The sequence below is a fragment of the Salvelinus namaycush genome, unplaced genomic scaffold (genome assembly GCF_016432855.1).
Source record: "Salvelinus namaycush isolate Seneca unplaced genomic scaffold, SaNama_1.0 Scaffold974, whole genome shotgun sequence".
In the NCBI taxonomy this organism is placed as follows: Eukaryota; Metazoa; Chordata; class Actinopteri; order Salmoniformes; family Salmonidae; genus Salvelinus; species Salvelinus namaycush.
Window position 1 is genome coordinate 1 of NW_024061724.1, and position 71,890 is coordinate 71,890.

Here is a 71,890-nt window from a genome sequence, read left to right on the forward strand (position 1 = left end):
AATATCATGAATGTACTGTAATGTGTGTGTATAATATCATGAATGTACTGTAATGTATGTGTATAATATCATGAATGTACTGTAATGTATGTGTATAATATCATGAATGTACTGTAATGTGTGTGTATAATATCATGAATGTACTGTAATGTGTGTTGGCTGTATGTGTATAATATCATGAATGTACTGTAATGTATGTGTATAATATCATGAATGTACTGTAATGTATGTGTATAATATCATGAATGTACTGTAATGTATGTTGGCTGTATGTGTATAATATCATGAATGTACTGTAATGTGTGTATAATATCATGAATGTACTGTAATGTGTGTGTATAATATCATGAATGTACTGTAATGTATGTGTATAATATCATGAATGTACTGTAATGTGTGTGTATAATATCATGAATGTACTGTAATGTATATGTATAATATCATGAATGTACTGTAATGTGTGTGTTGGCTGTATGTGTATAATATCATGAATGTACTGTAATGTGTGTGTATAATATCATGAATGTACTGTAATGTATGTGTATAATATCATGAATGTACTGTAATGTATATGTATAATATCATGAATGTACTGTAATGTGTGTGTTGGCTGTATGTGTATAATATCATGAAAGTACTGTAATGTATGTGTATAATATCATGAATGTACTGTAATGTATGTGTATAATATCAGAAAGTACTGTAATGTGTGTGTTGGCTGTATGTGTATAATATCATGAGTGTACTGTATGTGTGTTGGCTGTATGTGTATAATGTCATGAATGTACTGTAATGTATGTGTATAATATCATGAATGTACTGTAATGTATGTGTATAATATCATGAATGTACTGTAATGTATATGTATAATATCATGAATGTACTGTAATGTGTGTGTTGGCTGTATGTGTATAATATCATGAAAGTACTGTAATGTGTGTTGGCTGTATGTGTATAATATCATGAATGTACTGTAATGTATATGTATAATATCATGAAAGTACTGTAATGTATGTGTATAATATCATGAAAGTACTGTAATGTATGTGTATAATATCATGAAAGTACTGTAATGTGTGTTGGCTGTATGTGTGACAGTAATCTCGGCACCCAAAACCAAATCAGCTACTCATTTGGAATGTTTAGGATGTCATGACAGATTGGTGTGACAGTGACAGCGAGCTCTGCATAGTAAGTGATCCCTCCTCTCTCCTAATGCAGTATAGTCCTCTCTGACTAGTACAGTATAACCCTGGAGAAACATGCCACTAGATGAACCAAAACGAGGTTCTCTCTGCTCTGCAGCAGAATGTGTGGCTTTCCTAAGTGGGAGACCTCAGGCATTACCTCCTCTCCTTACGCGTCAAACAGCGTTAGATAAAGAGATGGATGGTGGTACTATGGTACTATGGTACTTGGCCAGGGAATCCGTTGTTATATCATGAATAAACTATCCCTGTGAGTGCTGCTTTCTCTTCCCTCCGCTGTGAGTAGAGCACTTACATACCAGCCTCCGTCACATGCTAGATGCTAGACCTCCACGTGTACCGTGTCAGATATAAATATCCCTGGGACAGGGATGGGGGAGGGGCACTTCCCAGTGTTATGATCCTGGGACAGGGATGGGGGAGGGGCACTTCCCAGTGTTATGATCCTGGTGCAGGGAAGGGGGAGGGGCACTTCCCAGTGTTATGATCCTGGGACAGGGATGGGGGAGGGGCACTTCCCAGTGTTATGATCCTGGTGCAGGGAAGGGGGAGGGGCACTTCCCAGTGTTATGATCCTGGGACAGGGATGGGGGAGGGGCACTTCCCAGTGTTATGATCCTGGTGCAGGGAAGGGGGAGGGGCACTTCCCAGTGTTATGATCCTGGTGCAGGGAAGGGGGAGGGGCACTTCCCAGTGTTATGATCCCGGTGCAGGAAAGGAAAGGTTGTTTGGTTGTTCTGCAGGTCTGAGCTCCCTGCCTCTCTGAGGTGTTGTCAACAGCCACTGTGTGCGCATCCCACTCCCAAATGGCAACCTATTCCCTATATATAGTGTAATACCAGGGCCCTGGGGGGAATAGGGTAACATTTGACCAGGGCCCTGGGGGGAATAGGGTAACATTTGACCAGGGCCCTGGGGGGAATAGGGTAACATTTGACCAGGGCCCTGGGGGAATAGGGTAACATTTGACCAGGGCCCTGGGGGGAATAGAGTAACATTTGACCAGAACCCTGGGGGGAATTGGGTAACATTTGACCAGGGCCCTGGGGGGAACAGGGTAACATTTGACCAGGGCCCTGGGGGAAGAGGGTAACATTTGACCAGGGCCCTGGGGAGAATAGGGTAACATTTGACCAGGGCCCTGGGGGAATAGGGTAACATTTGACCAGGGCCCTGGGGGGAATAGGGTAACATTTGACCAGAGCCCTGGGGGGAATAGGGTAACATTTGACCAGAGCCCTGGGGGAATAGGGTAACATTTGACCAGGGCCCTGGGGGAATCGGGTAACATTTGACCAGAGCTCTGGGGGAATAGGGTAACATTTGACCAGGGCCCTGGGGGGAATCGGGTAACATCTGACCAGGGCCCTGGGGGAATAGGGTAACATTTGACCAGGCCCTGGGGGGAATCGGGTAACATTTGACCAGAGCCCTGGGGGAATAGGGTAACATTTGACCAGAGCCCTGGGGGGAATACGGTAACATTAAACCAGGGCCCTGGGGGAATAGGGTAACATTTGACCAGGGCCCTGGGGGAAGAGGGTAACATTTGACCAGGGCCCTGGGGAATAGGGTAACATTTGACCAGGGCCCTGGGGGGAATAGGGTAACATTTGACCAGGGCCCTGGGGGGAATAGGGTAACATTTGACCAGGGCCCTGGGGGAATATGGTAACATTTGACCAGGGCCCTGGGGGGAATAGGGTAACATTTGACCAGAGCCCTGGGGGAATAGGGTAACATTTGACCAGGGCCCTGGGGGAATCGGGTAACATTTGACCAGGGCCCTGGGGGAATCGGGTAACATTTGACCAGAGCTCTGGGGGAATAGGGTAACATTTGACCAGGGCCCTGGGGGGAATAGGGTAACATTTGACCAGGGCCCTGGGGGGAATAGGCTAACATTTGACCAGGGCCCTGGGGGGAATAGGGTAACATTTGACCAGGGCCCTGGGGGGAATAGGGTAACATTTGACCAGAGCCCTGGGGGAATAGGGTAACATTTGACCAGGGCCCTGGGGGAATCGGGTAACATTTGACCAGGGCCCTGGGGGAATCGGGTAACATTTGACCAGAGCTCTGGGGGAATAGGGTAACATTTGACCAGGGCCCTGGGGGGAATAGGGTAACATTTGACCAGGGCCCTGGGGGGAATAGGCTAACATTTGACCAGGGCCCTGGGGGGAATAGGGTAACATTTGACCAGGGCCCTGGGGGAATATGGGCTCCTGAGTGGAGCAGCGGTCTAAGGCACTGCATCTCAGTGCTAGAGGCGTCACTACAGGCACCCTGGTTCAAATCCAGGCTGTATCACAACCGGCTGTGATTGGGAGTTCCATAGGGCGGTGCACAATTGACCCAGCATCGTCCTGGTTTGGCTGGGGTAGGCCGTCATTGTAAATAAGAATTTCTTCTTAACTGACTTGCATTAGTTAAATAAAGGTTAAATAAATAGGGAAAGATTTGGGATGCAGGCTGTGTGTCATGGTGGAGGAAAGGAAAGGCGTTTTGGTGGTTTCTGTGATCTGTGTTTTCTGCAGGATCCTCTGAGCAGAAAAGAAGTGGTGTATAGTACTGAAGTAAAAATACTTTAAAGTATTACTTAAGTAGTTTTTGGAGGTATCTGTACTTTACTTTACTATTTATATATACTTTACTATTTACTTTTACTCCACTACGTTCCTAAAGAAAATAATGTGCTTTTTACTCCATACATTTTCCCTGACACCCAAAAGTACTCGTTACATTTAAAATGCTCAGGCAGGACAGGAAAATGGTCCAATTCACACACTTATCAAGAGAACATCCCTGGTCATCCTACTGCCTCTGATAGGGCAGACTAACTAAACACAACTTCTTAATTTGTAAATGATGAGTGTTGGAGTGTGCCCCTGGCTATCCGTAAATTTAAAAAACAAGAAAAGTGTGCTGTCTGGTTTGCTTAAAATAAGGAATTTGAAATTATTTCTACATTTACATTTACTTTTGATACTTAACTATATTTAAAACCAAATACTTTTAGACTTTTACTCAAGTAGTATTTTACTGGGTGACTTTCACTTTTACTTTTCTATTAAGGTATCTTTACTTTTATGACAAGTATGACAATTGGGTGCTCTGCCTCTCTGAAGTCAACAGCTACTGTAGTGTGTTATTCTGTTCTCCTGCGTTGGTGTTTTTGAAGCCGGTGTTCTACCCCTTCTAACTAGATGTGTTCCCATGATGCTCTACACGCTGTGTGAGTTGGGAGATTCTCCAGAATCACCAGTCATTCATACCCAAAGACTCTCCATGATGTTATAAATGTGCATGTTGTGTAAAGCTGAAACACATTTCCACATTTCTCTTGTCATTAGTTGTTTATCATGTAGTTCATCTACAACACAGTGTCTAAACTCTCCCTGTGATAATGTTGCTTTATTCTACTTAGACATTGTTAAATAGTCTGCTCTTTGAGACATTTAACATGGGTCATTTCATATTTACCCAAACTTCATTTAGCATGTGAGGTTAAAGGCAGGTTTAACTAGCAGGCTGATGCCATTACTTCCACCTGAGTGTAAAACATTAAAGCCTGTATTCCCCCCCCTATCACATGTTCCCAGGATCACGTGTCTGCATCTGCCCTTGAGTTAAACATCCAGCATCTCCTCTGGCTACATAGACCCCCACCCCCACTCTCCTCTTCCTCCCCTGTCTCCCTCCAATCACCACCTCTCCCCATCTCCTAAAACAGTGACTCAGCACAGCAGAGCTGACAGAGGCTGTGTGGTTGGTTAGTGTAGAGCTCAGTAAAGAGAAACAGAAACAGTCCTGGCAGAGACAGAACACCATAAATCATACAGGAGGAGGAAACTGATTAAAACATCTACTGGGCACCATGTTCTGAGAGGCCTGCACCCCAAATGGCACCCTATTCCCTTTCTAGTGAACTACTTTTGACCAGGGCCCTAAAGTACTGTAGCTCTGGTTAAAAGTAGTGCACTAGAAAGAGGATAGGGTGCCATCTGGGACACAGAACTGGTCTCACTTGCTTTGCCTGAACTTTATAAAGGTTGTAGACTAAAGGCAGTGCTTGTGAGTGTGGACCTCCACTTTGTGCATTAGATGGGACTACTGTCTGACTACTCTACGCTTGTGAGTGTGGACCTCCACTTTGTGCATTAGATGGGACTACTGTCTGACTACTCTACGCTTGTGAGTGTGGACCTCCACTTTGTGCATTAGATGGGACTACTGTCTGACTACTCTACGCTTGTGAGTGTGGACCTCCACTTTGTGCATTAGATGGGACTACTGTCTGACTACTCTACTGTGTGACTGCTGAGTAACTACCATGTCACTGCTATGTGACTACTATCTGACTACTCTACTGTGTGACTACTGTATGAGTACTGTATGACTACTGAGTAACTACCATGTCACTGCTATGTGACTACTATCTGACTACTCTACTGTGTGACTACTGTATGAGTACTGTATGACTACTGAGTAACTACCATGTCACTGCTATGTGACTACTGTCTGACTACTCTACTGTGTGACTACTGTATGAGTACTGTATGACTACTGAGTAACTACCATGGCACTGCTATGTGACTACTGTCTGACTACTCTACTGTATGACTACTGAGTTACTACCATGTCACTGCTATGTGACCACTATCTGACTACTCTACTGTGTGACTACTGTATGACTACTGAGTTACTACCATGTCACTGCTATGTGACTACTGTCTGACTACTCTACTGTGTGACTACTGTGTGACTACTGAGTGACTGCTATGTGACCACTATCTGACTACTCTACTGTGTGACTACTGTATGAGTACTGTATGACTACTGAGTAACTACCATGTCACTGCTATGTGACTACTGTCTGACTACTCTACTGTGTGACTACTGTATGAGTACTGTATGACTACTGAGTAACTACCATGGCACTGCTATGTGACTACTGTCTGACTACTATGCAACTACTGTCTGACTACTATGTGACTACTGTCTGACTGCTATGTGACTACTGTCTGACTACTATGTGACTACTGTCTGACTACTATGTGACTACTGTCTGACTACTATGTATGTGTACATTGTATGTGTGATTACTATACTGTGTTTTAAGTGCACAATGAGTTTCATTAATATTGCAACACCTACACAGACCTTGGTACAGAGTACGTATCCAATCCTTCCTGGATATATTTAGAAAAGAGGTCAGGTAATAGTGATGTTGATACATTGTATTTCTACATGATGGTGATAGTGGTGATAGTGGTGATAGTGGTGATAGTGGTGATAGTGGTGATAGTGGTGATAATAATAGTGATGATAGTGGTGATAGTGGTGATGATGATAGTGGTGATAGTGGTGATGATAATAGTGGTGATAGTGGTGATGATGATAGTGGTGATAGTGGTGATGATGATAGTGATGATAGTGGTGATAGTGGTGATGATGATAGTGGTGATAGTGGTGATGATGATAGTGGTGATAGTGGTGATGATGATAGTGGTGATATTGGTGATGATGATAGTGGTGTTAGTGGTGATGGTGATAGTGGTGATAGTGGTGATAGTGGTGATGATGATAGTGGTGATAGTGGTGATGATGATAGTGGTGATAGTGGTGATGGGGATAGTGGTGATGATGATAGTGGTGATAGTGGTGATGGTGATAGTGGTGATGATGATAGTGGTGATAGTGGTGATGGTGATAGTGGTGATGATGATAGTGGTGATAGTGGTGATGATGATAGTGGTGATAGTGGTGCTGATAATAGTGGTGATAGTGAAGGATAGAGGCGATGGTGGTGATGATGATAGTGGTGATAGTGATGATAATAATGTTGATAATGATGACGGTGATGATGGTGGTGGTGATGATGATAATAGTGGCAATAGTGATGATGATGATGATGATGATGATGATGATGATGATGATGATGATGATGAAAGTGGGTGATGCTAATGTTGATGATGATGTTGATGATGCTGGTGATTATGATGTGGTGGTGGTGATGATGATAATACTGCTGCTGATGTTAATGAGTATAATGATGAAGATGTCTGTCATAATCCTAGAGTATTGTCTGCCTTTAGGTGAGTGTGGTGCTGATGTCCCTGGGGCCGGGCCTGGGGCTGGGGCAGGACTCCACAGGCTGGTAGAGTCTCTGTATGGACTACAGGGAGAGAAGAGCCAGCTGAGGGGAGAACTACGGCTGCTGCACTCCCAACTGGAGCAGAGAGAACAGGACCGACACTCACGAGTACAGGTCTTCCAACATCAGGTACAGTCCATCACACATGCATATGTATGCACAAATTTGAACATGCACGCATACAGAGAGAGAGAGAAAGAGAGCGAGAGAGCAAGAGAGAGAGAGAGAGAGAGAGAGAGAGAGAGAGAGAGAGAGAGAGAGAGAGAGAGAGAGAGAGAGAGAGAGAAAGAGAGAGAGAGAGAGAGAGAGAGAGACAGAGACAGAGACAGAGACAGAGACAGAGACAGAGAGACATAGAGAGAGACATAGAGAGAGACAGAGACAGAAAGAGACAGAGTACAGGCTCAGTGATCACAGCCTTGCCATTGAGAAGGGTAGACACAGGAAAACCTGGCTCCTTGTAGAGGAAAGGCTGTGCAGCCACTGCACAACAGCAGAACCTGCGACAGAGCTGCATTTCCTGACAAAATGTCTCAAATATAAAACAATTAGAGTGTCATTTCCCCAAATTTGAATCCCTTATTCAAGGTTTCAAAGACATCTCTGATGAGAATAGGGTACCTATCCTGTTGGGGGAGGACGCAGAGAGCTGTGGGTTGGCAGCGCACTACATTGCTGCCTGCCATAAGATGAGGGACAGTGTCTGACAGACCAATCAACCTGCACATGTCCTCTACTGTATGCTTATTGTTATTGTTCAATGTATGGTTATTTTGACCCTTGGTTATTGTTGTTACTGTTGTCCTGTTGACAATTTTGATTCTTCTTATTTTAATATTGTAAATATCCAAAGTAAGCTTTGGCAATATGTCTATTGTTACGTCATGCCAATAAAGCAAATTGAATTGAATTGAATTGATTGAGAGCGAGAGAGAGAGAGAGAGAGAGAGAGAGAGAGAGAGAGCGAGCGAGAGAGAGAGAGAGAGAGAGAGAGAGAGAGAGAGAGAGAGAGAGAGAGAGAGAGAGAGAGAGAGAGAGAGAGAGAGAGAGAAAGAAAGAAAGAAAGCTACATGGATGCATACTTACAGGCAAACACCTAGCACCCCAACTAATATATGGCAATATACACAACCGTTCGAAGGTTTGGGGTCACTTAGAAATGTCCTTGTTTTTGAAAGAAAAGCACATTTTTTGTCCATTAGAATAACATTAAATTGATCAGAAAGACAGTGTAGACATTGTTAATGTTGTAAATGACTATTGTAGCTGGAAACGGCTGATTTTAAATGGAATATCTACATAGGCGTACAGAGGCCCATTATCAGCAACCATCACTCCTGTTTTCCAATGGCACGTTGTGTTAGCTAATCCAAGTTTATCATTTTAAAAGGCTAATTGATTATTAGAAAACCCTTTTGCAATTATGTTAGCACAGCTGAAAACTGTTGTGATGATTAAAGAAGCAATAAAACCGGCCTTCTTTAGACTAGTTGAGTGTCTGGAGCATCAGCATTTGTGGGTTCGATTACAGCCTCAAAATGCCCAGAAACAAATGACTTTCTTCTGAAACTCATCAGTCTTTTCTTGTTCTGAGAAATGAAGGCTATTCCATGTGAGAAATTGCCAAGAAACTGAAGATCTCGTACAACACTGTGTACTACTCCCTTCACAGAACAGCGCAAACTGACTCTAACCAGAAGAGAAAGAGGAGTGGGAGACCCTGAGTGGTTTCAAACCTCTCTGGCAACTGAGTTAGGAAGGATCCTTGTATCTTTGTAGCAACTGGGTGTATTGATACACCATCCAAAGTGTAATTAATAACTTCACCATGCTTAAAGGGATATGTATGGAGTAAAAAGTACATTATTTTCTTTAGGAATGTAGTGAAGTAAAAGTAAAAGTAGTCAAAAATATAAATATTAAAGTAAAGTACAGATACCACAAAAAACGACTTAAGTAATACTTTAAAGTATTTTCACTTAAGTACTTTACACCACTGCATTTCAGCTTTTCATTTTTTATTAGTATGTAAAAACTTTTAAAAACATCATTACGCGTTGACATTATGGGGTATTGTGTGTAGGCGAGTGACACAACATCTGTATTGAACCCATTTTAAATTCAGGCTGTAACATAACAAAATGTAGAACAAGTCAATAGGTTTGAAAGACTTTCTGAGGCACTAGATATGTCACATATATGTTGAAATATACAATAATTGGCCGTTTTCATATTGTGACAAATATTTCTGCCTTATATCCACATATATGTGCATATATGCATAATACTTATATGCTCATATATATGTAACACATTTAGTATTCAAATGTTTATTATGTCCCTTACATGATACAGTACATCTGAACAATATGTGTTAACATATATGTTACGGGAGCATTATTTCAGTGATACTTGTAGTCATGGTAATAGAACAGAACAAACGACACAAAACACATCATTTAATCCTATTCATCGCTTCTCAATTCAGCCATTTTGACTGTTTTAAGCCATTTCCCACTTGTCCCTTTGTTGCACCTGGGAAGCGCTTCATGACAGCGTCTGTGGAGGGAAAGCAACAACTAGAAGATAACCAGGACTTAGAACAGTCAAGGGGTTGGGTTTGGGCTCATAAATACAATTACTAAAGCTTATCAGATTCAGTTTAGTAAGAAATCCTTGACCATTTAATGCCCTATTTGCAATGATTGATTTGTAAATTCAATTAACGGATGGCTAACTTTTTTACACCTTATAGTCAGTCAGATGGTTCCTTACCCTGAAAGTAGTCTATGTGCCAGGATCAACTGTAATCCATGTAATTCATCCATACTGTAACTGTAATCCATGTAATTCATCCATACTGTAACTGTAATCCATGTAATTCATCCATACTGTAACTGTAATCCATGTAATCCATCCATACTGTAACTGTAATCCATGTAATCCATCCATACTGTAACTGTAATCCATGTAATCCATCCATACTGTAACTGTAATCCATGTAATCCATCCATACTGTAACTGTAATCCATGTAATCCATCCATACTGTAACTATAATCCATGTAATCCATCCATACTGTAACTGTAATCCATGTAATCCATCCATACTGTAACTGTAATCCATGTAATCCATCCATACTGTAACTGTAATCCATGTAATCCATCCATACTGCAACTGTAATCCATTTAATCCATCCATACTGTAACTGTAATCCATGGTTCAAAGTGGTTTAAATAGCCACTATTAACTTGAGGGGATTTGGCCACAAACACTGAACTTTGTCTAATTGCGCCCATCACCCCCATAGTTTTTTTTTGTCAGCCATCTGACTATAAGGTGTAACAAAGCTAACTATCCCTGTAACATCTCCAATGTATTGAATTTAAACTGGCCCTAACCCTGTTATGGGGTATTCATGTTTAAAGGGATAATGAGAGATTTAGAGATGTCTTTTTTCTACTTCCCCAGAGACAGGTGACCTCATGAATACCATTGTTATGTTTCTGCGTGCAGTTTGCAGATGATTGAAGTTAGCGTGCTATGAGTCATAATTCATATTCTTTTAAAAATATCATGACAGCACCCGCGCACACTGTCAAATGCACATTTGCAATCGATGAACAAAAAAACCTACTCACTTTTTCAGCATCCAATCTGTCCTTTTGATTCCCATCTTCTTTCCTTTTAGCTTCTTGTACAAGACTACAGACTCCAATCTGTCCTTTTGATTCCCATCTTCTCTCCTTTTAGCTTCTTGTACAAGACTACAGACTACAATCTGTCCTTTTGATTCCCATCTTCTCTCCTTTTAGCTTCTTGTACAAGACTACAGACTCCAATCTGTCCTTTTGATTCCCATCTTCTCTCCTTTTAGCTTCTTGTACAAGACTACAGACTCCAATCTGTCCTTTTGATTCCCATCTTCTCTCCTTTTAGCTTCTTGTACAAGACTACAGACTCCAATCTGTCCTTTTGATTCCCATCTTCTCTCCTTTTAGCTTCTTGTACAAGACTACAGACTACAATCTGTCCTTTTGATTCCCATCTTCTCTCCTTTTAGCTTCTTGTACAAGACTACAGACTCCAATCTGTCCTTTTGATTCCCATCTTCTCTCCTTTTAGCTTCTTGTACAAGACTACAGACTACATACTTTCACTGTTTCCTCCCCAGATTGACGAATTGAAGAGCTGCATCGAGGAGCGGGAGGAGGAGCTGTCCAGACTAAGAACTGACTCTGTAAGCATTCAAGACAATCTGCTCCATTTGTTATCAGTAAATCTGCCACAATACATTTTTACACTGCTGCTATAGTCAGAGACAAAATGGTGTAGTGTGAAAATCCCTATGGTGTGTCAGCATTGAGGTATCTTTCACTGGCTTGGTTTTAAACCTATATGGAAATCATACTGGTTAGGCAACAAGCAGGCAATATTGTGGGACCAGTATTGACAGGTATAACCTATTCATCATGCTTTAGTGTGATATAACCTGTTCGTCATGCTTTAGTGTGATATAACCTGTTCGTCATGCTTTAGTGTGATATAACCTGTTCGTCATGCTTTAGTGCATACTGTAATCCACTCCTCCTCAGGGAGCCACAGACTCAGAGAAGCGGGTTGTGTGTCTGTCAGCGGAGAACGAGAGTCTGAAACAGAGTCTGACTGTCACCCAGGGCCTCCTGCAGCAGCTCTCTGTCATCCCCTCCCAGTCCAGCTCTGTACTCATCAAGGTGAGAAGCAGGTTAAGTGCCAAACGGCACCCTGTTCCCTATACAATAACCACAAATATGGCATTTTAAGCTGTTTGAAGCTGATAAAAACGTAAAAATGTAACTTAAGAACGGGAAGCATAGAAATAGTGCACATAGAACATATCTACCACTTATTAGACTTGCTTTCAATGAGAATGACAGATTTATAATTCACATTTCTATGTGAATTTGGTCTTGCTCTGTCTCCCCCTGTAAGAGAATGTTCTTCCTAATGGTGCTCTGTGTCTCCCCCTGTAGGATAATGTTCTCTCTAGCTGTGCTCTGTCTCCCCCTGTAGAATAATTCAATTCAATTCAAGGGGCTTTATTAGCATGGGAAACATATGTTAACATTGCCAAAGCAAGTGAAGTAGATAATATACAAAAGTAAAATAAACAATAAAAATGTAACAGTAAACATTACACTCACAAAAGTTCTAAAATAATAAAGACATTTCAATTGTCATATTATGTCTATATACAGAGTTGTAATGATGTACACATAGTTAAAGTACAAAAGGGAAAATAAATAAACATAAATATGGGTTGTATATTGTATTTACAATGGAGTTTGTTCTTCACTGGTTGACCTTTTCTTGTGGCAACAGGTCACAAATCATGCTGCTGTGAGGCACACTGTGTTATTTCACCCAGTAGATATGTGAGTTTATCAAAATCGGGGTTGTTTTCGAATTCTTTGTAGATCTGTATACTCTGAGGGAAATATGTGTCTCTAATATGGTCATACATTTGGCAGGAGGTTAGGACGTGCAGCTCAGTTTCCACCTCGTTTTGTGAGCAGTGAGCACATAGCCTGTCTTCTGTTGAGAGCCAGGTCTGCCTACGATGGCCTTTCTCAATAGCAAGGCTATGCTCACTGAGTCTGTACATAGTCAAAGCTTTCCTTAAGTTTGGGTCAGTCACAGTGGTCAGGTATTCTGCCACAGTGTACTCTCTGTTTAGGGCCAAATATCATTCTAGTTTGCTCTGTTTTTTTGTTAATTCTTTCCAATGTATCAAGTAATTATCTTTTTGTTTTCTCATGATTTGGTTGGGTCTAATTGTGTTGCTGTCCTGGGGCTGTGTTTGTGAACAGAGCCTAACGTTGCTCTGTCTCCCCCTGTAGGAGAATGAGAACCTGCGCAGCCGGGTGCAGCAGCTGGAGAGTTCCCTGCAGCAGAGGGCTGATCAGCTGTCTCACCTGGAGCGACAGAGCGAACAAAGCGAGTGGAGGAGAGGAGAGGAGCAGAGGAGAAGAGAGGAGAGAGTGAGCGAGCTGCAGCTAGAGCTGGATAAAGAGAGGGCCAAAGAGCCACAGGTCAAGGTAGGGATAGTCTGCAAAAGACACCTTGCTGTATATACAATACGTTCTCATTCTCTTATTCTACCTTTATTTAACTAGGCAAGTCAGTTAAGTCAGTTAAGAACAAATTCTTATTTACAATGACGGCTTACTCCGGCCAAACCCTTCCCTGACCCGAACAATTGTGCGCCGCCCTATGGGACTCCCGATCACGGCCGGTTGTGATACAGCCCGGGATCGAACCCGGGTCTGTAGTGACGCCTCTAGCACTGCAAAACAGTGCCTTAGACTGCTGCGCCACTCGGTCCCGGATTCATTCAAATGAATCTGATAACAGTTTTCTGATGGTTTGGAATCAGAAACTGGTCTTGTTGAATAAATTGATTTATATTAAATGTTATATAACCTATTATATAACCTTCATTGATATTTTCCCGGCCAGATTGTCACTCAAACTGTGGAGGTGGAGTCACCGGCGACGCTGAGGCAGTTGGCTGAGGCCAGAGAGAGGAACGAGCAGCTGTCAGAGAAACTGACCAATCAGAACGAGAAGTGCAGACAACTGGAGGAGCACATTAGGAAGTCAGATGAATTCAGTTGTAACCTGCAACACAAGGTGAGAACCAATGAAAAGTCACCTGCAACACAAGATGAGAACCAATGACAAGTCACCTGCAACACAAGGTGAGAACCAATGAAAAGTCACCTGCAACACAAGGTGAGAACCAATGAAAAGTCACCTGCAACACAAGGTGAGAACCAATGAAAAGTCACCTGCAACACAAGGTGAGAACCAATGAAAAGTCACCTGCAACACAAGGTGAGAACCAATGAAAAGTCACCTGCAACACAAGGGGAGAACCAATGAAAAGTCACCTGCAACACAAGGTGAGAACCAATGAAAAGTCACCGTATTGGTTTGAACATCCTCAGAAAAAGGTGAATATGTTCAGTGAAATATTATTGAAGAAATATTACATTCCTGAGAAAAACTGTATTCTACTTCAAAATTCACAATGATGAGATTTAACAGTTAAATTATAAACCAGAAGAAGAAACGAAAGTGTATAATACTAACCGCCATTCCCACCAAGCTGTGCAAGGTATTGTCTACATCCAATATGGCATCCTATTCCCTATGTCACGTACTACTGGGCCCATGTTGACCGGAGCCCAATGGACCCTGGTCTAAAGTAGTGAACGAAATAGAGAATAGGGTGCCATTTGGGACGCATACAATTCATGAACCTCATCATCATATGCTGAATGTGAATGGGCCTGCCTCTCCCAGATTGCAGCGTACGAGCGGGAGATCAGTGTACTGCAGGAGGAACTGCTGAAGGAGATAGGTCACCTGGAGGAGAAGAAGGAGGAGGCTGTAAAGGCTGCAGCGACCTGCTCCGTAGAACACTTCCAGAGCCTGCAGGACCAGTTCTTTAGTGAGTCCCATCTAATACAAACTTCAGAAGCTTCTACAGGCTGTGCAGATATGTTATGATGGACTTGTTGAATCTGGGAGTGCTGTTGATTCATAGGATGTTGTGCTTCATGCTCATCACATCACCATTGAGCATCTGGGACAGTCTTTCTTTCTTTCTTTCTTTCTTTCTTTCTTTCTTTCTTTCTTTCTTTCTTTCTTTCTTTCTTTCTTTCTTTCTTTCTTTCTTTCTTTCTTTCTCTCTTTCTTTCTCTCTCTCTCTCTGTGTGTGTGTGTGTGTGTGTGTGTGTGTGTGTGTGTGTGTGTGTGTGTGTGTGTGTGTGTGTGTGTGTGTGTGTGTGTGTGTGTGTGTGTGTGTGTGTGTGTGTGTGTGTGTCCTATGGCAGACCTGCAGAAGCGTCTGACAGCACTCCCTCCGACCCTGCGCACCATGAAGACAGACTACGCCAGCCTGAAGAGCCAGGTCCGCAACTTCTCCGACTTCTACGGAGCAGCCATCACCGACGCCAAGAAACAGGTCCCACAAAACACTGCTGCTGGATTAACCAGCGTTGTTTCAAATCAAATCAAACTTTATTTAAAGTGCAATTTAAACCCACAAAACTGTAAATCAATCAAATGAAAGAGATAAAAAACAAACAGAAGGCAGTAGAAAAGATGTAAAGACAAAACGATGTCTAAAGTAACAGTAAAGATATAACATTGAGGCCAAGCTCAAAAGGTGTGGTGTGTGTTCACCGTTGATCTCTGGCCTGTCTGTGTAGATATCAGCAGCTGTGAGTGAGATGTCGGAGGCCAACAAGGACCTCCTGGAGAAGTACAGGAAGGAGGTGGCACTGCGGAGGAAGTACCACGAGCAGCTGGTCGAGCTCAAAGGTATGGTGAAACAACGTCCAGATGAAGGAAAGACGACTGGAGGAGGGAGCCTCTTTGTTCTATTGATAAAAAAGGCAATTATATATGAGGCTGTATCATTATTAAAATAAACTGTTATTGTTGCTAGGCAACATCCGTGTGCTGTGCCGTGTGAAGCCGGTTCTGAAGGAGGACCAGCATGAGGAGGGCCAATCGGTGGTGGTAACCACGGACCCCAACAACGAATCAGCTCTCTCCGTGCTGAAAGGGCAGGGCCGCAGCCATAACTTTGAGCTGGACCGTGTCTTCCACCCTCAGGCCACTCAGGAAGAGGTACTGAGAAACTCAGCCTCCATTACGAGACACAGTGCTGTCACTTCTCTATCTATTTAAATGAGTGGACGCCATGATGGCTCAGGGGTGGTATTTCAGTTTCTGTGGTGTGACTCAAAAACAGCAGTGACTGTGAACGATACACACTCGCTAACCTTTGGTTTTCTACTGTGTCTAAGGTCTTCCAGGAGATCGAGCCCCTTGTGACATCCTGTATAGATGGATATCACGTCTGCATCTTTGCCTATGGGCAGACTGGCTCTGGGAAGACCTACACCATGGAGGTATGTTGTAGCGCTGCATACGAATGTGTAATGTATGGTTTATAAATGTGTTCAAGTCCTTAGCCTTCATATAAAGTGTTACCACAGATTGTAATGAGAAATAAGACTGAGTATTTGATTGAAATTGACTCGTTGTATCAAAGTCTCCATCCTTTGTTGTCGTCAGGGCAGCACAGAGAACCCAGGCATCAACCAGCGTGCTCTGAAACACCTGTTTAGTGAGATGGAGGACAGGAAGGACATGTGGACGTACACCGTGACTGTCAGCTCTGTGGAGATCTACAACGAGGTGCTCAGGTATCTTCCCAGCTGCTTTCCTTCCCTCTCAATGGCTGGCAGGAAAATATCACAAGTGGTGACATGTTTTATTATTCATTATTCAAATCTTCCGTTTTATATTTGTGCTACTATATTGTCTTATAGTTGTAAATGAGGCCTAGGACTTAAATATATGAAAAGTGCTTTAAGTTAGTATTCGTGTTATGATAAACTGACAATAGAGTGACTTTCTAACTTCCTGTTCCTGTACTGTCCCCAGAGACCTGCTGAGTAAGGATGGAGAGAAGCTGGACATTAAGATCAACCCAGATGGAACAGGACAGCTGCACGTCCCTGGACTCAGGCTCATAGAGGTCAAGAGCTTCCAACACATCAAGAAAGTGAGGAGACTCACATTTATTTTTCTTAGGGTGAAAGTCCTGGTAACTTTCCCCAAATTCCAGGGATTTCCTGCTTATTCCCTGCTGATTGGTAGAATCTTCCATCCATGATTTCTGGAAAACCTGGGATTTTGGGGAGAATTACCGGAATTTTGCAACTGTATACTTTCTTCAGTGAGACTGATTTCTTCAACTATATTAATGGATAATTTCTTTGACTTTTCGACCTCGAATTTAATAATAATTTAATATACTGTATATGCCATTTAACAGACACATTTATACAAAGCAATTTACAGTCATCCGGGCAAACATTTTACGTATGGGTTTACGTATGGGTTTACGTATGGGTTTACGTATGGGTGGCCCAGGGAATAGAACCCACAATCCTGGCGTTGCATGAGCCATGTTCTACCTACTGAGCCACACATCTCCATTAGAACCCTAATGGTTCCTTTACTGTAATGGGAAAGTGTATACAATCATATGAAAGTACGTGCATGTTTCCTATAGTTCTATATCACCGTACCATTAACTCTGTCACTTCCTGTGTAGCTTCTGGCACAGGCGCGTCGTAACAGGATCACCTTCGGGACCCAGATGAACCAGCACAGCTCTCGTTCCCATGCCCTCCTCATGATCACTGTGCTGGGGACTGACCTGGCCAGTGGGGCCAAGACCACAGGTACGTCACACCGTAGAGACGGGACACACAGTGCCAACTAACCGTTAGAAGCCGCAGGTGGCTGTCCTATTGCCTGTGATCAGAACAGCAGCTGTCAATTTCTGTTCATTTCCCCGCGATTCTACATGCTGAATCACCACCGTTCATCGACACCCGCTGCTTTTCACCGTTCGTCGGCAAGGTGTGTTTGGTCCGGGGTGCACTACTCATTTGGCAAGTGGGCCGGTTCCAAATATTGACACAATTCAAGGGACCAGAAAATGTTACGTTAACGGGTGATTTTTTTTGTGACATCTGCAGGCAAGTTGAACCTGGTGGACCTGGCTGGCTCTGAGAGGGTCTGGAAGTCAGGAGCTGAGGGAGAGAGGCTGAAGGAGGCCCAGAACATCAACCGCTCTCTGCTGGCTCTGGGGGACGTCATCCAGGCTCTGAGGGGGAAGGAGAAACACATCCCCTTCAGAAACAGTCGCCTCACATACCTGCTGCAGGACTCACTGGGCAAGGGCAACAAGACGGCCATGGTGGTGCAGGTAGGGACTCACGACAGTACAGTACGTCTGATTACAATGTCTGTATATCCATCTATATGTATATTCATAGGGCTGACTTCCCGGACATTAAGCCTTGTCCTGGACTAAAAAGCATTCTGAATGGAGAAGTCCATACTGTATTTAGCCTACACATTACAAGACAACTAGGCTATGGTGGTGCAGCCTGGCTTACACAACATACAGTACAGAACATCAAATACACTGATTATACTGTCATATCTGTCTGGAAGTGTCCTCTCTCTGATCCTCTGGTCCTCCTCCAGGTGTCTGCTCTGGAGAGTAACGTGGGAGAGACCATGTGTTCTCTGAAGTTTGCTGAGAGGGTTTGTAAGGTGGAGCTGGGGCCTGCAGCCAGGAAGATACAGAGAGGAGGGGGAAGCCATCAGTGTGACTCAAACTCCCCTTCCTGAAATCATCCAACTTCCTGTTCCCATGGACAACCAGGACTCCAGGGACTCAACAGACACACAGCCAACCAAATACATCAACAACAACAAACAACCCCCTCTGCCCAGTCAGCCAGTCAGTCTATCAGTCTGTCTATCAGTTCGCCAGTCAGCCAGCCAGCCAGTCAGTCAATCTATCAGTCTGTTTATCAGTCAGTCAGTATAAAAGCTACCAGGTGTGTATTCAGTGAGATTAAATATTGAGAATATTGCAGATTCTCTAGTCTACCGATCATAATGTCTGTTCATGTCATGCACAGGAGGTTGGTGGCACCTTAATTGGGGAGAACACATGGTTTCCAGGTGTTTGATGTCATTCCATTCGCTCCGTTTCGGACCATATTATGAGTCGTTCTCCCCTCGGCAGCCTCCTGTGATGTCATGTCTGTTGAACGTTCTGTAACGTTACACCCACCTGAACAGACCCCAGCTTTAACATTAAACCCACCTGAACAGACCCCAGCTGTAACGTTACACCCTCCTGAACAGACCCCAGCTGTAACGTTACACCCACCTGAACAGACCCCAACTGTAACGTTACACCCACCTGAACAGACCCCAGCTGTAACGTTACACCCTCCTGAACAGACCCCAGCTGTAACGTTACACCCACCTGAACAGACCCCAGCTGTAACGTTACACCCACCTGAACAGACCCCAGCTGTAACGTTACACCCACCTGAACAGACCCCAGCTGTAACGTTACACCCACCTGAATAGACCCCAGCTGTAACGTTACACCCTCCTGAACAGACCCCAACTGTAACGTTACACCCACCTGAACAGACCCCTGCTGAGTCTAAAACTATCCTGATAAAGAAGGGCTATGACTTGAGGTCTCCGTGACAACGTCATCAGGATAACAGATAAGAGTGAAGGGATAAGAAGGCTCTACTGTCTCCTGTCTGCTGCTGTTCAGATAAGAAGTCTCTACTGTCTCCTGTCTGCTGCTGCTCAGATAAGAAGTCTCTACTGTCTCCTGTCTGCTGCTGCTCAGATAAGAAGTCTCTACTGTCTCCTGTCTGCTGCTGCTCAGATAAGAAGTCTCTACTGTCTCCTGTCTGCTGCTGCTCAGATAAGAAGTCTCTACTGTCTCCTGTCTGCTGCTGCTCAGATAAGAAGTCTCTACTGTCTCCTGTCTGCTGCTGCTCAGATAAGAAGTCTCTACTGTCTCCTGTATGCTGCTGTTCAGATAAGAAGTCTCTACTGTGTCCTGTCTGCTGCTGTTCAGATAAGAAGTCTCTACTGTCTCCTGTCTGCTGCTGCTCAGATAAGAAGTCTCTACTGTCTCCTGTCTGCTGCTGCTCAGATAAGAAGTCTCTACTGTCTCCTGTCTGCTGCTGCTCAGATAAGAAGTCTCTACTGTCTCCTGTCTGCTGCTGCTCAGATAAGAAGTCTCTACTGTCTCCAGTCTGCTGCTGCTCAGATAAGAAGTCTCTACTGTCTCCTGTCTGCTGCTGCTCAGATAAGAAGTCTCTACTGTCTCCTGTCTGCTGCTGTTCAGATAAGAAGTCTCTACTGTCTCCTGTCTGCTGCTGCTCAGATAAGAAGTCTCTACTGTCTCCTGTCTGCTGCTGCTCAGATAAGAAGTCTCTACTGTCTCCTGTCTGCTGCTGCTCAGATAAGAAGTCTCTACTGTCTCCTGTCTGCTGCTGCTCAGATAAGAAGTCTCTACTGTCTCCAGTCTGCTGCTGCTCAGATAAGAAGTCTCTACTGTCTCCTGTCTGCTGCTGCTCAGATAAGAAGTCTCTACTGTCTCCTGTATGCTGCTGTTCAGATAAGAAGTATCTACTGTCTCCTGTCTGCTGCTGTTCAGAAAAGGCTCGTGTCATCAGCTCATCTGCATGATGCACCAACCAGTATGACATCATCATCAACAACACACTAACCCGAGTGCCAAGACAACCTCTACCTTTGAAACTTCCTACTAGAACCACAACTAAACAACAAATGCTGTTTCCTTTGACTGAATTGCTAGGAGTTCTTCATCAGGGGTTGTATGTTTCAAGCATCTCAGAATATGAGTGCTGGTCTACGATCAGGAACTCCCTGTAGTTATTATAATTGTCTTCATTATGACCTGAGAGGCAAAACTGATCCTAGATCAGCACTTCTACTCAGAGACATTTTGGGAATACAGGCCTTGAATGCTATTTTCCACCATCACAATGCTTAGAGATGCTGCATCTTAATCAAATATGTTCTCCAAGAGAGGAGTGTCACAGTAGACACGTGTTCTGTTCTATTCTTGCAGTATTAATAATCTATCTATATCTTCTATATAACACGTGAGCTTTTTTGATTCCAATATAGACATGGCCTATCTTAAAAAGGTACTGTAGTGTGTAGGATCAATCTGAGTGTTGTGTAAGTGATGGATTAGGCTGTACTAGCTCTGGTCCAGGGTGTTAGTACGGCTACCTTCAGGTAGTCTGTGGTCCAGGGTGTTAGTACAGCTACCTTCAGGTAGTCTGTGGTCCAGGGTGTTAGTGTGGCTGCCTTCAGGTAGTCTCTGGTCCAGGGTGTTAGTACAGCTACCTTCAGGTAGTCTCTGGTTCAGGGTGTTAGTGCAGCTACCTTCAGGTAGTCTCTGGTCCAGGGTGTTAATGTGGCTACCTTCAGGTAGTCTCCGGTCCAGGGTGTTAGTGCGGCTACCTTCAGGTAGTCTCTGGTCCAGGGTGTTAATGTGGCTACCTTCAGGTAGTCTCTGGTCCAGGGTGTTAATGTGGCTACCTTCAGGTAGTCTCTGGTCCAGGGTGTTAATGTGGCTACCTTCAGGTAGTCTCCGTTCCAGGGTGTTAGTACGGCTACCTTCAGGTAGTCTGTGGTCCAGGGTGTTAGTACAGCTACCTTCAGGTAGTCTCTGGTCCAGGGTGTTAGTGTGGCTACCTTCAGGTAGTCTCTGGTCCAGGGTGTTAGTACAGCTACCTTCAGGTAGTCTCTGGTCCAGGGTGTTAGTGTGGCTACCTTCAGGTAGTCTCCGGTCCAGGGTGTTAGTGTGGCTACCTTCAGGTAGTCTCCGGTCCAGGGTGTTAGTGTGGCTACCTTCAGGTAGTCTCTGGTACAGGGTGTTAGTGTGGCCAGGTCACATGTAAACTCCATGGACCAGAGTGTTAGTGCTGCTGAAGTCTCAGCAGGGGGCATGTAAACTCCATGGACCAGAGTGTTAGCGCGGCTTGCTGAAGTCTCAGCAGGGGGCATGTTAACTCCATGGACCAGAGTGAAGGCTATACCTACTTTCAATGATGACCTCTATCACAAAATGTGTCATTGTTGTGAAGTTGGAAAAAGCGGTTTGTGAGTGTTATCGTATCTCTCATACGGCCTAATTCACTGGCTTTCAGTGAAGTGAGCAATTACCTCTTTGCGTCCCAAATGGTACCCTGTTCCCTATATAGTACCCTACTTCTGACCAGGACCCTATGGGTCCAGGGGTGCTATTTGGGACGCAGATCGAGAGTGAAGTAGGTAGCTAGCCATGTGTGACAATATGATAAATAACAAAGTGCTGTTATAATATGTGCAATACAGATGTGGGATCTTAGATCACCCTGTTGCAGGAAACATAAAACTTGTAATGTATTTGTAATTTCCATTTACGACTTGATTTTCCATTATGAGCAATGTAATCAACCCTTACAAAAATGTCCATTAATTATAATCCAGATCTCCTGTTGCTACAGGATTATTTTCCTGCTGTAGCAACCTGGCTCAAATTAAGATCCTACATCTATAACCTCCTTTGATAGAGAAACATTGGTGTGTTTGGGGGACTGGTGGGAAGCACTTTGTGAAATAAATAGTTTTGTTCTTTTCAGGCCAATTTAGGTGCTTTAGATGTATAATTAATGAAATATCATCATACCAAAAATGTCTTTGTTCATTGTAATCTGTTTTCCATCTTAGTTGAACCTGACAGTCAACTGTTGAGTTAATAGTATCTTTTAATTAAATAGAGTAGCAATACTTTTCCTGTTGCAGTAACTTATTATACAAGTGGATTAGGGTCACTTTACAATCTGATTGGTTAAGGATCAGTTTTCAGCTGATTTTACAAATAAATCTGGAATTTTAAAGAATGTGGGGGAACTCATTCTGTGTTGTCTATTGTACATAATATTTCACAGTCTCAACAGAAAAGGCCACAAGACACAAACGTTGGGAAAATCCAAATCATTTTACTGGAAAAATAGAATTAAAAGGATGCATGAATAACAGACGATCGTTACAACAGCTGTTTACAACAGTCCCCAATGTTCCTCTAGCTAGCACTACACTGACACAGTCTGGTCGGAATTTCACACAGGCTCTGCATCCCAAATGGCACCCTACTCCCTATCTAGCACACTACTTGCCAAAAGTAGTGCACTATACAGGGAATAGGGTGTCATTTGTGACACGTACTAGGACTAGAGTTGAGAAGTCATCAAGGTGACATATCTAATTGTCATATTCACACTCCCCGGTAGCTTTAACAGCTACGGAAACCAAAAGTCTCCGATTCCCACAACAAACATTCAGCTGTACAGAACAGGAACATTGGTAGGGTCAGATCCAGGACCGCGCGGTGTGTCTCTGGATTAAGGGGTCAGTCCGAGTCCCCCTCTGCTGTGACCCCTATGGCTCCCACAGCTCCAGCCAGCTCCTCCTCGCTGCCTTTCAGACGATCACCTGGACACACACACACACACACAGACACATGTATGTCACCATGTATTCTCCACTGTTTTTAGCTCCTACTGTGTTTATTATTTCACAACAAAACACCTGGAATGGCCCGTTTTAGATAGTTTTACAGCCCCTCCAGACTGAATCTATCCCTTGGTGCTTTCTGATGGAATATGTGGGCCAACGCCAGATCTATTCTGAGAATGTAGATCACAGGAGGAGTAGAGGAATCACATCAATTATGTCAAGTGGCATCAAGCCTCCCTGGACTCTGGAATCCACAGAGCAATTAGTCTGATACAGTCAGTAACTCCATGTTCAGACCAGTCATATATAGTCTGATACAGTCAGTAACTCCATGTTCAGACCAGTCATATATAGTCTGATACAGTCAGTAACTACACGTTCAGACCAGTCATATATAGTCTGATACAGTCAGTAACTCCATGTTCAGACCAGTCATATATAGTCTGATACAGTCAGTAACTACACGTTCAGACCAGTCATATATAGTCTGATACAGTCAGTAACTCCATGTTCAGACCAGTCATATATAGTCTGATACAGTCAGTAACTCCATGTTCAGACCAGTCATATATAGTCTGATACAGTCAGTAACTCCATGTTCAGACCAGTCATATATAGTCTGATACAGTCAGTAACTCCATATTCAGACCAGTCATATATAGTCTGATACAGTCAGTAACTCCATGTTCAGACCAGTCATATATAGTCTGATACAGTCAGTAACTCCATGTTCAGACCAGTCATATATAGTCTGATACAGTCAGTAACTCCATGTTCAGACCAGTCATATATAGTCTGATACAGTCAGTAACTCCATGTTCAGACCAGTCATATATAGTCTGATACAGTCAGTAACTACACGTTCAGACCAGTCATATATAGTCTGATACAGTCAGTAACTCCATGTTCAGACCAGTCATATATAGTCTGATACAGTCAGTAACTACACGTTCAGACCAGTCATATATAGTCTGATACAGTCAGTAACTCCATGTTCAGACCAGTCATATATAGTCTGATACAGTCAGTAACTCCATGTTCAGACCAGTCATATATAGTCTGATACAGTCAGTAACTCCATGTTCAGACCAGTCATATATAGTCTGATACAGTCAGTAACTCCATATTCAGACCAGTCATATATAGTCTGATACAGTCAGTAACTCCATGTTCAGACCAGTCATATCTGGTCCCAGCACACATTACCTGTATTTAATACAATAACAAACACTCACGGATAAGTTCAGCGATGGCCTTCTGTGTTCTCCTCTCAAGCTTCTCCAGCTTCTTCGCCACGTCTCGTTTCAAATCCCTTCAAATCAGAAACAGGACATTAGACCACAACAAGGCACAGGGAAATTAACCAAGAATTATACTTGTTATACTATGAAGTATAACGTCTTAGTTAAAATGTCTTACCAGTCAGGTTTCCTGGGGGCTAGGTTGGCCAAATCCTATGGAGGAAATATGATCACATGTATTTAAAATGGTGGAAACTTAACATGAACACTAATCAAACAGTAGGTTATCTACTAACTTATCCCAGAGGGCTTTGGATATTTGAACTATTTAAAGATCACTACTTACCACTTCTTCAATGACAGACTCTGGTTTAGCTGCATCTAGCTGCTCCTTCACTTTCTCCTCCACTGGAATAACACAAAGCATGTCTTATGTACAGCTGCATCCTGTAATAGTTACAGTACCAGTCAAAAGTTTATAGAACACCTACTCATTCAAGGGTTTTTCTTTATTTTTACTATTTTCTACTTTGTAGAATAATAGTGAAGACATCAAAACTATGAAATAACACATGGAATCATGTAGTAACCAAAAAAGTGTTAAACAAATCAAAATATATTTGAAAATGTTAGGTTCTTCAAAGTAGCCACCTGTTGCCTTGATGACAGCTTTGCACACTCTTGGCATTCTCTCAACCAGCTTCAGGAGGAATGCTTTTCCAACAGTCTTGAAGGAGTTCCCACATATGCTGAGCACTTGTTGGCTGCTTTTCCTTCACTCTGCGGTCCAACTCATCCCAAACTATCTCAATTCGGTTGAGGTCGGGTGATTGTGAGGTCGGGGTGATTCTGAGGTCGGGTGATTGGAGGCCAGGTCATCTGATGCAACACTCCATCACTCTCCTTCTTGGTCAAATAGCCCTTACACAGCCTGGAGGTGTGTTTTGGGTCGTTGTCCTGTTGAAAAACAAATGATAGTCCCACTAAGCACAAACCAGATGGGATGGAGTATCGCTGCAGAATGCTGTGGTAGCCATGCTGGTTAAATGCGCCTTGAATTCAAAATAATTCACTGACAGTGTTACCAGCAAAGCACCCCCACACCATCACACCTCCTCCTCCATGCTTCACGGTGGGAACCACACATGCGGAGATAATCCGTTCACCTACTCTGCGTCTCACAAAGACACGGCGGTTGGAACCAAAAATCTCAAATTTGAACTCATCAGACCAAAGGACAGATTTCCACCGGTCTAATGTCCATTGCTCGTGTTTCTTGGCCGAAGCAAGTCTCTTTTTCTTACTGGTGTCCTTTATTAGTGGTTTCATTGCAGCAATTCGACCATGAAGGCCTGATTCACACAGTCTCCTCTGAACAGTTGATGTTGAGATGTGTCTGTTACTTGAACTCTGTGAAGCATTTATTTGGGATGCAATTTCTGCTGGTAACTAACTTATCCTCTGCAGCAGAGGTAACTCTGGGTCTTCCATTCCTGTGGAGGTCCTCATGAGAGCCAATTTCATCATTGCGCTTGATTGTCGTTTCTCTTTGCTTATTTGAGCTGTTCTTGCCATAATATGGACTTGGTCTTTTATCAAATAGGGCTATCTTCTGTATACCACCCCTACCTTGTCACAACACAACTGAATGTCTCAAAGACATTAAAAAGAAAAGAAATTCCACAAATTAACAAGGCACACCTGTTAATTGAAACTGGCTCTTCAATGCCAAGAGTGTGCAAAGCTGTCATCAAGGCAAAGGGTGGCTACTTCGAAGAATCTCAAATGTAAAAGATATTTTGATTTGTTTAACACTTTTTTGGTTACATGATTCCATGTGTGTTATTTCATAGTTTTCTAGTCTTCACTATTATTCTACAATGTAGAAAATAATAAAAATAAAGAAAAATGAGTAGGCGTGTCCAAACTTTTGACTGGTACTGTATGTACTCATCATCATCATCATCACCACAGCAGTGCCTTCCCCAAGCTACTCTCTGGAGATAACTCCTCATCACTTCAGATGTCTCACCTGAAGCAGGTTTGGCCTTGGGCACCTGTCTCTCCTTCAGCTCTTCATCCTCTGGGGTGTAGTTCCTCAGCTTCAGCTCTCTACTCAACACAAACCCTGGCTTTAGTGCTGTGCATTGGTTTATACCCATAAGCTATACTATAAGCAGGTGTGTGTGTGAGAGAGTGAGAGTATGGTAAAGCACCAGGTGGTGGCAGTGTAGCCACATGTATTAGATCCTACTACAGAACCAGCTGGGGGACCTGAGGAGAGGAGGCAGTCTACAGGCCTAAACCACATGTATTAGGTCCTACTCCAGAACCAGCTGAGGGACCTGAGGAGAGGAGACAGTCTACAGGCCTAAACCAAATGTATTAGGTCCTACTCCAGAACCAGCTGAGGAACCTGAGGAGAGGAGACAGTCTACAGGCCTAAACCAAATGTATTAGGTCCTACTACAGAACCAGCTGAGGAACCTGAGGAGAGGAGACAGTCTACAGGCCTAAACCAAATGTATTAGGTCCTACTACAGAACCAGCTGAGGAACCTGAGGAGAGAAGACAGTCTACAGGCCTAAACCAAATGTATTAGATCCTACTACAGAACCAGCTGAGGAACCTGAGGAGAGGAGACAGTCTACAGGTCTAAACCAAATGTATTAGGTCCTACTCCAGAACCAGCTGAGGAACCTGAGGAGAGGAGGCAGTCTACAGGCCTAAACCAAATGTATTAGATCCTACTCCAGAACCAGCTGAGGAACCTGAGGAGAGAAGACAGTCTACAGGCCTAAACCAAATGTATTAGATCCTACTACAGAACCAGCTGAGGAACCTGAGGAGAGAAGACAGTCTACAGGTCTAAACCAAATGTATTAGGTCCTACTCCAGAACCAGCTGAGGAACCTGAGGAGAGGAGACAGTCTACAGGCCTAAACCAAATGTATTAGGTCCTACTACAGAACCAGCTGAGGAAACTGAGGAGAGGAGACAGTCTACAGGCCTAAACCAAATGTATTAGATCCTACTACAGAACCAGCTGAGGAACCTGAGGAGAGGAGACAGTCTACAGGTCTAAACCAAATGTATTAGATCCTACTCCAGAACCAGCTGAGGAACCTGAGGAGAGGAGACAGTCTACAGGTCTAAACCAAATGTATTAGATCCTACTCCAGAACCAGCTGAGGAACCTGAGGAGAGGAGACAGTCTACAGGTCTAAACCAAATGTATTAGATCCTACTCCAGAACCAGCTGAGGAACCTGAGAGGAGACAGTCTACAGGTCTATCCCCAAACACAGCTACAGTTTGTCATCTCTGGAGGTTACTATACCAGCCAGGGAATAAGGCCTCCCCTTATTCTGTTGAACACATCTCATTAGCATGCGCCATCTGCTCAATGGGTTAGTCTGTCTCCAGCACAGTAGATAACAGCTGAGGAGAGAGCTGGTGTCCCACATGTTACGATAGATTGTCATCTATCATCAAGGGCCCTCTTGGTGGAATTCTTAGCGAGCTTGGATGACATCTGTGTAGACAGATTGAGCCCAAAGACAGGAGAAAACCTAACCTTCAATGTATGCATCCCAAATCACCCTATTCTCTATATAGGGCCCTGGTCAAGAGTAGTGCACTATATAGGGAATAGTGCACTATTGGGAACACAGCCTGAGAACATGACTTTGAATAGGGATTCCTCCTGAGGGAGTGAACAGTGATCTGAGCATGGATCAGTGTTGAAACGGGGATACCTAGTCAGTTGGAAAGGGGGATACCTAGTCAGTTGGAAAGGGGGATACCTAGTCAGTTGTAAAGGGGGATACCTAGTCAGTTGTAAAGGGGGATACCTAGTCAGTTGTAAAGGGGGATACCTAGTCGGTTGTAAAGGGGGATACCTAGTCAGTTGTAAAGGGGGATACCTAGTCAGTTGTAAAGGGGGATACCTAGTCGGTTGTAAAGGGGGATACCTAGTCGGTTGTAAAGGGGGATACCTAGTCGGTTGTAAAGGGGGATACCTAGTCAGTTGTAAAGGGGGATACCTAGTCAGTTGTAAAGGGGGATACCTAGTCAGTTGTAAAGGGGGATACCTAGTCAGTTGTACAACTGAATGCCTTCAACTGAAATGTGTCTTCTGCATTTAACCCAACCCCTCTGAATCAGAGAGGTGCGGGAGGCTGCTTTAATCAACAGCCACGTCTTCGGCGCCCGGGGAACAGTGGGTTAACTGCCTTGTTCAGGGGCAGCACGACAGATTTCTACCTTGTCAGCTCTAACCATTAGTTGAGATGTAGGCTAGGTTAGCTGAAGGAGACAGCAGAGGGCCTGTTGGGGATAGGTCTGGGTGTTGAGATGTAGGCTATGTTAGCTGGAGGAGACAGCAGAGGGCCTGTTGGGGATAGGTCTGGGTGTTGAGATGTAGGCTATAAGGTAGCTGGAGGAGACAGCAGAGGGCCTGTTGGGGATAGGTCTGGGTGTTGAGATGTAGGCTAGGTTAGCTGGAGGAGACAGCAGAGAGTCTGTTGGGGATAGGTCTGGGTGTTGAGATGTAGGCTAGGTTAGCTGGAGGAGACAGCAGAGAGTCTGTTGGGGATAGGTCTGGGTGTTGAGATGTAGGCTATAATGTAGCTGGAGGAGACAGCAGAGGGCCTGTTGGGGATAGGTCTGGGTGTTGAGATGTAGGCTAGGTTAGCTGAAGGAGACAGCAGAGGGCCTGTTGGGGATAGGTCTGGGTGTTGAGATGTAGGCTAGGTTAGCTGGAGGAGACAGCAGAGGGCCTGTTGGGGATAGGTCTGGGTGTTGAGATGTAGGCTAGGTTAGCTGGAGGAGACAGCAGAGAGTCTGTTGGGGATAGGTCTGGGTGTTGAGATGTAGGCTATAAGGTAGCTGGAGGAGACAGCAGAGAGTCTGTTGGGGATGAGGCATCTATCAGAGCTAGCAGTCAACCAACAGGCAGGTCAATACTTGTGTGGATCCAGGCTGGAATGCTGTCATACTCTGGTCCACCACAGCTCAAAGCAGTCAGCTCAGAGCTACAGTGCATTCGAAAAGTATTCAGACCCCTTGACATTTTCCACATTTTGTTACGTTACAGCCTTATTCTAAAATTGCTTCATTGTTTCCCCTCATCAACCTACACAATACCCCGTAATGACAAAGTGAAAACAGGTTCGCAAATATATTAATAATAAAAAACAGAAATACCTTATGTAAGTATTCAGAACCTTTGCTGTTAAACTCTAAATTGATCTCAGGTGTATCCTGTTTCCATTGATCATCCTTCAGATGCTTCTACAACTTGATTGGAGTCCACCTGTGGTAAATTCAACTGATTGGACATGACTTGGAAGGGAACATACCTGTCTATATGAGGTCCCACAGTTGACAGTGCATGACAGAGCAAAAAGCATACCATGAGGCCGAAGGAATTGTCCGTAGAGGCACAGATCTGGGGAAGAGTACCAAAACATTTCTGCAGCATTGAAGGTCCCCAAGAACACAGTGACCTCCATCATTCTTAAAAATGGAAGAAGTTTGTAACCACCAAGACTCTTCCTAGAGCTGGCCGCCCGGCCAAATTGAGCAATCGGGGGAGAAGGGCCTTGTCAGGGAGGTGACCAAGAACCCGATGGTCACTCTGACAGAGCTCCAGAGTTCCTCTGTGAAGATGGGAGAACCTTCCAGAAGGACAACCATCTCTGCAGCACTCCACCAATCAGGCCTTTATGGTAGAGTGGCCAGACGGAAGACACTCCTTAGTGAAAAGGCACATGACAGCCCGCTTGGAGTTTGCCAAAAGGCACCTAAAGGACTCTCAGACCATGAGAACCAAGATTGAACTCTTTGGCCTGAATGCCAAGCGTCACTTCTGGAGGAAACCTGGTACCATCCCTACGGTGAAGCATGGTGGTGGCAGCATCAGGCTGTGGGGATGTTTATCAGCGGCAGGGACTGGGAGACTAGTCAGGATCGAGGGAAAGATGAACGGAGCAAAGTACAGAGAGATTCTTGATGAAAACCTTCTCTAGAGCACTCAGGACCTCAGACTGGGGCGAAGGTTCACCTTCCAACAGGACAACGCAGGAGAGGCTTCGGGACAAGTCTCTGAATGTCCTTGAGTGGCCCAGCCAGAGCCCAGACTTGAACCTGATCGAACATCTCTGGAGAGACCTGAAAATAGCTGTGCAGCGACACTCCCCATCCAACCTGACAGAGCTTGAGAGGATCTGCAGAGAAGAATGGGAGAAACTCCCAAAATACAGGTGTGTCAAGCTTGTAGCGTCATACCCAAGAAGACTTGAGGCTGTAATCGCTGCCAAAGGTGTTTAAACAAAGTACTGACAATACTTATATAAAACGTGATATTTCAATGTTTAATTTTTAATAAACTTACCAACATTTCTACTAACCTGTTTTTGCCTTGTCATTATGGGGTAGTGTGTGTAGATAAGGATTTGTAATTTTTATACCAATTTAAGAAAAAGGCTGTAATGTAATAAAATGTGGAAAAAGTCAAGGGGTCTGAATACTTTCAGAATGCACTGTATTTTCCATGGACCTACAGTACCGTAGCAGTAACCTACAGGCTGGCCCTAGTGGTCAGAAAATGTGGGAAAAACGGAACTGTTCATAATCGATCAGGCTACATGAAAGCAACAGGAAGACTTTGAGGACAGCCACATTTGCTGCATCACAACCATCTTGGTCTTTGATACCGCTGTTCTGCAATCTGAGCTCACATGCAATTTTAATAACTACAAGGCTGGTCACAAGATATTGCTCTCAGAAGACTAACAGAGGGGTGGAAAAAAACATTTTCCAAGAAGCAAAGTGTTTGTAACCAGCGTCCATACCACGGTCAGTACTGTTCCACTCTCTTCAGAAGTACTTCCTGAGTTTGACCCACAAAACAAAACACACAAACCCAGGCTGCATCCCACACGGCACCCATAGGGCTCTTATCAAAAGCAGTGCACTAAATAGGGGATAGTGTGCCATTTGGAATGCAAGCAGAGGGATTTGCAATGGCCAGCCTGTGAGTACACTGCCAGCCCAGTGCTGCCTGGACTATCATTAAACATAAACAAGGGGGGAAAAGCGTCTGCCGTGTAGGAGGGAGGGAGGAAGAGATGGCTGCTCTTGCTCCTGCAGCTGAAACACAGGATATTTGCTCAGGATATTTGTGCAGCTATTGTTTAACACAGGACACCTGCTCCAACCCAGAGTAAACACTGAACACAGGACACCTGCTCCAACCCATAATAAACACTGAACACAGGACACCTGACTGGGAGGATGAGGTGCATTTGGAGACCTGGGTCTAATTCACTATAGGCACCCATCTGGAACAAAAATGGACAAACTACCTGAAGGACTACCTGAACTTGTCCAACATGAAATACTTGTTTTTGTTTTCCGTACTAATGAAAAGGACCCAGGAGAAACTAACCTGTGTCGCTGCTCTTCAGCTTCCTCCTCGGCCCGGTCCCTCTTCCTGTCTGGCTCCCCGTCCTCTCCATCTCTCACCTGTCAGGTGACAAAACACCGGGCTATTAAAACGTGACAAACACCGGGCTACTGAGGTGACAAAACACCAGGTTACTGAGGTGACAAACACCGGGTTACAGTGTGCATTTAGCAGAGCCGTTAGCTGCTAAATCATGGCCGCCACTGCAAAATAATTGAAATAAATAATTATATACTTTTATATACTTTTTAGGATGGTCAAATGTTTTCAGTGTAAACTTAAAATCACTAAAACCAGATATAAAGTATGTAGAACAGATAATGGACCTAATATATACATCACACACACACACACACACACACTACCATTCAAAAGTTTGGAGTCACTTAGAAATGTCCTTGTTTTTGAAAGAAAAGTACATTTTTGTCCATTAAAATATCAAATTGATCAGAAATACAGTGTAGACATTGTTAATGTTGTAAATGACTAGTGTAGCTGGAAACGGCATATTTTTTTTAATGGAATATCTACATAGGCGTACAGAGGCCCATTATCAGCAACCATCACTCCTGTGTTCCAATGGCACGTTGTGTTAGCTAATCCAAGTTTATCATTTTAAAAGGCTAATTGATCATTAGAAAACCCTTTTGCAATTATGTTAGCACAGCTGAAAACTGTTGTGCTGATTAAAGAAGCAATAAAACTGTCCTTCTTTAGACTAGTTGAGTATCTGGAGCATCAGCATGTGGGTTTGATTACCGGCTCAAAATGGCGTGAAACAAAGGACTTTCTTCTGAAACTTGTCAGTCTATTCTTGTTCTCAGAAATGAAGGCTATTCCATGCGAGACATTGCCAAGAAACTGAAGATCTCGTACAACGCTGTGTACTACTCCCTTCACAGAACAGCGCAAACTGGCTCTAACTGGAATAGAAAGAGGAGTGGGAGGCCCCTGTACACAACTGAGCAAGAGTACAACTACATTAGAGTGTCTAGTTTGAGAAACAGACGCCTCACAAGTCCTCAACTGGCAGCTTCATTAAATAGTACCCGCAAAACACCAGTCTCAATGTCAGCAGTGAAGAGGCGACTCTGGGATGCTGGCCTTCTAGGCAGAGTTGCAAAGAAAAAGCCATATCTCAGACTGGCCAATAAAAAGAAAAGATTAAGATGGGCAAAACAACAGACACTGGACAGAGGAAGATTGGAAAAATGTGTTATGGACAGACATCTAAGTTTGAGGTGTTCGGATCACAAAGAAGAACATTCGTGAGACGCAGAAAAGATGCTGGAGGAGTGCTTGACGCCATCTGTCAAGCATGGTGGAGGCAATGTGATGGTCTGGGGGGGCTTTGGTGGTGGTAAAGTGGGAGATTTGTACAGGGTAAAAGGGATCTTGAAGATGGAAGGCTATCACTCCATTTTGCAACGCCATGCCATACCCTGTAGACAGCACTTAATTGGAGCCAATTTCCTCCTACAACAGGACAATGACCCAAAGCACAGCTCCAAACTATGCAATAACTATTAAGGGAAGAAGCAGTCAGCTGGTATTCTTTCTATAATGGAGTGGCCAGCACAGTCACCGGATCTCAACCCTTTTGAGCTGTTGTGGGAGCAGCTTGACCGTATGGTACGTAAGAAGTGCCCATCAAGCCAATCCAACTTGTGGGAGGTGCTTCAGGAAGCATGGGGTAAAATCTCTTCAGATTACCTTAAATTGACAACTAGAATGCCAAAGGTCTGCAAGGCTGTTATTGCTGCAAATGGAGGATTCTTTGACAAAAGCAAAAGTTTGAAGGACACTATTATTTCGATAATAAAAAAATAAAAACATTATTTATAACCTTGTCAACGTCTTGACTATATTTCCTATTAATTTTGCAACTAATTTCATGTATGTTTTCATGGAAAACAAGGACATTTCTAAGTGACGCCAAACGTTTGAACAGTAGTATGTATGTATGTATGTATGTATGTTTTAATAAGATAATCTTTGAGAACTAACAACTTCCAAAAAAAGCAGTCAGGGAGAATTTAAAATTCCCCAAATGGCATGGTCCCCCCATTGAGTTTGTTTTAAGAGTTGAGTCACTAGTCCCCTGTCCCCACTAGACAGTAAGTAATAAGGATCACGTCTTTCTTCAAGGCTAACACACCACCCACTTCCCTCCAGGACACTAACACACCACCCACTTCCCTCCAGGACACTAACACACCACCCACTTCTCTCCAGGACACTAACACACCACCCACTTCCCTCCAGGACACTACCCTCCAGGACACTAACACACCACCCACTTCCCTCCAGGACACTAACACACCACCCACTTCTCTCCAGGACACTAACACACCACCCACTTCCCTCCAGGACACTAACACACCACCCACTTCCCTCCAGGACACTAACACACCACCCACTTCTCTCCAGGACACTAACACACCACCCACTTCCCTCCAGGACACTAACACACCACCCACTTCCCTCCAGGACACTAACACACCACCCACTTCCCTCCAGGACACTAACACACCACCCACTTCCCTCCAGGACACTAACACACCACCCACTCCCCTCCAGGACACTAACACACCACCCACTTCCCTCCAGGACACTAACACACCACCCACTTCCCTCCAGGACACTAACACACCACCCACTTCTCTCCAGGACACTAACACACCACCCACTTCTCTCCAGGACACTAACACACCACCCACTTCTCTCCAGGACACAAACACACCACCCACTTCTCTCCAGGACACTAACACACCACCCACTTCTCTCCAGGACACTAACACACCACCCACTTCTCTCCAGGACACAAACACACCACCCACTTCTCTCCAGGACACTAACACACCACCCACTTCTCTCCAGGACACTAACACACCACCCACTTCTCTCCAGAACACTAACACACCACCCACTTCTCTCCAGAACACTAACACACCACCCACTTCTCTCCAGGACACAAACACACCACCCACTTCTCTCCAGGACACTAACACACCACCCACTTCTCTCCAGGACACTAACACACCACCCACTTCTCTCCAGGACACAAACACACCACCCACTTCTCTCCAGGACACTAACACACCACCCACTTCTCTCCAGGACACTAACACACCACCCACTTCTCTCCAGAACACTAACAACACTTTGTTTTACTGCTGCCGTTTCATTATTTGTTACTTTTATTTTTAAATTACTTCACTTATTTTTCTTAAAAAGTTCTTAAAACATTGTTGGTTAAGGGTGTGTAAGTAAGCATTTCACTGTAAGGTCTAATACATCTGTTGTATTCGACGCATGTGACAAATACAATTTGATGATTCATTACCTTTTTGAGGTCGGTCCATTTGGGATTCAAATAGAAACATTATGAGCTTGAGTAACATTGGTTTGAGGGCTGTCAAATACAAACAATGAGATCCTTGAAAAACATAGGAGTTGGTCTGAAAAATCAATACAACCTAACTGTCACGCAAACTGTGATGGAGTTAGTAAAACTAACCAGGCCACAAGACAGAGGAGTGGTTCCCTGTATCAAAACATGTCATCATAAAACATACACATGTAAACAAAAAGAAAAAGTGTATTTTTTATATCAGAATGTTGTTGACCGTGACCCACGTCACAAAGCATAACAATGAGGACTAGCAGGACTCCTCCCAGTCCTGCGTTTTCCTGGAGAGGCTTCCTGGCCACCAGCTGGAACAATCAAAATGGACTCATTCTCCAGTACAGTTCAACAATCACATGCTGCAGGAATGTCAACAGCCGTTCATCAAGAATAGCTTAGCTGCTGGGCCAAGCCCACTGGCGTTCCCCTTCAACGGGGTTGTCACTGGCTGGCTTAGCCAAACACACTGAAGGACATTCCCTGATTGTGTTGCAAATGGCAACCAATTCAACAGAGGCCTGGTCAAAAGTAGTGCACTATATAGGGTGCCATTTGGGAGGGAGACCAAGTCTAGCGGCCAAAACGGTGGCTTGCTTGCCCTTGGAACAAACACATGTAGTGTCATTTGGAGGACGTTTGCTGCAGTAGAACAACATACCAATGTAAACAGCAGGACTGAGGCTCGAGGAAGAAGCTGTAAAGTGGACCTTGGTTGTGTTGGTCGCACTCAGTCACACTGGTAGACTACATACCGTGTGTGTAACTGATAAATGCCAAACTCTTTTAGGCAGGGGACACAGAGCTAGGTGAGGGGCCTATCCCTAGTAGGGAAACACTGGTGCCGTATTATGTAGCTATAAGATGAGGACCCATGATGACTAGCTATCTGTTGTGAGTGGGAGACTTTTAATAGACCATATGATCAGCCTAAATGTCGAGGGGCCATACTGAACAAAGCATCTGCCAGCTAGCTAGCTACAAAGCAAAAGGTGTGATGATATAAAATGCATTGTAGAATACAAAATGGATCATCACAAGGAGTTCTCACTACCTAAGAGCTCTATCTTGAATGACTCCTGAGACGCCCTCTAGTTTGGGACCGTATCAACAGCAGCAGAGGAACGCTCAACTGGGTTCTGTTATATGGAGGCGGAGTTGAGTTGATATCTGGTCGCAGGATTGGCTAGAACAACAACATGTAGTCACCATCAGTCAATTGTAGTAAAAAATTTCCATTCTGAAAAGGCTTACCTGTTACCTACGTTAGTCCTGTACAACTACAGTCCTTCTGCAGGGTGCTGAGATGTATATCTTTAATACAAACTTTTCATTTTTCCACGTACTATGCAAACAGATTCAATTGGGGCTATCCGGGATCCTCGGGACGTCCCTACCCTAAACCCTAACCATTTAAAAAGTCAACTTCAAATGGGGACCCAATTGAATCTTAGCTTACGTAGTACGAGCAATGAGGGGAAAGTCAGTGATTGTATTCGCTACAAGTTTTTATTTAAAGTAGGAATTTCATCACCTGGCAGAAGGACTGTGGTTGTACATAGGGACTAACATAAGTACATGTAAGGGTTTTCAGCTTTGACACTTTTACAAGAATTGACTGATGGTGGCTCAATGTTGTCAAATCAATTTGTCACATGCTTGGTAAACAACAGATGTAGACTAACAATGAAATGCTTGGTAAACAACAGGTGTGGACTAACAGTGAAATGCTTTGTAAACAACAGGTGTGGACTAACAGTGAAATGCTTTGTAAACAACAGGTGTGGACTAACAGTGAAATGCTTTGTAAACAACAATGTAGAGAGAAAGAACTGAGAAATAATAGAAAAGTAAAACATGTAATAATAAATACACAATGAGTAACGATAACTTGGCTATATACACAAGGTACCAGTACCTAGTCGATTTGCAGGGGTACGAGGTAATTGAGGTAGATATGTACATATAACAAGGAATAAAGTGACAAACAGTAGCAGCAGTGTTTACCTTTAACTAGGCATGTCAGTTAAGACCAAATTCTTATTTTCAATGACAGCCTAGGAACAGTGGGTTAACTGCCTTGTTGAGGGGCAGAACGACATATTTGTACCTTGTCAGCTCGGGGATTCGATCTTGCAACCTTTCGGTTAACTAGTCCAACGCTCTAACCACTAGGCTACCTGCCACCCCATGAGTCAAAAAAGTTAGTGCAAAAAATGGTCAATGGAGATCGTTAAATATTTAACTAAATAGCTACCCGGACGAATTATTTAGAAATGTTATGGCTTGGGGGGGTAGAAGCTGATCAGGGTCCTGTTGTTTACGGACATATTCAATCTCTCCCTATCCCAGTCTGTTGTCCCTACATGCTTCAAGATGCCCACCATTGTTCCTGTACACAAGAAAGCAAAGGTGACTGAACTAAATTACTATCACCCCGTAGCACTCACTTCTGTCATCATGAAATGCTTTGAGAGACTAGTTAAGGATCATATCACTATCTTATCTGACACCCTAGACCCACTTCCGTTTGCTTACCACCCCAATAGATCCACAGACGATGCCATTGCACTGCCCTATCCCATCTGGACAAGAGGAATACCTATGTCAGAACGCTCATTGACTATAGCTCAGCCTTCAACATCATAGTACCCTCCAAGCTCATCATTAAGCTCGGGCCCTGGGTCTGATCACGGCCCTGTGCAACTGGTTATTGGCCACCCCCAGGTGGTGAAGGTAGGAAACAACACCTCCACTTCACTGATCCTTAACACAGGGGCCCCACAAGGGTGCGTGCTCAGCCCCCTCCTGTACTCCCTGTTCACCCATTACTGCGTGGCCATGCACGCCTCCACCTCAATCATCAAGTTTGCAGACGTCAACAGTAGTAGGCCTGACTACCAACAATGACGAGACCGCCTACAGGGAGGAAGTGAGGACCCTGGCAGAGTGGTGCAAAGATAATATAACCACTCCCTCAAGAAAACGAAGGAACTGATCATGGACTTCAGGAAACAGCAGAGGGTGCACGCCCCTATCCATATCGACTGGACAGCAGTGGAAAGCTTCAAGTTGCAAAGCTCCAAGTTGCTTAACTTGGGGCGGCAGGTAGCCTAGTGATTAGAGCGTTGGACTAGTAACCGAAAGGTTGCTGACCAGGTAAAAGTCTGTCGTTCTGCCCCTGAACAAGGCAGTTAACCCACTGTTCCTAGGCCGTCATTGAAAATAAGAATTTGTTCTTAACTGACTTGCCTAGTTAAATAGGATATTTTTTTTTAAATAACAATAAAAATACATCACTGACAATCTGAAATGGTCCACCCATGCAGAAAGTGTGTTGATGAAGGCACAACAGCGCCTCTTCAACCTCAGGAGGCTGAAGAAATTTAGCTTGGCCCCTAAGACTCTCAGAAACTTTTACAGATGCACAATTGAGAGCATTATGTCGGGCTGTATCACCGCCTGATACGGCAACTGCACAGCCCACAACTACAGGGCTCTCCAGATGGTGGTGCGGTCTGCCCAACGCTTCACCGGGGGCACACTACGTGCCCTCCAGGACATCTACAGCACCCGATGTTACAGGAAGCCAAAAAAATCATCAAGGACATCAACCACCCGAGCCACAGCCTGTTCACCCCGCTATCATCCAGAAGACAAGGTCAGGTGCATCAAAGCTGCGACCGAGAGACTGAAAAAGCTTATCTCTCAAGGCAGTCAGACTGTTAAATAGCCATCACTACCCGGTTACTCAACCCTGCACCTTAGAGGCTCTGCCTTATATACATAGACACATTGGTCACTTTAATAATGTTTACACACTGCTTTAATCATCTCATATGTATATACTGTATTCTATTCTACTGTATTTAGTCAATGCCACTCCGACATTACTCATCCTAATATTTATATATTTCTTAATTCCATTCTTACTTTTAGATTTGTGTATTGTTGTGAATTGTTAGATACTACTGCACTGTTGGAGCTAGGAACACAAGCATTTTGCTACACCCGCAATAACATCTGCTAAATATGTGTTTCCAATACAATTTGATTACCGTAATTTCCGGACTATAAGCCGCTACTTTTTTCCCACGCTATGAACCTCGCGGTTTATACAATGGAACACAAGCATAATTTATGATTTTTTTTTTTCCGCAAGATTCACGCCGCCAAAAAACTGAGCACCGTCACATAATGTGACGTAAATCGAGTGCGCTCAAACTTCCCATCATTCTGATTACGGTAGTCATTTTGTCACCCTCATCATGGCAAAGACACGGAGAAATGCATATGATGCAGCTTTCAAGTTGAAGGCGATCGATCTGGCTGTTGGAAAAGGAAATAGAGCTGCTGCACGGGAGCTTGGCCTTAATGAGTCGATGATAAGACGTTGGAAACAGCAGCGTGAGGAACTGACTCAGTGCAAAAAGACAACAAAAGCTTTCAGAGAAGAAAAGCAGATGGCCCGAACTAGAAAATGAGCTTGAAGACTGGGTCAACACACAGAGAGCAGACGGCCGAGGTGTTTCAACTGTGCAGATCCGACTGAAAGCCAAAACAAATCGCCACCCCAATGAAGTTTGACTTTCTTGGTAGGCTACTGTTTACTGCTATTTTTTTTATTTTTGTTACAAGCCGTGTTTCGTTAAAGCCTATTTATTTTTGTTACAAGCAGTGTTTCATTTAAAGGCTGTGTAAAGTTAATTTGTTTCAATGTACCGGTAGGCACTTGCGGCTTATAGACATGTGCAGTTTATTTATGTACAAAATAAATATTTGTAAAAAATTCAGTGGGTACGGCTTATATTCAGGTGCGCTTAATAGTCCAGCAGTTACGGTAGATGGTTCCAGACTTGGTGCATTGGTACCGCTTGCCGTGCGGTAGCAGAGAACAGTCATAACCACTTGGGTGGCTGGAGTCTGACAATTTGTAGGGGCTTCCTCTGACACCGCCTGGTATAGAGGTCCTGGATGGCAGGAAGCTCGGCTCCAGTGATGTACTGGGCCGTACGCACTACCCGCACTACCCTCTGTAGCTCTTAGAGATGTGGACAGCGAGTAACTTGAAGCTCTCAACCCGCTTCACTACAGCCCTGTCGATGTGAACAGGGGTGTACTTGGCCCTTCTGTTTCCTGTAGTCCACGATCAGCTCCTTTGTCTTGCTGACATTGAGGGAGCGGTTGTTGTCCTGGCACTGCACTGTCAGGTCTCTGACCTCCTCCCTATAGGCTGTCTCATCACTGTCAGGTCTCTGACCTCCTCCCTATAGGTTGTCTCATCACTGTCAGGTCTCTGACCTCCTCCCTATAGGCTGTCTCATCACTGTCAGGTCTCTGACCTCCTCCCTATAGGCTGTCTCATCACTGTCAGGTCTCTGACCTCCTCCCTATAGGCTGTCTCATCACTGTCAGGTCTCTGACCTCCTCCCTATAGGCTGTCTCATCACTGTCAGGTCTCTGACCTCCTCCCTATAGGCTGTCTCATCACTGTCAGGTCTCTGACCTCCTCCCTATAGGCTGTCTCATCACTGTCAGGTCTCTGACCTCCTCCCTATAGGCTGTCTCATCACTGTCAGGTCTCTGACCTCCTCCCTATAGGCTGTCTCATCACTGTCAGGTCTCTGACCTCCTCCCTATAGGCTGTCTCATCACTGTCAGGTCTCTGACCTCCTCCCTATAGGCTGTCTCATCACTGTCAGGTCTCTGACCTCCTCCCTATAGGCTGTCTCATCACTGTCAGGTCTCTGACCTCCTCCCTATAGGCTGTCTCATCACTGTCAGGTCTCTGACCTCCTCCCTATAGGCTGTCTCATCACTGTCAGGTCTCTGACCTCCTCCCTATAGGCTGTCTCATCATTGTCAGGTCTCTGACCTCCTCCCTATAGGTTGTCTCATCACTGTCAGGTCTCTGACCTCCTCCCTATAGGCTGTCTCATCACTGTCAGGTCTCTGACCTCCTCCCTATAGGCTGTCTCATCATTGTCAGGTCTCTGACCTCCTCCCTATAGGCTGTCTCATCGTCGTAGGTGATCAGGCCTACCACTGTCGTGTCATCAGCAAACTTAATGATGGAATTGGAGTTGTGCTTGGCCACGCAGTTGTGGGTGAACAGGGAGTACAGAAGGGGACTGAGCACGCACCCCTGAGGAGCCCCCGAGTTGAAAGTCAGCGTGGCGGATGTGTTGTTGCCTACACTCACCACCTGGGGGGCGGCCCGTCAGAAAGTCCAGGATCCAGTTGCAGTCGGAGGTGTTCAGTTCCAGGGTCCTTAGCTTAGTGATGAGCTTGGAGGGCACAATGGTGTTGAACGCTGCACTGTGACGTTAGTCAATATATTCTCACATGAACAGATTGCGTCATCTATGGATCTGTTGGGGCGGTATGCGAATTGGAGTGGGTCCAGGGTGTCTGGGATGATGGTGTTGATGTGAGCCATGACCAGCCTTTCAAAACATATCATGGCTACAGATGTACTTACTAAGGGGTGATAATCATTTAGATTTGAGCGTTCTCGGCTAATATCAACAGTTGATTAATGAACTGACATATTTGAGTAAATTATCCCATCATAGCTAGCTAGCTAATTTCACCATCAGTTCACAACTAGCATAGCAAGCTAAATACAGACATCTAGTTAGCTAGATTAGTAGTTATCTAACTAGCTAACCATGTAGAATCTGTTATTTGAGATTCCAATTAATCCGTTTTGCACAGCTAACGTTAGCTAGCTATGTACATTTCAAACGAATGTCAAGGGCAATGCTGTGTGTAACTAGCTCCTGTTCTTTCCATCAGCTAGCTAACGTTACCTAGCTAACACAAACAGCTGGTAGCGAGCTTGCTAATTCTGTTTGTACTGTTTACAACACAGACAATGTTATTGCTGGGTGATACTCACTTGAAGTTGTCGACCTCTCAAAGCTTTAAGTCTTTCTTTCCTTTTTAACGCTTGTTCCTGTAGTGAACCAACCGACTGCTCCATTTTTGTTTCACGTTATGTTGTCGTGGTTCAGAAATCGATTCATAAGACTAGCTAGTAGCTACTCTCAAAGGTTTAGAAGCGAGTGCTGAGCGCATCGATTCATGGCCTGAACATCTGAGCAAATAGGCAGGCTACTGGGGCCTACTGTATTAAATGATGTGCAAAATAATAACACACTAATATCATCAGAATATCTTAGAAAATATGTGTTTTTTAAAACCTATGCATTTACTAGAGCAAAATTAGAAGGCAAAATTATACCAAATTATAAGGCTGCAAAGCCTGCAATAATGTCAAGACATCATGATCAACAATCAGGCCTATATAATGTTTTTCAATGCAAATAAACATCAAACTACATGGTTGCCTTGTACAACATTGGCACCTTGTTAACTGAGCAAATATGCAGGGGTGCAAAAAAATAAACATTTCATTTGATCTTGGAAGGCTTTTTATTTGAAATAAGTTGTGGTTCAGTTGACCCTGGTCAACCAGTCGACTGCCTGCCCCTCTCCCAGCCTTTAATTGGCTCGATGGAAGTTCTGTCAATCTCTAGTGAATCTTTGTTTCACTTCAACAGCTTTCCACTTGTGATGTGCAGGACGTCTTGCACAAGATTGATGTTTTAAAAAATCCACCGGGGCTGATTTGCTTGATCCTTTCTTGTTGCAGCTTTCTGCTCCTCTGAACGCAGAATAAGAACTATTCTTTTTAACCTTACAATTATTCCTGGTACAATCCCCAGGGTCTGGAAGGTGGCACATATACCCCTCCTTCACAAAGGTGGTGATCTGTGTGACCTAAATCCTTATTGAACTATTTCCAAACTCTCTTGCCTAGCAACAATTCTAGAATCCTTGGAAAACCCTCAATTTAGATCCTTTTTAACTAGGAAATGTATTCTAAATGTACACCAGTCAGGTTTCAGACCAGATTAAAGCACCATCTTTGCTACTTCTTTGGTTTAAATTATTTTCTTAATTGTTTGGATAAGAAGAAACACTGTGCGACCTCTTTTATTGACCTGTCTAAAGCCTCCGACACTATGGATCACTCAGTACTTATTCAGAGGCTTTCTTCAATTGGCCTGGACCAGGCTGCATGCAGCTGGTTGGATATTGATTTAAAAGAATGAAAGCAGTGTGTATTTACAGATGGTGTTAAATCCGTTTTTCTGGACATAATAAAGACAGTCCCGCAGTGATCGATTCTTCAGTTCTTTTGAGTATCATCAAAAATAAAAATAATCATATCAAACATTATTTGTCACATGCGCCAAATACAACAAACATTTCACCTTACAGTGAAATGCTTACTTACAAGCTTAAGCAATAATGAAGAGTATTTTTTAAGTCAAATTTAAAAAATAATAATAATACAAACACAATAAAAGTTTTATTTTTGAAGCAACACAATAACATAACTATAGAGGCTATATACAGGGGGTACCGGTACCGAGTCAATGTGTGGGGGTACCGGTTAGTCAATGTGCGGGGGTACAGGCTAGTCGAGGTAATTGAGGAAATATGTACATGTAGGTAGGGATAAAGTGAATATGCATAGATAATAAACAGCAGCATAAAAAAGGGGGTCAATGCAAATAGTCTGGGTGGCCATTTGATTACCTGTTCAGCAGTCTTATGGTTTGGGGGTAGAAGCTGTTACGCAGCCTTTTGGACCTAGATTTGACGCTTCGGTACCGCTTGCCATGTGGTAGCAGAGAGAACAGTCTATGACTTGGGTGGCTGGAGTCTTGACAATTCTTAGGGTCTTCCGCTGACACTGCCTGGTATAGAGGTTCTGGATGGCACAAAGCTTGGCCCCAGTGATGTACTGGGCTGTACGCACTACCCTCTGTAGCGCCTTGCAGTCGGATGCCGAGTAGTTGCCATACCAAGTGGTGACGCAACCAGTCAGGATGCTCTCGATGGTGCAGCTGTAGAACTTTTTGAGGATCTGAGGACCCATGCCAAATCTTTTCAGTATAGCCTATGCTCCTGAATTCTTAACACAAATAATTATATTCTTACACTGTCAGTCTATAATCAGCACGTGAGTGAGGGTGGCTTTGTATTCATCCTTCATATAGAGAGAGAGGCCCAGCTAGGCCCAACAGAGGGCCACCCAGCCAGCACTGGGTAGTGGGTAGGTCCTGGTGTGGAATGTAGGCCATTGCCATGGCAATATTACAGCTGCCTGCCTGGAGGTTCTGTTGTGGCCATCCTCCTGTTGACCAGTGTTTCCCCATAGAATTAGGAATTAGAATACACATTTAATAGGATCTCTATGGTTGGCTCTGTGTTAAAAATTCACCATCACACACAATCACTAACTTGTGTCAGTTGGTCATACAAGAAATATTGTTTTTTTTCCCTTCTTACAAAAAATGTACTAAACCCAGACATTTGAATCTTGAGTCTTTATCAAAATAAATTGTCTATCCAATCCTATGTACATCAGTTATTATCAGCCTCTGGGGTATAATTCACAGTTCCTCTACAAAGATACAGATTATGGAACAGAGGAAATTGACTGTATGGATTAGATTGATGGATTAGATTGATTATCATAATGTTTTTATTTTATTTAACTAGGCAAGCCAGTTAAGAACAAATTCTTATTTACAATGACGGCTTACCCCGGCCAAACCCGGACAACGCTGGGCCAATTGTGCGCCGCCCTATGGGACTCCCAATCACGTCCGGTTGTGATACAGCCTGGAATCGAACCAGGGTCTGTAGTGACGCCTATAGCACTGAGATACAGTGCCTTAGAGCACTGTGCCGCTCGGGAGCCCCTGAGTGACTAGTGTGAGGTCATTGAGAGGCAGTGTTATCGCATAACATTGGCACGAGGATACCGGCCCGGGATACCAACCCCAATCCCTTCCAGTTCCAACCCGTTTCAACAGTGTGGTTTCCCCCGAAGCTCCACCTTTGACTGAACAGCTTTGAGTTGGTACGTTAAATGATCAGAAAGTCTCTGAAAATCTGACAGCAAAAAAAACGGTTTGAAAATCTGACCGTAAAAAAACCTCCACAAATATTGACTGGCTGAAGTAAAACTATTACGTTCTTTATTGTCTGTCTTTTGTCATTTGTTCAATGAACCATAAAATAAGGAACCATCTGTCCTGACACAATAAATAAGCTCTTCCCTTCGGTATACACAACTAACTGTACATGTTCAACTTCATATTTGTTTTTCAGTGATATAGCCTATGTACACACAATCTCCCATGACGCAATTAAGCAAGATTTTAGTTATTGATTTCTGAGACTAGTGTGTCTATCTACCCTCTTCAAATACATTAATTAACAAGATCCAGACTAGGAAATCCATACAGTGTACCATACTGTTGTTCCCTGTTGAATAGATGTTTCACTGTAAGCCTGTACCTGTCATGATTATATATTTGTTTAATACCTTGTTTAATACCTCTGCTTTTTATGGCTTTAGTGCTCTGTACTTCTTACTGTCAGATATAAACACTGGAAAGGAGAGGGATCAGCTTGGATGGCCGTGTTTATAGAGGAGAGAGAGAGAGAGATGCACAAGCCAAGTGGGCAATGGGCAAGACTCAAGAGAAACACACTATGGGCTGGTTTCCCATGCACAGCCTAGTCCTGAACTAAATACCAAGCTCAATTAAGAATCCCCATTGAAAATGCTTTTAAGTCCAGTATTAGGAGTAATCTGTGTCAGGGAAACAGCCCCTACATGTCTGTTTATAGCATAGAAATGGATTTCTAGTTCTATTCCAATTAACCATAGGCTGATTCAAGTAATTAGGACAAATCCTTTGGGAACATTTGGCACAGACTAATGTCATTTCCCAGAAATCCCCATATTGCCTGTCAGTTCAATATGCACATTGTTCTCTCTTTTGAAGGATAATGATGCTCTTTATTATCTGTGAGATGCCAATGTTTTATTATGTTTGGGCTTCATCATCATATTCTATTTGATAACGTAAATATTATAACATACAACATGTTATAGCCTTTGTAAGTCCTGTTTAAATGTTTAGTTTATAACTTCTAGATGGACATTTTTAAAGGGTGGATGTATCTTTAAGAATATTACCTGTCCATACTACAGTGCGCTCGCAGTCTGTCGCGAAGCCAGAGGGTTTGCTTGAACGTTCCAAAAAGTGGATGTTTAGGAGACTTCTACAGAACGGCGTGGAGGCAACGTCCTGTCGCTTCACTGCGCCGACACTTTACTGTAGATATGGAAGGAGATGCATAACTGTATATTAAGACGTAAACCGTAATATAATAAGATACCATCTGACTGCTGTATCCGTGGGAATTACTTCGTAATTGGGGGATCATCATATTCATTCGGGTTTCTTTTGCTTTGGAATTCCTGATCTGTTCTTGCTCTTTACATTATTTCCACGGCAGATTGTTTTTTTTAACCATGTCTTTTATAATTAATTTGGCAATCTGCTAAACTTTGGGGAGAGCATACAATATTCTGTCTTTCGATCACTTTGGATACTGCGAGCTATGTTGCCAAGATGTTACAAGAGACCAATGTTTCGTTCTTTTTCCTGGAAACAATTTTAACGCAAACAAATGTAAAAGTACAATGATAAATTTATACTGAAACCAAGGGATTATACACAGAAGGACGGAGGAGAATGGCTTCGAAGGAGAGGTTGAATGAGCTGTGGATTTTATATTACACCAAGGTAAGTTTAATAGGGGGGGCTGACACCTGTTGTTGAATTGCAATTGTCCTATATTTGCTTGAACGCTTTATTCGAAGGTATCAACGGAAAACATGACTACAGTGCACACTACAGTTGGCAACCATATTTGCCAATGCTTGTTGTTCTGACAGTGAGCAGACGGAATCGTATGAGGAAGTATTTGGGATTCATGCAGGATGTATTTTGAGCGTGTCGACTCATAATTTCGCCTCTGTCCATAAACAGGCAGTTTTATTCCGTGATATGCCAACACTATCTACGGTTTAGTTTGTCTGATTTTGTGAAACATTGTTCTAATTCTATGCTAGTATAACTTGGCGTCGACAACTCTGCATCTGGTTCCTTTACCTGCTGGTTACTGCCAAGGTCAGAGACGGAAGAGGAAGCGAGACACCCCACTCGCTGTTTCTTTCTGGTCCAATTAAAGTCAATGAGCTAAGTAGACCAGACCCAGCTGCTACTGAATTAGTGTCTATGGGAGACCCACCCCGTTAAGTAGACCGGAACTGACCATTTTTTTCAATGGTAAACTGCCTGATTGAATCATCTTCATTTATCCACCATCTTTGGTCAGGTGCCCTCTTTACTTCCTGAATGTAGTTCCTACTTGTTACATGTATGTTTACTTTAGCAGAGTTGGGGTAGGCCTATAGATAGTTATCCTTCTCTTATTTGTTTAACAGATGATTTATTCAGAGATATGGGTCATAGCATAACATATTTGCAACATTGTATTGGCAGTGGTGTAGCGCAGTTTCACGGCCCCGCAAGGTCTGTACAAGCCCTGTGCAATGGGGCATAGAGAAAAATGTGCCGTTTTATAGCAAATGTCGTGGTATTTTACACATTTTTGCCATGAGGCTGAGAGAAAATGTTGCAGTTTTATAGCTAATTGCCCAAAAACTCGTAGTCCGTGCGCTATGCCAGCGTGTATCAGTTTGTAGACTACTGCATCAGCACCTGTTTGTGATACATTGTAGCCTACAAGAACACAACTGTTGCAACAATATTAGTATTTATCAGCGTCACAAAACTCCTTGTCTGAAATGTGCCGACAAATTAAAATGTGTGTTCTTGATATAGCCTACACACACTAGTGGTCTGCATTGCAACCCTGACAGATTACATGCAGGTAGGCCTAAAACAAACATTTCTATAAGAGTGGTGGAAAAAGACTTGTCCTTAGTTTATTTTAGAATTGGGTGTGACTACTAACTGGCAATGGTCAGTCATCCATCCTTTTTCATGAATCCCTTTTTGAATGAAAACATATTGCCTGGAAATTAATTAATGATACTAAATTATTCACTAGATTTTGCAATCTGTTTCAAATGCCTAAGGAAAAGTTGCAATGAGTACTGCAGTCTTTTCCTATTACGTTATATGCCTATTTTGAGGTGCAGTTGGTGACATTCCCTTCTACACCCATGCAACCATACCTAGGCCTTTCTCTTCCTCTCCTCTCATTAATTCCCTCCTCTACCTCATAGCTTGAGGCACTGGCAGGCATTGAGGGGTTAAACATGGCAGGAGACCTCCTCCTACCTCCTGTCCTGTTGGTTCACTTACAGAGGGCCCCTCCCTCACTAGGCCTACCTCCTGTCCTGTTGGTTCACTTACAGAGGAGGGCCCCTCCCTCACTAGGCCTACCTCCTGTCCTGTTGGTTCACTTACAGAGGAGGGCCCCTCCCTCACTAGGCCTACCTCCTGTCCCGTTGGTTCACTTACAGAGGAGGGCCCCTCCCTCACTAGGCCTACCTCCTGTCCTGTTGGTTCACTTACAGAGGAGGGCCCCTCCCTCACTAGGCCTACCTCCTGTCCCGTTGGTTCACTTACAGAGGAGGGCCCCTCCCTCACCAGGCCTACCTCCTGTCCTGTTGGTTCACTTACAGAGGAGGGCCCCTCCCTCACCAGGCCTACCTCCTGTCCCGTTGGTTCACTTACAGAGGAGGGCCCCTCCCTCACCAGGCCTACTTCCTGTCCTGTTGGTTCACTAACAGAGGAGGGCCCCTCCCTCACTAGGCCTACCTCCTGTCCTGTTGGTTCACTTACAGAGGAGGGCCCCTCCCTCACTAGGCCTACCTCCTGTCCCGTTGGTTCACTTACAGAGGGCCCCTCCCTCACCAGGCCTACCTCCTGTCCTGTTGGTTCACTTACAGAGGAGGGCCCCTCCCTCACTAGGCCTACCTCCTGTCCTGTTGGTTCGCTTACAGAGGAGGGCCCCTCCCTCACTAGGCCTACCTCCTGTCCTGTTGGTTCACTTACAGAGGAGGGCCCCTCCCTCACTAGGCCTACCTCCTGTCCTGTTGGTTCACTTACAGAGGAGGGCCCCTCCCTCACTAGGCCTACCTCCTGTCCTGTTGGTTCACTTACAGAGGAGGGCCCCTCCCTCACTAGGCCTACCTCCTGTCCTGTTGGTTCACTAACAGAGGAGGGCCCCTCCCTCACTAGGCCTACCTCCTGTCCTGTTGGTTCACTTACAGAGGAGGGCCCCTCCCTCACTAGGCCTACCTCCTGTCCTGTTGGTTCACTTACAGAGGAGGGCCCCTCCCTCACTAGGCCTACCTCCTGTCCTGTTGGTTCACTTACAGAGGGCCCCTCCCTCACTAGGCCTACCTCCTGTCCTGTTGGTTCACTTACAGAGGAGGGCCCCTCCCTCACCAGGCCTACCTCCTGTCCTGTTGGTTCACTAACAGAGGAGGGCCCCTCCCTCACTAGGCCTACCTCCTGTCCTGTTGGTTCACTTACAGAGGAGGGCCCCTCCCTCACTAGGCCTACCTCCTGTCCCGTTGGTTCACTAACAGAGGAGGGCCCCTCCCTCACCAGGCCTACCTCCTGTCCTGTTGGTTCACTTACAGAGGAGGGCCCCTCCCTCACTAGGCCTACCTCCTGTCCTGTTGGTTCACTTACAGAGGGCCCCTCCCTCACTAGGCCTACCTCCTGTCCTGTTGGTTCACTAACAGAGGAGGGCCCCTCCCTCACTAGGCCTACCTCCTGTCCTGTTGGTTCACTAACAGAGGAGGGCCCCTCCCTCACTAGGCCTACCTCCTGTCCTGTTGGTTCACTAACAGAGGAGGGCCCCTCCCTCACCAGGCCTACCTCCTGTCCTGTTGGTTCACTTACAGAGGAGGGCCCCTCCCTCACTAGGCCTACCTCCTGTCCTGTTGGTTCACTTACAGAGGGCCCCTCCCTCACTAGGCCTACCTCCTGTCCTGTTGGTTCACTTACAGAGGGCCCCTCCCTCACTAGGCCTACCTCCTGTCCCGTTGGTTCACTTACAGAGGAGGGCCCCTCCCTCACTAGGCCTACCTCCTGTCCTGTTGGTTCACTAACAGAGGAGGGCCCCTCCCTCACTAGGCCTACCTCCTGTCCTGTTGGTTCACTTACAGAGGAGGGCCCCTCCCTCACTAGGCCTACTTCCTGTCCTGTTGGTTCACTAACAGAGGAGGGCCCCTCCCCCACTTGGCCTACCTCCTGTCCTGTTGGTTCACTTACAGAGGGCCCCTCCCTCACTAGGCCTACCTCCTGTCCTGTTGGTTCACTTACAGAGGGCCCCTCCCTCACTAGGCCTACCTCCTGTCCCGTTGGTTCACTTACAGAGGAGGGCCCCTCCCTCACTAGGCCTACCTCCTGTCCCGTTGGTTCACTTACAGAGGGCCCCTCCCTCACTAGGCCTACCTCCTGTCCTGTTGGTTCACTAACAGAGGAGGGCCCCTCCCTCACTAGGCCTACCTCCTGTCCCGTTGGTTCACTTACATAGGAGGGCCCCTCCCTCACTAGGCCTACCTCCTGTCCTGTTGGTTCACTTACAGAGGAGGGCCCCTCCCTCACTAGGCCTACCTCCTGTCCTGTTGGTCCACTAACAGAGGAGGGCCCCTCCCTCACTAGGCCTACCTCCTGTTCTGTTGGTTCACTAACAGAGGAGGGCCCCTCCCTCACTAGGCCTACCTCCTATCCTGTTGGTTCACTTACAGAGGAGGGCCCCTCCCTCACTAGGCCTACCTCCTGTCCTGTTGGTTCACTTACAGAGGAGGGCCCCTCCCTCACTAGGCCTACTTCCTGTCCTGTTGGTTCACTAACAGAGGAGGGCCCCTCCCTCACTAGGCCTACCTCCTGTCCTGTTGGTTCACTTACAGAGGAGGGCCCCTCCCTCACCAGGCCTACCTCCTGTCCTGTTGGTTCACTAACAGAGGAGGGCCCCTCCCTCACTAGGCCTACCTCCTGTCCTGTTGGTTCACTTACAGAGGAGGGCCCCTCCCTCACTAGGCCTACCTCCTGTCCTGTTGGTTCACTTACAGAGGAGGGCCCCTCCCTCACTAGGCCTACCTCCTGTCCTGTTGGTTCACTTACAGAGGAGGGCCCCTCCCTCACTAGGCCTACTTCCTGTCCTGTTGGTCCACTAACAGCCCACATAGTATGCATCCAAAATGACACCCTATTCCCTATATAGTGCACTGCTTTTGACCAGGGCCTGCATAGGGAATAGGGTGTCGTTGAGGATGCAACCCCATTGCTGTTGGTTTAGATGCCCACACACAGTACATCTGGGTGGGGTCACATTTAGGGCTGGGACGATACCAGTATCTCAATATTTTTTTCCATGGCAAAAATGTAAACACGAAGCAGACCAAACTCGTTGGTCCTTTAACCTGCTGGATGTAACATATTGTGTGCTGTAGTTTGGAAAATAAATACATGTGACTCTGGATGACAACATAATGATGTTTGTTTCCAACATTAAGGCTGTTTTCCTAAACCCGCTTCGTATTTTGTTTCCTTGTCACTCTACTATTGAGTATCTCTATGTACTGGTTTTGTCCCAGCCCTAGTCACATTGGTTGATTGCATTTGTTTTTGAAATGGGACATTGTCATTGTTTAATAAGTATCTGCATGCAGAGTGGGTGCCAGTGTTTGAATATTATCTGGTGCGTCAGTCTTCTAAGTCAGGGTTTCCCAAACTTGGTCCTGGGGCCCCCCCTGGGTACATATTTTGGGTTTTGCCCATAGCACATCACAGCTGATTCAAATTATCAAAGCTTGATGATGAGTTGGTTATTTGAATCAGCTGTGTAGCGCTAGGACAAAAACCAGAAGGGGGCCGCAGGATAGAGTTTGGGAAACCCTTGTCTAAGTGAGGCTTCATTACTCATGGTTTTTATGGTGACCCCATTGTCTGCCGGTTAAACCTTTACTGTGTGTTCTAACAACTACTGTTAGATGTACGTAGTAGAGGTCGACCGATTTATGATTTTTCAACGCCGATACCGATTATTGGAGGACCAAAAAAAGCCAATGCCGATTTTTTAAAATATATATATATTTGTAATAATGACAATTACAACAATACTGAATGAACAATGAACACTTTTATTTTAACTTAATATAATACATCGATAAAATCAATTTAGTCTCAAATAAATAATGAAACATGTTCAATTTGGTTTAAATAATGCAAAAACAAAGTGTTGGAGAAGAAAGTAAAAGTGCAATATGTGCCATGTAAAAAAGCTAACGTTTAAGTTCCTTGCTCAGAACATGAGAACATATGAAAGCTGGTGGTTCCTTTTAACATGAGTCTTCAATATTACCAGGTAAGAAGTTTTAGGTTGTAGTTATTATAGGACTATTTCTCTCTATACCATTTGTATTTCATATACCTTTGACTATTGGATGTTCTAATAGGTACTTTAGTATTGCCAGCCTAATCTCGGGAGTTGATAGGCTTGATGTCATAAACAGCTTGAAGCATTGCGAAGAGCTGCTGACATACACAGGAAAGTGCTGTTTGAATGAATGCTTACGAGCCTGCTGCTGCCTACCACCGCTCAGTCAGACTGCTCTATCAAATCATAGACTTAATTATAATATAATAACACACAGAAATACAAGCCTTAGGTCATTAATATGGTCATATCCGGAAACTTTCAGTGAAATAGGGTACCGTTCCGTATTTTATCTAACGGGTGGCATCCATAAGTCTAAATATTACTGTTACATTGCACAACCTTCAATGTTATGTCATAATAAATTCTGGCAAATTAGTTCGCAACGAGCCAGGCGGCCCAAACTGTTGCATATACCCTGACTCTGCGTGCAATGAACGCAAGAGAAGTGACACAATTTCCCTAGTTTAATATTGCCTGCTAACATTAATTTATTTTAACTAAATATGCAGGTTTAAAAAAATATACTTCTGTGTATTGATTTTAAGAAAGGAATTGATGTTTATGGTTAGGTACATTCGTGCAACGATTGTACTTTTTTCGCAAATGCGCTTTTGTTAAATCATCCCCCGTTTGGCGAAGTTGGCTGTCTTTGTTAGGAAGAAATAGTCTTCACACAGTTCGCAACGAGCCAGGCGGCCCAAACTGCTGCATATACCCTGACTCTGTTGCACAGAATGCAAGAGAAGTGACACAATTTCCCTAGTTAAAAGAAATTCATGTTAGCAGGCAATATTAACTAAATATGCAGGTTTATATACTTGTGTATTGATTTTAAGAAAGGCGTTGGTTAGGTACACATTGGTGCAAAGACAGTGCTTTTTTCACGAATGCGCTTGTTAAATCCCCCGTTTGGCGAAGTAGGCTGTGATTCAATGATAAATTAACAGGCACCGCATCGATTATATGCAACGCAGGACAAGCTAGATAAACGAGTAATATCACCAACCATTTGTAGTTAACTAGTGATTATGTTAAGATTGATTGTTTTTTATAAGATGCGTTTAATGCTAGCTAGCACCTTACCTTGGCTCCTTGCTGCACTCGCATAACAGGTAGTCAGCCTGCCACGCAGTCTCCTCGTGGAGTGCAATGTAATCGGCCATGATCGGTGTCCAAAAATGCCAATTACCGATTGTTATGAAAACTTGAAATCGGCCCTAATTAAATCGGCCATTCCGATTAATCGGTCAACCTCTAGTACGTAGCCTATTTGACTTGTTCTTTAGACTGGCAAATCAACAGTAATGATCTGATTAGCCTGTGTGAGAGAAAGGTAGACTATTGACTAGTGTGTTCTAGACTGGGCATTGGACAAGATTTAACAGACTAGTGTGTTCCAGACTACCTAGGCCACCACAGGTGTAGGCCCCCATACTATCTCTTTCTCTCTCTCACTCTGTGACTCTCTCTCACTCTCTCTCTCTCTCTCTCTCTGTCCACTATCTGTGGGTGTACTGCTGAGCTCAGTGTTATGTTGTGTCTGCCCATCTGTGTCTAGCATCGGGTCATGACAGTCACCGCTGTACCATGTCAACCACTTCCTCCTGATCTGTCTCTCTGTGTGCGTCTCAAATAGCACCCTATGCCCTATATAGTGCACTACGTTTGACCAGGGCCCATAGAGCTCTGGTCAAAAGTAGTGAGCTATGTAGGGAATAGGGTGCCATTTGGGACACTATCTCTCTGCATTTTGGGGGACAACTGTGATGTCATGGAGCCACTTCCTTTCCTCATGAACCTTTCAGACTGACAGAGATGACTGCATTTACTCTGTTCAGCAGGGTTTTACAACACACACAGGCTGGGCATCAGGTACTTTTGCGAGGTAGTGAGATTTCAATTTGCATGTGTAGGATGGCTTGCAAATGAACAGAACCCAACCAACACATTGTGGTTGTTAATGAAATGAGAACACAGCCAAAGGGCACCCTATTCCCATAAAGAGCCCTATTGACCATTTCCGTATATATCATCCAAAGTCTGTCGCACTTAAATCCTGGAGGTAAATGAGGACCGACGCTGACGATATTGACCTGCATTTTGACATAATACAACAGAAAGGGTGTTCTCAGATGATTTCACAACATTACACTGTATGGTAATAATCACCTGCTGTGACTGTTTCTACTCAATGAATGGACTGAGGCGAGGTGTCACTCCATAACAACCTAACAGGTGACTTAACAATCACCTGCCCCTCCTATAGTCTCAATGAGAATGCAATGTTCTAGGTCTTTTGTTCAGTACCTGTAAGTCAAGTTAACATCTTCTATAGTATCATGTTTAAACTGGATGTCTGCCTGCGTACCTGTGTCTGACACTCATGTCACACACTCAGTATGGTGTCACTGTATGAACCAAATGGAGCATGAAGACATCTGAAACCATTTTAAGAAAGTATTTGACAATGTCTGCGTCCTAAACAGTTCCCTATCCTGTATATAGGCCCATAGGGTTCTGGTCAAAAGTAGTGTACTACATAGGGAACATGCTACCATTAGGACACAGTGTTTGAGCTTGCATTCGATGTGCACTTCAATGTCAGGAGTTGACTGTATTCAAAATGCCTGCCTGTCAAAATGCTCACACGCTGAATGCATGAGTCCTAGCCATCGCTCTGCTTCTCCAGAATCTGGAATAGAACATAGGACTTGCACTGGCACGTCAGGGACTGGAGCTGTGTGTCCTCTGATTTGTGCAATACATTCTTTACACACATCTTCATCAGACCCAGATTCAGCACTTACATAAAGCTTAGCAATCCTTTGCACATGTACCTGCACCTCGCTGTGCATGCAGAGGCTGTGTCCCCCACATGGCCCATAGGGGTCTGGTTAAACTGTGTATTATATAGAGAATGGCCCATAGGGGTCTGGTTAAACTACGTATTATATAGAGAATGGCCCATAGGGGTCTGGTTAAACTACGTATTATATAGAGAATGGCCCATAGGGGTCTGGTTAAACTATGTATTATACTGAGAATGGCCCATAGGGGTCTGGTTAAACTGTGTATTATATAGAGAATGGCCCATAGTGGTCTGGTTAAACTATGTATTATATAGAGAATAGGGTGCCATTTTGGAACGCAGTCAGTGAAATATCTCTCTTGTTTATCTTGGAGGGGAAAAAACTAATTTAGGCTATTGGCTGCCCTTCAGTGCTGCATATCTCTAACCTGTTTTTAAAGGGGAAATCTGGGATTTAAACAACAGGTTCTGATTGGGTAAAACAGTTTAACTAAATTCATAAGGAAGATTTTAAAACTATTTCAAGGCATCAGCACATCCTCAGTGTTGTCATGCAGGTATGGACATGCAGTGCCTTCAGAAAGTATTCATACCTCTGGACTTATTCCACATTTTGTTGTGTTACAGCTTGAATTCAAAATGGATTGAATATATATATATATATATTCTCTCGCCCATCTACACACACAATACCCCATAATGACATCACAATACCCCATAATGACATCACCATATCCCATAATGAAATCACAATACCCCATAATGACATCACAATACCCCATAATGACATCACAATACTCCATAATGACATCACAATACCCCATAATAACAAAGTGAAAACATGGTTTTAGAAATGTTAGCAAATGTATTAAAAAGGAAATGCAGAAATATCTCATTTACATTCACTACCGTTCAAAAGTTTGTGGTCACTTAGAAATTTCCTATTTTTGAAAGAAAATACACTTTTTTTGTCCATTAGAATAACATCAAATTGATCAGAAATACAGTGTAGACATTGTTAATGTTGTAAATGACTATTGTAGCTGGAAACGGCAGATTTTTTTAATGGAATATCTACATAGGCGTACAGAGGCCCATTATCAGCAACCATCACTCCTGTGTTCCAATGGCACGTTGTGTTAGCTAATCCAAGTTTATCATTTTAAAAGGCTAATTGATCATTAGAAAACCCTTTTGCAATTATGTCAGCACAGCTGAAAACGGTTGTGCTGATTAAAGAAGCAATAAAACCGGCCTTCTTTAGACTAGTTGAGTATCTGGAGCATCAGCATTTGTGGGTTCGATTACAGTTTCTGATCAATTTTATGTTATTTTCATCCACCAAAAATGTGTTCTTCTTTCAAAACAAGGACATTTCTAAGTGACCCCAAACTTTTGAACGGCAGTGTCAGTATTCACAGCCCTGAGTCAATACATGTTAGAATCACCTTTGGCAGTGATTACAGCTGTGAGTCTTTGGACACCTGGATTGTACAATATTTGCAAATTAATATTAAAAAATTCTTCAAGCTCTGTCAAGTTGGTTGTTGATCATTGCTAGACAGCCATTTTTCTAGTCTTGCTATAGATTTTTAAAGCCAAAACTGTAACTAGGCCACTCAGGAACATTCAATGTTGTCTTGGTAACCAACTCCAGTGTATATATGGCCTTGTTTTTAGTTTATTGTACCGCTGAAAGGTTGAATTTGTGTCCCAGTGTCTGTTGGAAAGTAGACTGAACCAGGTTTTCCTCTAGGAGTTTGCCTGTGCTTCGCTCTATTCCCTTTCTTTTCATTCTAAGAAACTCCTTAGTACTTGCCGATGACAAGCATACCCATAACACGATGCAGCCACCACCATGCTTGAACATATGAAGCGTGGTACTCAGTGACGTGTTGGATTTGACCCAAACATTCAGGACATAAAATAATATTTTTTGCAGTTTTACTTTAGTGCCTTATTGCAAAAAGGATGCATGTTCTGGCATATTGTTTTTGTTGACATTATGGGCTATTGTGTGTAGGCCAGGGACACAACATCTAAATGTAATCCATTTTTAAATTCAGGCTGTAACACAACAACATGTGGAAAAAGTAAAGGGGTGTGTGTGTGGATATTTTCTGAAGGCTCTGTATACAGTCACAATGATCTGATCATTAAAAGAGAGATTGTGGACTAGTCAGATCGTGTCAGATGGCTGTGTAGAGTTATGTACATTCTCAAGAGGCGGCTGTCTGCTATTGGACCCCAAGGTTATTGATTGTTCTTTTGACTGTCTTCATATATGTCATTACTGTTAGGGTGTACTGTAATAACAGGTTGAAGTGTTCATGAAAGTATGGACTGGTGCATCAATAGACAGCTATTTGAGAGAAAATATACAAATGAAGGCGGGTTCATAACTGGGTTCATAACACGAGGGAGTACTCACCTTCCTGACCGCACATGTAGTCCTAAATGTTATGAACAAGACCAGAGCATAGAGATACTGACCTGAAGGTTATGTACAGGACCGGAGCATAGAGATACTGACCTGAATGTTATGTACAGGACCAGAGCATAGAGATACTGACCTGAAGGTTATGTACAAGACCAGAGCATAGAGATACTGACCTGAATGTTATGTACAGGACCAGAGCATAGAGATACTGACCTGAATGTTATGTACAAGACCAGAGCATAAAGATACTGACCTGAATGTTATGTACAAGACCAGAGCATAGAGATACTGACCTGAATGTTATGAACAAGACCAGAGCATAGAGATACTTACCTGAAGGTTATGTACAGGACCAGAGCATAGAGATACTGACCTGAAGGTTATGTACAAGACCGGAGCATAGAGATACTGACCTGAAGGTTATGTACAAGACCAGAGCATAGAGATACTGACCTGAAGGTTATGAACAAGACCAGAGCATAGAGATACTGACCTGAAGGTTATGTACAAGACCAGAGCATAGAGATACTGACCTGAAGGTTATGTACAAGACCGGAGCATAGAGATACTGACCTGAAGGTTATGTACAGGACCAGAGCACAGTGATACTGTAGCTGATGCCCTCCAGAGGTAGTGACGTGGTGATGTCAGCCCTTCCACTGTTCCCCTGCCTGTGGGAGAGGAACATGGGCCCTGGTCAAAAGTAGGGTCCATGGAGATGGGAAAACACAAGTTTCTGGGGGATCAGGGGTAATTATGAGAAAGTAAAGCAGGGAAGCTGTGAGCTGCTGCCTGTCTGGAAAAGGAAATGGGTATAATCTCTCTGTCAGTAATTATCCTGGTGACTGTTCATCTATCTAATGACTGCCTGTGGTGGAGCAGAGCTGTAACTGACCACGGTGACAACCCCACTGTCACTCAGCTGTAGCAAAACCCTACACTACACCCTCCTATTAGACTTTACATGTGAGGCCCATAGGGCTCTGATGAGCAGAGATAAGGTATCGTACTCCCTCGGCCCTCCAGCTTCATCTGGCCTTCGCTAGTTCCCTGGCTGTGTCCCAACTGGCTCCCTATTCCCTAGATAGTGAACTATAGGCCCTGGTCAAAGGTAGTGCACTATGTAGGGAATAGGGTGCCATTTGGGATGCAGTCTCTGATTAGGATCCCTCCTGCACTGCAGCCTCCCTGGCCAGAGTCTGTTTACCAACAAGCAGCTGAATTAGGAAACCCAAAGTGCTCTTTGTTCCCCCTCCGCTGGTGCATGTCAGGAGGCTGGAGCGCCCCAGAATGTCAAGCAGCTCAGGGCAGCACAGCTGCACAGTCCGTCCCACATCCTCCAACCTCCTCCCGCCTTGGCAGCCGTTTAACGGGTGAAGTTTCCCCTAGGTACAGATCTAGGATCAGTGTCCCCACCCCTAATCCTAACCTTAACAGTTAGTGGGGAAAATGAAAAACTGACCGAAGATCAGCATCGAGGGGCAACTTCACCCTTGGCAGCCAAAGAGTAGTAGAGGGATCAGAGAGATCAGTGCAAATTAAACTTTTGATTATAACGTCAATAGTCATGGTATACACTTTTTATTTATTTTTTATTTAACATGTGGTTTTGTTTACAACAGAGAGTGTTGATAGTGTCGGAACAGGCTTTATAGTAGTAGTTGTGACATACTGTTTTGAGGATGTGAAATAGGCCTACTGTTGCATTATGGGTAAGTTGTTGTCGTCGTCTGCATTAGTAATAAATATGTGTTTATCAGAGGTCTGGCATTGGCTCAGGGGTCCAGGCATTGGCTCAGGGGTCCAGGCATTGGCTCAGGGGACTTGGGAGGTGAAAAGGGAAGGGCTAGTAAGGGGACATTTACAGGTGTTTGGCTCCAATGACATTACCTGCTACTGTGTGGCATTGGATGCATTCCATTCCAAATGGCACTCTATTCCCTTTATAGTGCACTACTTTTAACCAGGGATCTGGTCTAAAGTAGTGACTACATAGGGAATAGGGTGCCATTAGGGACACCACATTGCCTTCTGTTGTACTACTTTGTACTCATTTCCTGTATCTGTAAATATCGTTTAGATTCCCCTTGTATTTGTGGTTTGTAACTGTGAAATGTAAGGAAGTTCTCCTTTTTGTACTTCAGCTTGAAATAAGGGAACTATTGGTAAGAGGAGGAACACAGGGTAGTGGAACACTAGGCTCTATATGGATGGAACATGGACCTTTCACAATATGTAGGATATTACCAAGATGAATGTAGTCACTATTCACCCATGCAAGATGTTTTGACTGTAGTTTTAAGTCTGAATCACAGTGCTGTTTCAGTTTGTTCGTGTTTGTTGATATTATGTCCCTGGTGTACAGTACAGGACCATGTCCATCTGAGGATCTGGGCGATAGGAGCATGGCCAGACGTGATGTGCCTCCGCAGATCTACAGTATGTTCAGATATGAACTTGTGGTTATTGTCACCTATTCTGTGTGCCCTGGTTAAGCAGGAAGCTTACGCTTCCCATATCTACAGTATGTTCAAAAGAAGGCTATTATCAGCTGATCAGATATTTTGGTCCCCACAGCATCTCATCAGACACGTTGTGTTATCGTTGAATTGAGTTGGATGATGATGTAGATGTTCTTACTTGATGTGTTTATCTTTGTCATCCTCAGTCAACTCGGGGCTCATCTGTAAAAGAGACTTTGGTGTCAGTATGACTCCCTGATTTTAAAATAAAGGTGAAATCAATCAATCCAAACAGCAGCTTCAGTTAGAGTATCTCAGAAAGGCCCTAAACTAAATCTATTCACGTCTCCGCTGGAGCGGCTATTGCGCTGTTTCTTACCGCGTGTTGTTGGAACACCAAAGGAATATGACGATTGATACACATAAGTGAAGTTTCATGATAATCCTCGATGGATTATGGACACATGGTTTTGTTTAGGAATTGTTTTGTTGTTGACATTTTTGGCAATGTGAAACCAACCAGACCAGATTAAAAACAAACACAATGTAACAAATAATCTAACTCTGATTGGAACTGTAGCTGAAAACTGTGTGAAAACGCCCTACTTCCATTACTAGCCATGGTACGACTCCAAAGCTTTTTACAGGAATGAGGTTGTGTAGAAAGCCTTGTCTTTGTCATAGCAGAGCTAAGTTGATTAGGCCGTGTGTCTCAAACTGTAACACACAGTTCTAAGTGTTGTAAGTCCCAGGCTTGCTTCCTACTGTTGTGGCCCAGTCCAGAAGCTGCAATACCTTGTTTTGATTGCAGCTTTGCCGTGAATAGAGCAACAACACATTCATCACTTCCTTGATGTCAGTTCAACCCAGAGAACACAGAAAAGGTCATTGGTTTTATCAAGGGTTTTGTCATAGCGAGGTGAAGACTTTAATGCTGGGAATTGAGACACAGACAATGGTAAAAGCCTTTTTATGTTTTCTCTTGGAAAAGTAGAGTCATTTATTCTAGAGATTGAGAGATTTTTTAAAACCAGCATGATGAAATCCCATTGAGGTTGACATAAAGCTTCCAGCAACCTGATGAATGAGACAACTAATGCGGCTGCGTGGGTGTGTAGAGATAATTTATCAATACAGTAAGACTGAAAACGCAGAGACATTGTGCTAAGTTATAAAGGAGCTACTCCCTCTGTAAGCACTCTGTAATTGCATCATAATATGAGTCAGCCAGTCTCTAGTACCATTAGTCTGACTTGTCAGCTGTGGATTTGTGGAAGGCCGTCCGCCTTATTATTGGACGCCCACAAGACTAGATACTGAACAGCTTGATTGTAGGTAAGGCATATGTTGCCTAAGTGCCAGTCTGTTGGTGCTATTATTATGCCAGCTCCTTGCTGTCATTGTCAAGCCAAACATGACAATGAGTAACAATGAGTTTTCATGATACAGTGGTTCCTCATTATGCATTTGGGTCCCTAGGTTTTTATATGACCAAGTGGTTCCAATGACACATTTTGATACAAGCCACCCTTGCCTTGTGGCATTCTTCAACGAAGATGACTGACAAAACATTACGGTCGAACCAGATGTAAGTTGTTATAACGTCATAACGAGTCAAGCAAAAAATGTCACCGGACCAGACAGGACTTACTTGCTTCTCAATGTAATAAAGTAATGACTTTTCAAATAAGTTACCTTACACGTTATGTTGGCTGACAATTTGTTAGCTTTGCTGTCCTTACGAACCACATAGCATATCATTACAGCAGTATGTACCGGTATGTTTGCTAGCTACCTAATGTTAGTAGTTATACATCAAACTTGCCAGTATATTAACTATAGGCTATCTAACTACTGGAGTGATGCTTAGAATTCCATAAAAAAATGTATCCCTTTTTATTTTACCACTACAATCTGTTCTGTCAGACGAAACTGGAAAAAAACTACTTGTGTAGAAAGTAAACATCCGCACCTCGGTGGTGTCAACTGTGCTTATGTCTGCGTAATGAAAAAGTAGGGGAAAAATACAAACTTCTGACCTAGCGATCGATGACAAACGAGCTCGCTGCCCAGACATACATAATTACAAAGAGGAGATTCTCCTGATTTTAAAATGGTGCCCGTGTAACAGTTTTGATTCCATCCCTCTCCTCGCCCCTACCTGGGCTCGAACCAGGGACCCTCTGCACACATAGACAACAGCCACCCTCGAAGCATCGTTACCCATCGCTCCACAAAAGCCGCCGCCCTTGCAGAGCAACTACTTCCAGGTCTCAGAGCAAGTGACATCACCGATTGAAACGCTATTAGCGCGCACCCCGCTAACTAGCTATCCATTTCACACCGATTACACCTGACTTGAAAAAAAAACTAAATATACACATTGTGAGATATTTGGCAAAATAGACAGACATGCCTATATTTCCCCCATAGGAAACAATGGGAAGACTGCAGAGTTCCAATATTATTTTTGTTGTTTACATTTTGTTGTTTACATTTTAACACCATAAACACCATATTATTAATCAAGTTAATTAAGCCAAATTTCTTAAAATCAATCCCATATACTATGTTATTACAAAAAAGGTTTTAAATTCTCTGGAAATGCCAATACGGAATACTATCAAATGCTTTTCAAAAATGCCCTCTGGTGGTCAAACTAGCAATAACTTGCAGTAACAGAAGAAATGGCTGAGAATGAAATGACGTGCCACAGAATGCTGCAGCAGCACGCAGGGTGTGCCGCAGTATGACACAACTTTTAAAGGAGGAACCACTGTAGCACAAACAGACTGGCACTCAGGCTACATCTGCCATACCCACACTGGATGCCCACTAGCTACAGAACAGCTTGAATATAACCCAACTAGATACAGAACAGCTTGAATATAACCCCACTAGATACAGAACAGCTTGAATATAACCCCACTAGATACAGAACAGCTTGAATATAACCCCACTAGATACAGAACAGTTTGAATATAACCCCACTAGATGCAGAACAGCTTGAATATAACCCCACTAGATACAGAACAGCTTGAATATAACCCAACTAGCTACAGAACAGCTTGAATATAACCCCACTAGATACAGAACAGCTTGAATATAACCCCACTAGATACAGAACAGCTTGAATATAACCCAACTAGCTACAGAACAGCTTGAATATAACCCCACTAGATACAGAACAGTTTGAATATAGCCCCACTAGATACAGAACAGCTTGAATATAACCCCACTAGATACAGAACAGTTTAAATATACAGTGTATTCAGACCCCTTGACTTCGCAAATTCAACAATGAGTGGTTTGGAAGGAATCAGTGACAGTGGCTAACTGAATTTCTTGCAAAGAAATCACTAGCCTGCTATTCAGTGGAGTTGCTGTGTGGTCCCAAATCTGGGATTAAGGGTCTCTTTTTCAAGTTTAAAATGATAAAGATTCAACATTGGCCATGCTGTCAATGAAGCATGATTTGTGCCGCGCTCAAAACAACTGTCACGTTCCTGACCTGTTTTCTCTTGTTTTTTGTATGTGTTTAGTTGGTCAGGGCGTGAGTTGGGGTGGGCATTCTATGTTATGTGTTTCTATGTTTAGGTCGTTTGTAATTAGCCTTATATGGTTCTCAATCAGGGACAGGTGTTTGACGTTTCCTCTGATTGAGAACCATATAAAGGTAGGCTGTTCACACTGTTTTGTTTGTGGGTGGTTGTCTTCCGTGTCTGTGTATGTTACACCACACGGGACTGTTTCGTTGTCGTTCGTGTATGTAGTCTGTTCCTGTTCGTGAGTTCTTCGTGTATTTATGTAAGTTCCATGTTCAGGTCTGTCTACGTCGTTTTGTTATTTTGTTAATCATTTCAAGTGTTTATTGTGTTTCGTCTGGATATAATAAATTCGTTATGTCAAACTATCACGCTGTGCTTTGGTCCAATCCCTACTCCTCCTCTTCTTCTGAAGAGGAGGAGGACGACCGTTACAGAACCACCCACCTCAATAGGATCAAGCAGCGTGAGAGGAACCAGCAGCAGCGACCTAAAAACCAGGACTCGTGGACTTGGGAGGAAATATTGGCTGGAAAAGGACCCTGGGCTCAGACAGGAGAGAATCGCCGCTCTCGGGAGGCGATGGAGTCAGCGAAAGCCCAGGATCGGTGGTATGAGGAGGCAGCAAGGAGACGTGGCTGGAAACCCGAAAATAAACCCCAAAAATGTCTTGGGGGGGGGCTAAAAGGGAGAGTGGCGAAGTCAGGTAGGAGACCTGCGCCTACTCCCTGTACTTACCGTGGAGAGCGAAAGTACGGGCAGACACCGTGTTACGCAGTAGAGCACATGGTGTCTCCTGTACGTGTGCATAGCCCGGTGCGGTACATACCAGCTCCTCGTATCGGCCGGGCCAGATTGAGCATTGAGCCAAGTGCCATGAAGCCGGCTCTACACATCTGGCCACCAGTGCGTCTCCTCGGGCCGGCTTACATGGCACCAGCCTTACGCATGGTGTCCCCGGTTCGCCTACATAGCCCGGTGCGGGTTATTCCACCTCCCCGCACTGGTCGGGCGACGGGGAGTATACAACCAGGTAAGGTTGGGCAGGCTCAGTGCTCAAGGGAGCCAGTACACCTGCACGGTCCGGTATTTCCGGCGCCACCTCCCCGCTCCAGCCCAGTACCACCAGTGCCTACACCACGCACCAGGCTTCCAGTGCGTCTCCGGGGGCCTGTTCCTCCTCCATGCACTCTCCCTGTGGTGCGTGTCTCCAGCCCAGTGCCTCCAGTTCCGGCACCACGCATCAAGCCTCCTGTGCGTCTCCAGAGCCCTGTACGCACTGTTCTTTCTCCCCGTACTCGCCCTGATGTGCGTGCCCTCAGCCCGGTACCACCAGTGCCGGTACCACGCACCAGGCCTATAGTACGCCTTGAGAGTCCAGTGTGCCCTGTTGCTGCTCCCCGCACTAGCCTGAAGGTGCGTGTCTTTAGCCCGGTACCTCCAGTTCCGGTACCACGCACCAGGCCTACAGTGCGTCTCAGCCGGCCAGAATCTGCCGTCTGCCCAGCGGCGCCTGAACGGCCCGTCTGCCAAGCGGCGCCTGAACTGCCCGTCTGCCCAACGCCGTCTGAACTGTTGTCTGCCAAGCGCCGCATGAACTGCCCGTCGGTACTGAGCCTTCAAAGCCGCCCGTCTGCCATGAGCCTGCAAAGCCGCCCGTCTGCCATGAGCCTTCAGAGCCGTCCGCCAGACAGGAGCCGCTAGAGCCTTCCGCCAGACAGGAGCCGCCAAAGCCTTCCGCCAGACAGGAGCCGCCAAAGCCTTCCGCCAGACAGGAGCCGCCAAAGCCTTCCACCAGACAGGATCAGCCAGAGCCTTCCGCCAGACAGGATCAGCCAGAGACGTCATCCAGCCATGACCAGCCAGAGCCGTCATCCAGCCATGACCAGCCAGAGCCGTCATCCAGCCATGACCAGCCAGAGCCGTCATCCAGCCATGACCAGCCAGAGCCGTCATCCAGCCATGACCAGCCAGAGCCGTCATCCAGCCATGACCAGCCAGAGCCGTCATCCAGCCATGACCAGCCAGAGCCGTCATCCAGCCATGACCAGCCAGAGCCGTCATCCAGCCATGACCAGCCAGAGCCGTCATCCAGCCAGGATCCGCCAGAGCCAGCCAGCCAGGATCCGCCAGAGCCAGCCAGCCAGGATCCGCCAGAGCCAGCCAGCCAGGATCCGCCAGAGCCAGCCAGCCAGGATCCGCCAGAGCCAGCCAGCCAGGATCCGCCAGAGCCAGCCAGCCAGGATCCGCCAGAGCCAGCCAGCCAGGATCCGCCGTCCCTCAGTCCGGAGCTGCCGTCCCTCAGTCCGGAGCTGCCGTCCCTCAGTCCGGAGCTGCCGTCCCTCAGTCCGGAGCTGCCCCTTATCCCGGTGCTGCTCCTTATCCCGGTGATGCCCCTTAATTTAGGTGGGGTTATTTGGAGGGTGGTCATTGAGAGGGGGATACGGAAGCAGGGAGTGACTATGGTGGTGTGGGGACCACGCCCAGAGCCTGAGCCGCCACCGTGGACAGATGCCCACCCAGACCCTCCCCTAGACTTTTGGTGGTGCGTCCGGAGTTCGCACCTTGAGGGGGGGGTTATGTCACGTTCCTGACCTGTTTTCTCTTGTTTTTTGTATGTGTTTAGTTGGTCAGGGCGTGAGTTGGGGTGGGCATTCTATGTTATGTGTTTCTATGTTTAGGTCGTTTGTAATTAGCCTTATATGGTTCTCAATCAGGGACAGGTGTTTGACGTTTCCTCTGATTGAGAACCATATAAAGGTAGGCTGTTCACACTGTTTTGTTTGTGGGTGGTTGTCTTCCGTGTCTGTGTATGTTACACCACACGGGACTGTTTCGTTGTCGTTCGTGTATGTAGTCTGTTCCTGTTCGTGAGTTCTTTGTGTATTTATGTAAGTTCCATGTTCAGGTCTGTCTACGTCGTTTTGTTATTTTGTTAATCATTTCAAGTGTTTATTGTGTTTCGTCTGGATATAATAAATTCGTTATGTCAAACTATCACGCTGCGCTTTGGTCTAATCCCTACTCCTCCTCTTCTTCTGAAGAGGAGGAGGAAGACCGTTACAACAACTGTTAACTTGGAACTGCAAAAACTTGACTTCAGTGAGTTCAAGACAACTGGAAGTAGGAATTAAACGTTTTGAACGGTCATCCAACTCGGAATTGTAAATCCAGCCTCTTTCTAGAGCTACGACATGAAGATCAATGACGTCATCATGATTCGACAATGTTTTTTTCCCGAGTTCCCAGTTGTTTTGAAAGCACCATAAATCCAGAGAATGCCCGACTTTGACAAAATTTGCCCGCAAAGGACAAATCCCTCCTGTTCAAGTGAGCACAGCACCACAAGGTGAGTCCAAAAATGTATTGTATGCTGCTGCATAAATGATGTAATATGCCAGGGAGATATGTATACTGTAGCTAAGAAAGTAATACTAAGTGTATGTTATGTAGTAAGAAGTTAGTAGCCCATAAGATGTTAGTGCCTCACCCAAAGAATTTGGTCTATTTACCCCTCTTAATTTAGCCTACTGTTCTGACTTGGTGGCGCACATATAGCCTATAACCTGTTTTTGAGAAATGTAATCATTAAATATTGTAAGAGCTTTCATTGTCTGCTTATATGCCCCCTTTATTTATCCTACGGTTCTGATTTGGTGTACAGAGAGAACACTGTACTAACGGCCCATGTTCTGAATTCTGTTGCTGTACATTACAAAAGTGCTAAACAAATAGTTATATTGAATATGTCTGTCCTAGCTCGCTCATTGTCTTAATCAAAATTACAGATGACCTCTTATCCGCTTGTCGTCCCCTTATGCCATAGTTTGTACATTTCAATTGTCAGTAGAAACCACATTTGTTTAAACAAGTCAGCCATATCAGCTATGTTTTTTTAAAGGGCAGTAAATGAGGCTGAATGAACTGTTTTGCTGCCAGACAAAGCTCCGCTGATAACCAGGTGTAGCAGAAGCAATATGTTGGGACTGCTGTTGGGACAGCTTTATGGAGGCCCTAACAGTTTGTGGGCACCGTTTGTCACCGTTATAGTGCAATTCATGAATTGTTTAGTGTTTTGTTGTGTAGTGGCTTTGCTGGCATGCATCCCACTTTGATTTTTTTTTTTCCCCACCAAGATGTACATGCTGAAATCATCACTGCTGGTTTGCATGAGCCCAAGCCTATCTATTGTATTAAAATGACATTTTTCACATTATTCAAACACTCAGAATTCGCTGCTTCAACTTCAGTAGCCTACCTCTCCTGTCGTAGTCGGGCGTGGGAGTTCAAGTGGGCCTAGTATGCGTGGTGTCATTGAAATAGAGTAGGCTGGCTACATGGGCGGAAGAATCACGTGCCAGTTAACGTAACAGTAGCGGTGCGTGGGTAAAATGACCTGGGAAGCCAAGTGAAGCCATATTACAATTGCGTTGTTTGCTGTTAGTTCATATGCCTTGTGACTGTGATATATAGGCCGAGACAATAAGACAGCGGCAGAATAAATTCAACCACACCTTTGTTTTATCACAAAACCGGACAGCAACCTCTGTCCAGTGACGTCCACGACGCATGTTGCATGTTTATTTATTTGATTTCACTTTTTAGTAAGACAGTTACATGACCTACAGCTTGCTTAAGCAAGTTCTTGTTTCCGACATTTCCGGACCACTAAACAACTATTGATTTAGAACCACAGACAGTTACCGCAAGTCACAAAGAAAACAGGAGCTGCCTCCTCTATTTCAGCACTAGTCAACTTTAACATTTTAACATCATCAAATCACCTCTGATTAGTCTACAACAGTGACAACTAAAAGATAAGAAAAACAATTTAGTCCAATCAACATCACTTAAATATGATGTGGCTGTCCATGTTTCTGATTTCTGGTTGTGCGTTCGTGCAAGTAGAAAACCATGTTTACTCACCCAACTTGTAGAGAAAGGCCAATGCCATCCTCTCATGTTGACAAAACGGTCTCCCACTCTGTCATACAGTACACGCTTGTATTTTGTTGTTGTCCTAGGCTACCTAGCTAAAATGCTTGCTCGCTAGCCTAACTTCCATTCATGGGTAACGTTAGTTAGTTAACATTAGCCTTAGCCACATTAGCCTCTCAGGCTAGGGGCACAACAATGTATGAATTAATGGTTGAATCAGAATCGCCGTTACAATCATTGACCAGTACTGAGAATTAAGCAAGTCCAAATCCCTATCTCCATCCATGGCTAATTTAGGGAGAATTCTATCTATCTAGCTAGCCACCAGAGAACAACGAGATGCAACAATTCAAGTTGTTTCTGGTAATGACTTATGCTCTCAAAGCGATTTGATAGGAGATGCCAAATCCAAGCTGGCTTCACTTGACACCTGTTTTTTTCCCGCCGGGACCAATCAAAGTTGATCTCCCTCAGTTTAGCTCAACGCTCATTGGCTAATTTGTATACTTTTTTTGTCAAGGGAGGCCAAATGCTCGCTGGCTTCCCTTGCATTCAATGCTACTGGCGGCAAGAATGTCACGCTCGTTTGGACCAGACAGTAGACAGAGAGAGAGAGAGGGTTGCTGTTTGTTCGCTCCTTTTCCTGTGAGATACATTCATTCAGCCTCTTGCGAATTGAAGGAAAATTATGAAACACAAAGAGATGAGAAAATGTTAATATTTTGGGGGGGAGCCTGGTTTCCCTTGTCGTTCGTGAATATACTTCACTCTAACTTAAATATGAAATTAACTTTAAATATGATTAGGCTATTGCCTAGAAATACATATTGGTCACCCATAGGCTATTTCTCAGTTTGAAACTCCCAAAGGGTAGGCTATAAAAAATAACTCAAGAGAAAGGGCAAGTCTCTCCAACTCTGCTGACTTCAAACTACATCTACCATATTGGCTGATATAGGCCAGTATTAAATACAGATAGGCTAATATAATGGACCACGTGAGAATCTCTGGTAATTATACCTATTTCTTAAGTAATTTGCGCATTTGATATTGTCTATAGGGTGCAAAATTGCTGGGGCCATGGCTGGCAAGAGAGCTATGTCACATACGTGTAAAATAACTTTGCAGGACTGCGTTTGGGTTTGGGACCAGTTCTTGCGGTAGCGGGTGGGAGTCGCACAGAACACCTGCGGGTGTGGTGCGGTATGAAAATCTGCGGGTGGTAGCGGGATGAAGAAATCAGTCCAGTGCAGACCTCTACTGTGGATAACTGACAATGATGTGATTATTTCAAGGTAATTCTATCTTCATGTCACTGAGACAGACAGACGGTCAGGCTATGAGGTGGCTGTTGAAATTAATAAAGTACACGTGTTTATGCAGAGCCCTTATGTCTAAACTTGGATCACAGATGACGACTTGAGGGCATATTCTATTTGTACTGAGACTTTTACTTGTGCCTTACTGTGCAGAGCAGGTACACATCGGTCAAGTACCTTGTAATGACTGTCATACTGAAGCTATAGTCAGCTTTCCAGTGAACACATCTAACACTCCCAATACAAAAGACATTCACAAACACTGCTCTTCTTCAGAAAAATAAACCTATTATCACCTAGTCAGATATTTTGGGTTCCACAACAACTCATCAAACTGTTCAAACATTTTTGTACACCAACTGTGTTCCCGTACACGTCAGTCATTCTGAGAAGTAGAATGCTGAGTACATGCAGTGCTAGATAGTTGGAGGACGCTGTTGGGTCGAGCCCTTACCGACATCCCCATCTGCTTCACAAATAGCTCCAGTAACTACAGAGGAAGAGGCCTACTATGAGGAGGCTGAGTTTGAGCGTCGTGTGGAGGAAATGTGTTTCGGTTATAGTGACTTGGCATTTCCTGGTTGCTTGACAGAAGGAGAGAGAGACAGAGCGAGCAAGAGACAGATAGACACTAGTGCTGGTTAGTAGAGCGGGCTGGAGACAGACAGACACTAGTGCTGGTTAGGAGAGCGGGCTGGAGACAGACGGGCACTAGTGCTGGTTAGGAGAGCGGGCTGGAGACAGACAGACACTCGTGCTGGTTAGGAGCGATGTGCTACTTACTACTCTGAGGAGCTGAAGCACCCTGTGGGTCTGGTCTGGATCTACTGTTCTGACTCTGGACTCCCTGATGACCTAGGACCCAGGAGGGCTCACTGAGACTGGGTTCCTCAGAACCCCTTCCCGCTGCCCTCCCAGACACAGGCAATGAGACATGGACTGGCCCACAAATGACAGTCAACTGGTAGGCTGATGTTATCATTTCATTCTAGATTGATTACAGAAAACGTGATGATAGAAGCCCCATGTTCAGACACTCACATTGGTGCACTGCATCTTACTGTATATTGGATTTAACATCTGTTGCGTTGCCGCTGCTGATTTTAAAAGACGCTTGCTGAAGTTACACATTTGCCAGTAGTAGTGATCTTTAAACGGGGGTTTCTGAAGTATGTTTTGGAGTGTGCCTTGCAGCCATATTGGTGCTGCTGCTAGCTGTTGACAATGTAGCTAACTTCCTCTGTAGGGGCCTGTGGGCGTCTTTCAGGCTGCAAGCATCAACGAGGCATGGTTCATTAGTAAACTAGCAGCAGGAGAAGTAGGCGTCTCATAGGGAAGTGCCTGACTAATTGTCAGGTCATGTGGTGTCACCTGATGTTATTTGGGTGTAATGAGTCAGGTTGGCCCTTGTGGGAACTGTACTCCCTCCCTCCACACACCGCCTGATGTGTGGAAGAAAATAACACAAGAAAATAACACTCCTCGTTGTCACGTGAAGAAGGCTTTGCGTCTCTCAAA

General features: G+C 44.4%; 4 protein-coding genes and 1 long non-coding RNA gene across 5 annotated transcripts in view; 4 read left to right on the top strand and 1 right to left on the bottom strand.

Moving 5' to 3' along the window:
- Positions 1-6,959: 6,959 nt before the first annotated feature.
- On the top strand, positions 6,960-14,996 carry LOC120043608 (kinesin-like protein KIFC3). Its single transcript, XM_038988169.1, has 7 exons — positions 6,960-7,071; positions 7,310-7,497; positions 11,542-11,607; positions 11,963-12,100; positions 13,247-13,444; positions 13,866-14,039; positions 14,715-14,996. Exons 1-7 carry the CDS (start codon positions 6,960-6,962, stop codon positions 14,919-14,921), a joined length of 1,083 nt encoding a protein of 360 aa, XP_038844097.1. The 3' UTR covers positions 14,922-14,996.
- Positions 14,997-15,237: 241 nt separating this feature from the next.
- Positions 15,238-19,634, top strand: LOC120043604 (kinesin-like protein KIFC3). The gene is made up of 9 exons (XM_038988167.1): positions 15,238-15,378; positions 15,626-15,737; positions 15,865-16,049; positions 16,229-16,333; positions 16,500-16,630; positions 16,872-16,992; positions 17,548-17,677; positions 17,978-18,207; positions 18,492-19,634. Exons 1-9 carry the CDS (start codon positions 15,241-15,243, stop codon positions 18,636-18,638), a joined length of 1,299 nt encoding a protein of 432 aa, XP_038844095.1. The 5' UTR covers positions 15,238-15,240; the 3' UTR covers positions 18,639-19,634.
- Positions 19,635-20,229: 595 nt separating this feature from the next.
- Positions 20,230-22,640, top strand: LOC120043607. Its single transcript, XR_005476482.1, has 2 exons — positions 20,230-21,686; positions 21,726-22,640. It is a non-coding gene; the product is annotated as an uncharacterized LOC120043607 (long non-coding RNA).
- Positions 22,641-22,832: 192 nt separating this feature from the next.
- LOC120043606 (coiled-coil domain-containing protein 12-like) lies at positions 22,833-42,516 on the bottom strand. The gene is made up of 7 exons (XM_038988168.1): positions 42,388-42,516; positions 32,063-32,139; positions 26,643-26,722; positions 24,957-25,018; positions 24,789-24,823; positions 24,605-24,681; positions 22,833-23,345 (listed from the first exon to the last, which is right to left on the bottom strand). Exons 1-7 carry the CDS (start codon positions 42,469-42,471, stop codon positions 23,263-23,265), a joined length of 498 nt encoding a protein of 165 aa, XP_038844096.1. The 5' UTR covers positions 42,472-42,516; the 3' UTR covers positions 22,833-23,262.
- Positions 42,517-47,119: 4,603 nt separating this feature from the next.
- LOC120043603 (neurobeachin-like protein 2) overlaps positions 47,120-71,890 on the top strand; it is a 48,793-nt gene continuing 24,022 nt past the window's right edge. Inside the window, exon 1 of the mRNA XM_038988166.1 lies at positions 47,120-47,170. Coding sequence (XP_038844094.1) covers positions 47,120-47,170 — 51 coding nt within the window. The remainder of the gene's footprint in view (positions 47,171-71,890) is intronic.

Bases quoted from the DNA above. Each gene is read 5' to 3' on its own strand.
- LOC120043608 (XM_038988169.1), top strand. From the start codon at position 6,960: ATGATAGTGGTGATAGTGGTGCTGATAATAGTGGTGATAGTGAAGGAT. The intron at 12,101-13,246 runs GTGAGAAGCAGG...CTCCCCCTGTAG, and splicing joins CCAGCTCTGTACTCATCAAG to GAGAATGAGAACCTGCGCAG. The intron at 14,040-14,714 runs GTGAGAACCAAT...TGCCTCTCCCAG, and splicing joins GTTGTAACCTGCAACACAAG to ATTGCAGCGTACGAGCGGGA.
- LOC120043604 (XM_038988167.1), top strand. From the start codon at position 15,241: ATGGCAGACCTGCAGAAGCGTCTGACAGCACTCCCTCCGACCCTGCGC. The intron at 16,050-16,228 runs GTACTGAGAAAC...ACTGTGTCTAAG, and splicing joins CTCAGGCCACTCAGGAAGAG to GTCTTCCAGGAGATCGAGCC. The intron at 16,631-16,871 runs GTATCTTCCCAG...TACTGTCCCCAG, and splicing joins ATCTACAACGAGGTGCTCAG to AGACCTGCTGAGTAAGGATG.
- LOC120043606 (XM_038988168.1), bottom strand. From the start codon at position 42,471: ATGGAGCAGTCGGTTGGTTCACTACAGGAACAAGCGTTAAAAAGGAAA. The intron at 26,723-32,062 runs GTTAGTTTCTCC...TGTGTTGAGTAG, and splicing joins GCTGAAGAGCAGCGACACAG to AGAGCTGAAGCTGAGGAACT. The intron at 23,346-24,604 runs GTGAGTGTTTGT...GTGTGTGTCCAG, and splicing joins GGCCATCGCTGAACTTATCC to GTGATCGTCTGAAAGGCAGC.